We start from the raw sequence: 67,972 nt of genomic DNA on the forward strand, positions 1-67,972 counted from the left end.
CCAGAGTGGCAGGGATCAAGTTACAGCACTCAACCACCAAAGACAAATTAGCTGTGGTTACCATAATAGACAGCAGAGACAAGGCAGAAATTGGAATAGTTTGATTCGCAAAGACCCTATGGCATTGGCTAGTTAAACATGGTGTTTCTAGAAGTAAAACAGATAGGAAGCCTACTAAACTCTTATTTGATCTGAATATGCAGAAAAGTTCTAGGTCAAGTAAACAAAATTCTAACCTGACTCATAAAAAGTCATAGCCTCTCAATTAATTCTCAGACTTGAGCCACTTTACAGGACTAGAGCCTCTTGAATTAAGGGGAGGTTGGGTTCTCTTGAGGAAGGACCTCAGTACATTGCCCAAATTTTATACTGTTAATCTTTCTCCTAGGCTTCCCCAAAAGGACCTATGGCCTTTTACCAGGGTAACCGTGCATTGGGGCAAAGGAAATAATCAGACTTTTCAGGGACTATTGGACACTAGAAAACCCAAAATGTCACTGTGGTCCACCAGTCAATGTAGGGGCTTATGGAGGTCAGGTGATCAATGAAGTTTTAGCTCAGTTCTGTCTCACAGTGGGCCAGTAGGTCCCTAATCCATCCTGTGTTTATCTCCCCAGTTCTGGAATACATAAATGAAATAGACATACTCAGCAGCTGGCAAAATCCCCACATTGGTTCTCTGACCTGTGGAGTGAGGGCTATTATGGTGGGAAAGGCCAAGTGGAAGCCACTAGAACTGCCTCTACCTAGGAAACTAGTAAGCCAAAAGCAATACCACATTCCTAGAGGGATTAGTGCCATCATGAAGGACTTGAAAGATGCAGGTGTTGTGATTCCCACCACATCCCATTCAACTCATCTATTTGGCCTGTGCAGAAGGCAGATGGACCTTGGAGAATAACAGTGGATTACTGTAAACTTAACCAGGTGGTGACTCCATTTGTAGCTGCTGTGCCAGATGTGTTTTTTTTTAAAGATTTTTTATTGGGGAATTGGGGGGATGGGAACAGTGCTGGGGGATTGGGGAAGGGGAACAGACAAGTTGCTGTCGTTTTGTTCTTCAATCTAGTTGTGGAGGACGTTGCTTCACTTGCCCAAGTTGGCACCATCATTGCGCTCCTCCCTGGAGAGGCAGATCAGTCGCCGGCTTCTGGACGGCCGCTCACTGCGGCGGCTGGCCGCTCACGCTGGCTGCTGGCTGCTGGCTACACACGGTAGCCCATGGCAACCCACTGCCACAGGGACTGCAGCCCACGCCGTCGCCAGCGACTCACGGCAGCCCAGCTCCAGGTTGAGCTGTTGTTCAGCATCTTAGCTGTGGAGGGCAGTGTTCACTGGCCCTCATATGCGGGATCCGAACCGGGGCCCTCTGGCATCCCAAGCGAGTTCTTAACCATCGCGCCACTCGGCCGGCCCCAGATGAGGTTTTATTACTTGAATAAGTTAACATGTCCTCTAGTACCTGGTATGCAGCTATTGATCTGACAAACACCTTTTTCTCCATTCCTGCCCATAAGGACCACCAGAAGCAGTTTGCTTTCAGCTGGCAAGGCCAGAATACACCTTCACTGTCCTACCTCAGGGATGTACTAACTAAACAGCTCTATGTCATAATTTAGTTCACAGGGATCTTGACCACCTTTTGTTGGAAAAGTCAGTCTCATGTCCATAGTCTTTCCACCTGTGCTTGGGCATGTAAGAATGGACCTTGGGCATGGAACACTTTCTTACCAAGAGATAGAGTCCTCCCAGCCTGTGCTGGGTTTATCACCTTTTGTGAGAATATCTTTCCCTGTTTCATGCTCAATGTGTATTCCTTTGTTCTGCTTAAGTGTATGCATCAACAGCCCCCAGGCATGCCCCTAGCTATTTCAGGCTCCATGGGGTGTGTGTGGGGGGGGGAGTCCTTCTATTGTGGCGCCAAAGGCCAATTGCCCTGCATGGGATTCTAGGAGGACCAATGCCCTCTATTGAAGCTGATCCAGCCATAGTTCAGGGGCTTTCCAGTTCTGTGAAATTTCACGGGACTAGTGAAGTGGGCATGTCACGGTATCCTTTCCAAAGTGAAGGAAAAGTTGTACCATCTGGCCTCCCACACAACCAAAAGAGAGGTATAATACCTTATTGGGCCTCTTTGGATTTTGGAGGCAACATATTCCTCATCTGGGTGTGTTACTCTGGCCCATTCACCAAGTAACCTGAAAAGCTGCTAGTTTTGAGTAGGGCCCAGAACAAGAAAAGACTATGCAACAGGTCAGGCTGCTCTGCCACTTGGGCCACATGGTCCACCAGATTCAATGTTGCTTGAAGGGTCAGTGGCAGACAGAGTGCTGTTTGGAGCCTTCAGCAAGTCCCTATTAGTGAATCCTAGGGCAGGCCCTTAGGATTTTGGAGCAAAGCCCTGCTGTCCTCCATAGAGAACTACTCCTCTTTAAAAAAAAAACAACGAAAAAAAACTTTGTTGGGGAACAGTGTGTTTTCTCCAGTTCCCATCAGCTCCAAGTCAAGTCATTGTTTTCAGTCTAGTTGTGGAGAGTGTAGCTGAGCTCCAAGTAAAGTTGTTGTCTTCAATCTATTTGTGGAGGGAGCAGCTCACTGGCCCATGTGGGAATTGAACTGGCAACCTTGGTGTTAAGAGCCTGCACTCTCACCACCTGAGCTAACCAGCCACCCCAGGCCAGCTTGGTTTTTTATTCTAGATTTCACTCTCGTCTCACCCAGCTTCTGCTTTAACCAACCTGCAAGTCCTTTTCCTTCCCTGACAGCCAGCCAGGCATATGGGAGAGGCTGGTGTGGCCTTTGTTGTCAGTAGTTCTCTGATGTGAAAAGGGGCAGCACAGTTATTTTAAACTTGATCCAACTTCTTTGCATGTTACAAAGTTAAACGGCTAAAAGAAGTAAAACAAGAAGGCAATGCTTGTGGAATGTATGGTGCGTATTGGCAGTGCGTGCCTCATTACGATTCGTCTGCTTGCTTCTCCTGTTCAGTCGTTTCTTTAGAAGGCAGTGGATTTTTCTCTTGCATTTCTGTCTTCTTCAATTTCCACATATTGAATTTCTCAGTCTCAGCCATATCAGGTTTGTCAGACACAGTTGCAGAGGAAGCAGAGCAAGGCGAGCGAATGAGTGGAGTCCGATCTGCTCAGTGGTGGTCGCCGAGTCCAGCACTCCTCTTTTGAGAAATAGCTCTTGGCCTGCTACTGGGTCTTAGTAGAGACTGAATGCTTAACCATGGGCCACCAAGTTACTATGTGACCTGAAATACCCATCATGAACTGGGTATTATTTGACACACCAAGCCATAAAGTTGAGCATGCACAGCAGCACTCCATCAAATGGAAGTGGTATATACAAGATGGCACCGAGTAGGCCCTGAAAGCACAAGTAAGTTATATGAAGAAGTAGTCCAAATGCTCTCTCTCTCTCCCAACCTGCACCTATGGCCTCGGAGGGAGTTGCCTACAATCAGCTGACAGAGGAAGAGAAGAAGCAGGTTTACAGATAGTTCTGCGTAATATGCAGGCACATCCCAAAAGTGAACAGCTGTGGTACTACAGCCCTTTTCTGGGACATCTCTGAAGGATGTTAGTGAAGGGAAAGACTTCCAGTGGGAAGAGCTTTCAGCAGTGCACCTGGCTGTTCACTTTGTTTGAAAGAAGAAATAGCCAGATGTGTGACTATATATCGACTCATGGGCTGTGGCCAATGGTTTGGCTGAATTTGAAAATTGGTCATAGGGAAATCTGGAGAAGAGGTACGTGGATAGGCTTCTCTGAATGGGCAAAAAATGTGATGATATTTGTGTTCCATGTGAATGGGGGTGACCTCAGCAGAGGAGGATTTTAATAATCAAGTGGATAGGATGACCCATTCTGTACATACTAGTCCGTCTCTTTTCCCAGCCACTCCTGTCATTGCTCACTGGGCTCAACAAAGAGGCCCTCGTGGCAGGGTTGGAGGTTGTGCATGGACTCGGCAACATGGACTTTCACTCACCAAGGCCAACATGGCTATGGCAGTCACTGAGTGCCCAATCAGCCAGCAACAGAGACCAACTGGGCCCCCTACATGGTACCATTCCCCTGGGTGAAGGGTTGATTCACTGGACCACTTCCATCATGGAAGGGGCAGTGTTTTGTTCTTATTGGAATACTCTAGATATACATTTGTCTTCTCTGCACACAGTGTTTCTACATTGTTTCGGATATTTCATATAAATGGAACCTTCCAATATGTAGTCTCTTACATCTGGTTTCTTTCGCTGAGCATATTTTTGAGGTTCTTCCACTTTGTAGCAGTTATCTGTAGTTAGATAGCTTAGACTGATATCCAAGAGTAAAATGGCTGGATTGTATAGTAAATTTATGTTTAACATTTTAAGAAACTGCTGGAGTAACTCTATTTACCAGATGGGATGCTGCCCAATTCATGAATTGTTCAATAAAGCCAATTAGATGAAAGGAAGGAAGGAAGGGAGGGAGGGAGGAACTGCTAAACTGTCTCCAAAGTGGCTGCACCATTTTAGCAATGTATGAGGGTTCCATTTCTCCATATTTTCTCCAAACTTATTATCTGTATTTTAAATTATGGCCAGTCTATGAAAAACACACACACAAAAAAGAATTTTAAAAGGTTCAGTTAGGAGGCTACGGATTTTGAGAGGTAAAACTACTCTCTCTCTCTCTCTCTCTCTCTAAAAAAAAAAAAAAAAAGACTGCAGTTCTCCAGCCGGGAGAGGACGCTCCAAGCCAGGCCTCTCCCCGTGAGTTTCTCACAGCGCCATCTTAACGAGATCCCGTTGCTAGGAGACGGAGATGCGTCCTTTGGCTTGAGAGCCCTGCCTCCCTGCTATTTCAGGCTCTGTCTCGCCCGAGGACTGAGACCTAAGGTCCCACTACTGTTCAGGAGCAGTTTCAGAGTCCTCTTTCTGGAGGCGTTTTCTTCTTACCCCCTCTAGCACTGGCTGTGGCGGAACGAGGAACCTTGCCCAGATCGAGTCTTTTACCCAGCTATGCCGAAGAAAGGGAAAAAGTCCAAGACGAATCTGTCCGATGAGGAGCAGCTGCTTCTGTTTCAGCAGAAGTTGCTGGCAGAGGAGGAGACGATTAAGAAGAAGGAGCGACTCCTGAGCCAGTTCTTGAAGGTGATGGCTTTCTGCATGATTCCCTGCTCAACCCCACCTACCTACCCCCTGTGCTGGCCCTGTCTCCTTGACCCTGTGGTAGCCTCATTTTCATGCTGGTCTCCCCTCCTCCAGGAATCTTGAGACCCAAATATACTTAGATCACAGGCAACATTGTTTGGGAGGAGAGGCAGTTCTCTGTGACGCATGGGTCAGTGATGTAGAGCCTGGCAGTCACAACTCAGCCCCAGAACTGGGACAGTAGGTGCTATCAGCTGTCCCAGCTGTTTGAAATTCTGATATTCTCCCTGGAGATGGGTCATTACAAACAGCATCCTGCTCTGATGCCTCCACCCTAAAGAAAGTTCACCCTTGCCCTCCTTAAAATGCCATGGGGCTGTTCCTGTCTTACTTGACACCCTCCCAAAACAAGAACTGGAACTCCCAGAGTGTTAGCCATCAGGAGCTTTGGTCCTTCAGAAAAGACAAAGCGGTAAGGTGTCAGTTGACAAACTAAGTGTGATCTTTGTTTTATCAGGGCTTTTGGCCCTGACCTCCTGGGGTTGCATTTAATCCTTCACACAGGACAAGCTGGCCAAGGAAGAGCACAACAGTGCTCTGAACCTTAATAAGATTAACACACAGTGGAGAACTGTTCTTCGAGAAGTTAAGACCAGAGAGCTTCGTAAAGACATTGAGATACTTAGCCAAACATTTGAACGAGTGGTGGACTGCAAGGACAGTGTCATCAAGGTAGGTGTTCTTCCCAAGGAAATGCTTGAATATGGCTGTCTTGATCTCTTCTCTTAATAGAATGGGCCTAGAAAATCAATTAATTACTCAATCTTAAAGCCCTTACAAGAAGCAGGCTGTGAAGAAAGCCAGGCTATTTGTAATAACAGTTTTCACGGAAATGAAAAATAGAACATTGGGCTGTCACTTCCTTTCTCTTAGAGGAGCCATTCTCTTTAGTCATCCACTGCCCCCAACCAGTACTATACAATACAATATTAGAGTTATAAGGCACAGTAGACATCACCCAAGGATTTGAACTTGGTGCCATATCTTCATTTCAGTGTGAGAAGATTCGGTTCCAGAAGGAGAAATTGGCTTGCCCAAGGTCACACAGCTAGTCAGTAAGATAGCTGGGACTAAAACATGGGTTTCTTGATTCCCACTCCATTACTTTTTCAACCAAATTCTATTTGGCCTCTTTGATTCAACTTCAGTGACTCTGGATAAGGCTGAGAAGATTGCCATGGGTAAGAGCAGTTCTGGATTTCTAAGCAATTAAATCAGCCACCCTTATGCTCTTGGGAGGTTCTTGAGTCCATACCATCTTTTGTTCTAAGGAATTTTGCTGTATTCCTTCTTTCATTCTATTTTTAACCTGTTTACTGACTCCTTCTCCATAGTCTTTTCTATCTTAAAGCAAAAAACCCACATTAACAGCAAAATAATATTGTCAACCTGACATTCCCCCTCTAGAAAACACACATCTTTCCTCACAGCCTAAACCCTCTGGGGGGAAAAACTTCAGTAGACCTTGGGCAGCTTCAAGGATACATATTAAGAGTCCCAAATTTGCAAAACCATCATAATTCCTCACCCCACCAGTTATACCACATGGCTTTTTAAGTGACATCTTCAGACCCTTACTGGAAATTATCAAATACTTGCTGAGAATAGAAACAGCAGTGGTCATTTAGGGATGCTGACCAGTGGCCAGGCTTACCCTTGAGCCAATTAGCTTCTTCTTATACAATAGCTTTGCAGCTAATGATTACAGTCCTTCCTTTTTGGTAAATCACACATTGCTAATATTAAACACCTTCAGGGTCATTTTTCTTTTTTTAATTTATCATCAGGGCCAATTTTTTTTAAGATTTTTATTGGGGAATTGGGGAAAAGGAACAGTGTTGGGGAATTGGGAAAGGGGACCAGCCAAGTTGTTGTTCTTCAGTCTTCGTTGTGGAGGGTGCCAGTCGCCATCTGGCTTCCCGTCAGCAGCTTGTGGCCTCTAAGCTCAAGGTGCTGTGTTCAGTCTTAGTTGCAAGTGGGCATAGCCCACCATCGAACAGGCAATCTTATTGATACACCAGCTGAGCCATCCTGCTACCTGGCAGCTCAGCAACAGCTCAGCTCGGGCATAGCATCACTGGCCCATGTGGGAATCGAACCGGCGGCCCTGTTGATCAGAGCTCATGCTCTTAAGCCAACTCTTAACCAACTGAGCAACTCAGCTGGCCCAGAATGACTGAAACTGTACATGTTAAATGTGCAAATGTCAGTGATCCTCACTTGCTATCTCCACTTCACTTCCCATTTGTTCTGCATCCCACAACATCTGATTTCTACCCTTCATTAGGAAACTGCTCTTGTAAAGACCACCAGGCCCAACTCATGGATACTTTTTTTATCATTTAGTTGTCATCTAACCTGACTTCTCTATGACACTGACACTCTTGATCATGCTCTCCTTCTTGAAACTCCCCTTTGGTTTCCATGACATCATTCTTTCCTGGCTTTTCTCCTGCCTCTGAAATATATACATCCAGTCCCCTTTGTGAGTTCATCTTCCTTTCTCCATCCCCTGAACTTCAGTGTTTCCCAGGTTTCCAAGTCTGACCACCTCACCCTTTAACCAGGCATCTAGAGTCTAGACCATTTTACTCATTACCCTGACTTTAAATACCCCTTATATATGAGTATTGTTGACTCCAAGGTCTGTAACACTAGCCTGGATTTTTCTCTTGAGTTCTACGTCCTTATATTCAAACTTCCTAGATATCTGTTCCTACCAGTTGCTATTGTACTTTCCTCACAACTGAACTCATGGGCTTCCCCTTCCCTGGCTAGCCCCATTCCCCATACTCCACAATCTGGTCTGCCTTATACTCTCTATTTAGGTGGCTGGTGCCATTTACCAAATCACCCAGCCCAGAAATCTGGGAATCATCCTAGGTTTTGGGACTTCTGTTTCTAAGTCTCATAGAAATCTGCTTAAGTATTTTTCAAAGCCATCCCCTGCTCTATTTCCCCACTGTCCTGCTGTAGTTGAGTCCTGGGCACTATCTCTCATATGGACTATTGCAACAGTTCCCTACATTCCAGCCTTCATGCCCAATGACCTTCAGATGATTGTTTACACAACTACCAGATTATCTTTCTAAAACAAAAACTCTGATGCTGTTACTCCACTGCTTAAATCTCCTTTGTGACTCCCCTCATCCACAGGAAAAACTCCAAACTCCATGGGAAGAACATCAAAGCCCTTCGTGATCTGGCCTCTATCTGTACCTTTCACACAAACAGCCTTGTTTCTTACCTCTGTCTTTACATATGCTGTTCCCTCTACCCGGAATTTTCTTTTCCCCGTCTTCCTGGCAAACTCTCACTCCTCCTTCAAGTGTAATACAAAAGACTTCTTCTGTGAAGCTTTCCCAGTGCTCTTAGTTAGATGTAGGCACTCAGTCATTTATGTCTCGTTGTCACTGGTAAGTCATTAACCTCTTAGCAATTTCCATGTTATACTGTAATGTTCTGTTTATGTAACTCCTTTCCTACCGCAAGACTACAGGCTCTTTTGAGGGCAGTGAGCATGCCTTTTAATCTGAATCCTCAACTTCCAGCACAGTGCTGGCACACAGCAGGTTGAGTAAACATTCATTGAGAGAGTGAATAGCCTTCCATTTTCAGAGCCTATTTCATACAATCCTTTTTCATGCTAAACATGTAAGGTACAAGCAAGCTCTGCATGGAGGCTGTGGTAGTTTACAGTGAGTGGACTCACGGTGTCTGGATCATATGGGATATGGTAATACATTCACCTTATTCAAAATTAAAAAGATAAGAAATTATATAGAGGAAAGTTCCCTCCCACTGGTGCCTTCCAGCCACCCATGCCCCTCCTAATAATTTTAGTTTCATGAGTAAACCCTTTTTTTACACAAATGGTAGTACTCCATACTGTTATGCCCCTTGCCTTTTTCACTTAACATGTCTTGGGGATTATTCCACATTAGCCCACAAAAAGCTTCTTTTGTTGTTTTACGACTGCATAGTATTCTGTATTGTAGTTTCATATGTTACTTTGTCATCTGTATTTCCTATATCTTGGTAATTGGATCTAGAAGCTTTGAGGTGTTGTGTTCTTCCATTATCTCTCTTTTTGTGATGTTAGCAGCTGTTGGTTATCCATTAATTCACTGGGGGTTGCAAAATGCTGATTTCTAATGATACCATTTTTCATTTATTAGCTTGAATACTTCTATAAAGAGATACTTCCCATCATTTACCCAAAGGTACAGTGTACATAAGAAAGGCAGGATACATGATTGATTCCTTCTTTTGCCTGACAAGATACTCTAGGTTCAACTTGTTTATTTTTGCCTCAGACCTCGAAGCAGCCCTTTCTCCAAGAATTCCTGGTTCCTTTTAGTGGTAGCCCCATCATTGTAAATGTTTGTTGTCCCTAGGACACATGGTGGCCACATGGGGTTCCCTGATGTCACTCTTATTTCACATTCAAGAGTGGGAGAACCAGCACTCTTAGAGCCAAAGAATTGGCATTAGAAACAAAGGGAAAATGTCAATCACGTCATCCAGCTAGCCAGCTGGATTACATTTTTCTTTTCTCACACAGAAGCCATCCAGCCAAAATGGTAACTCTGTTTCCTACCCAGTCTTTAGCTAAGGACCTGTCAGAAGCCGAGGAACAGTATGCCCATGCCCTGCGCAGCCACTTGCACAACGTTGATCAGCTGTTGGCCCTGCAGAGGTGGCGACTCAACCTCTTAGAGGAAAATTACAACATGGAACTAGAGACCCTAACCAAGGAGTTCGAGACAGAAAGGTATGGGGTCTTGAGTCCAGGGGGGTATCCAAAGCCTATGTCAAGGAGCTGTCTGTAAGCAAGTGGCCAGCACCCTGGGGCATCCCACCTTGATTATGACATGACCCCTCAGTAGAAAAGATCCTGAGTTCCTTCTAAACTAACTCAGGTTTAAGCTTGTAGCCTTAGCCTCCCTTTGCCCATGCCAGGTCCCTATCTGGAATGCCATCACCACCCCCTTTCAGCTATCAAAATTCTACCCGTATGGCAGGGGACAGGGATGGGAAGACTTCTCACTGTAACCCTTTATACTTTGTGATTTTTATATCATATGAATATTTTACCTATTCAAAAATCAAAATAAAATAATCTTATTCATTCTTTTTGGCTCTAAAAAGAATAGAGTCTGCCCTCGCTCTATTCTCCTTCAGTACCTAAGAGTTTCTACCATTCATATAATTTTATTACAAATTGCTTTGAGTTGTCATTATTGGTCCATATGCTTTATCCCTCAGAGCAGGGACAGTATCTTATCTTCTACAGGAAAGCAATTATTGACCAGCACGAAAAAGAGATTCGCTACCTACAAGATGTCTTCATGGCCATGGAGCAGAACTATATAGATTCTGAGTATGAAGGCAAGCTGGAGTTCCAGAGCATGTGGGACGATCTTAAAAACAAGGTACAGAGGGAGGGCAGATGGGCAAGAACTGGGAGAGAAAAATTCTCAAGGCTACTAGAGCTAGAAGAGATCTCTTTAACCAACATGATCAAGAAAATGCCTGTTGCCACTGTAGGTCTCCCTACTGCCTTTTGTACTTTCGTGAAAATTGGTCAGGAGGGAGGACCCTTCTGAAATGTTAAAGACATGCATTTTAGAGCTAAAAAGCAACAAGGAGATCATCTGGCTTCACCCCTGTGACTTGCAGATGAAGAAACTAAGGTCCCTCCCCCACCTCCCCCAAAGTAAAATGACCTATCTAAGTCATGCTGCTGGTTTGTGGTGGAGCGAGGAGGAGAAGCCAGTCTCCTGCCCCTTGGCCCGTAGTGCTTTCCTTTCACCATCGTGGAGGGTTCAAACTTAGCCAGCCTGCAGACCTGGGTTTGGGTATGGGGTTCTTTGTTTTTATTTTGCCCATGTTTTGTAAAACATTTTCATAAGGTTTCTACATTAAAAAATCAGGAGATTTCCCATAAAAATCAAAATTTTTAGCTTCCCTTGAAAAATTTAAAGACCGGCTAATACTGGGTCATATTTCCAAATGGAGACATTCATGTGGGGCCAAGCAGCTGTTCCTCTCTGCCTCCCACCCCCCAAAAGAGTATTTCCTCACTGGTTCACCACAGGCCCCATCTAGCCCCATCTAACCCACAGCACTGATTTATATCATCTGCCTGGTCTTTGTAGGCATTTTCATTGGCGACCCTTGCATTGAACTATGCTATAAATAGTGCAAGAGGGTAAGGTTGATGGTGGGAGTGAAAGGACACTAATAGGACAAGCACTAACTATTTGGGGCCACTTCCTAGAATTTAGAAGAGAAGCACTTTCTAAGACTGAAACTGGAGAATGTAGTAGAAGATCTGTGGAGAAGGTTCCAGGATGCACTCAAGAGTTACACTGATGCCACAGAGGATCGAAAGGTTGCCTTCGAGACCCTGAGGGTGAAGGATGAGAAGAGCTCCAAAGAGATTGAAGCACAGATGAAAAAAATACAGAGACTACAGGTTAGTGCAGCCAGCCAGAAACACTCACTGCTTTAATTGCTCCATTATCCCCTGTTCATCCTCCCCCAGTTTCCACGGGGCCTCATGACTGGATGGGAAAAGAGGATATGCTTTGATTTCAGTCTCCAGACAGTCCTTTTGCCCGTCTCCCTTTAGACCCTCAGCTGGTCAACTGTTTCCTCTCCTCTGTTTCTCCAGGATTCCATAAGTATTTTAAAAGGCAAGATCATGGTGCACTGCCGTGAGAGTGAAGAACAGAACCAGTACGTCCGTGATGACAAGGAGTTGATCCTTGTACAACTGCGAAAACTTAAGGCCCAAAGGACTCAGGTCCGGGAAACATCACAGGAGAACTTAGTCAAACTCACTCTGGAAAGTAATGCCACCATCAAGGCCCTGAGAAAGATTGTCGATAAGGTAACCAAGGGGAAGGGGTGGTCCAAACAAAACCAAGGAGCCGGACTCCCTGGGAAGTTAAAGGGGTTTGAGAGCTGTAGAGGAGGCTTTCTCCTGTTTCCTGCCTGAATGAACACTTGGAATACATTTTTTTTTTAAGAATTTTATTGGGGAATTGGGGGATGGGAACAGCGCTGGGGAATTGGGGGAAGGGGAACAGACAAGTTGCTGTCCTTTTGTTCTTCAGTCTAGTTGTAGTTGTGGAGGAGGTTGCTTCACTGGCCCAAGTTGGCACCATCATTGTGCTCTTCCTGGGTGAGGCCGATCAGTCGCCGGCTTCTGGACAGCCGCTCACAGCCACTGCTGGCCGCTCATGCTGGCTGCTGGCTACACACGGTAGCCTATGGCAACCCACTGCAGCAGGGGCTGCAGTCCACGCCATCGCCAGCAACTCATGGCAGCCCAGCTCCAGGTTGGCATGTTGTTCAGCATCTTAGCTGTAGAGGGCAGTGTCACTGGCCCTCACATGTGGGATCCAAACTGGGACCCTCTGGCGTCCCAAGCCAGCTCTTAACCAACGTGCCACTCGGCCGGCCCTGGAATACCTTTTTTTATTCCATATTCCCTCCCCCTCTCACATTTTATATTAAACTGATAATGAATTTTTTAAGAACATAAAATACTTGGAATAGTGGTTGGCACACAGTAAGCACTCTGTGTTAGCGTATGTATTACTCTTGTCTCCCACTTGGATAAATGAGTATCTCCCTTGGCTCAAGCAGGGGAACCAACTCTACTATTCCTCCTCCTCACTCCCTTTCCTAACAAAAGTTCTCTTCCTCTTTCCATCAGGGTGAAAAGATCCTTAAACTGGCAGAAATATGTAGGAAATTTGAAACAGAGGAAGAAAAAGTGCTGCCTTTTTATTCAACATTGACTCCCGAGGAGCAGACGAAGAGAGAGGAAATTCACCCAGAAAACCTTACTGAGGAGCTGGCAAAGGTAAAGTTCCTAGGGCCTAGAGGCCAAGGCTCAGAGGTGGGGATGACAGGGCACGGGGCTGTATTTGCTAATGGGCCTCACCACACACCTTCTCCCTTTAACTCAACTCCCAGGTGATAGCGGACTACAAAGGGATGGAGAATTTCTGGAAAAGGTACAACAAAGTGAAACTGGAGCAACTGAGCCTCCGACATAGACATGCCCAGTTGTTAGAAATCAACGAGAAGCTGCGGGAGATGCTCAAGCAGTACTTGGATGGCATCTCCGTGAGTGATGAAGTGCTGAGCCAGCTCAACCCACTGTTCATCGTCAACCATCGAAGCAACTTACCCCAGCCCTTGCCCACACCTGCAACCCAGCCAGGTGACAAAAAACCTCCAACCACGTACAACATCATAGAAGCAGCCCACGTGATCTCCCACATCCTGTGATACAAGAAAATCTCTTTTCAACCCCCAGAGAATTTTTTGAGACCCCCGAGGACTTTGCTATTAAAAATGCCCATGGAGTTCCTGAGCTCCTTATATCTTTGCCATACTGGACAGAGCAGTCTACTCTGAGGACACTAGGAATATAGCGGTCCCAGGATATGGACGAGAATAGCTAGGCAACTACCAGGAGGCTTTATTTCTCAACGAGGCGTTGCTCCTGGAGTCAGGGCACCATGGGAGCCCAAACCCATACCTTCAGGACCTAGAGATCCTATGGGAAGATTTAAGATCAGGTCCTTGGGGTCAGTTAGGACGGGAAAAGGAGGTGAGCAGAAGAGATGATCTAAAGCCTCCAGCCACCCTCATGCCAGGGAAGATGCATCTCAGAATGCCTTTCCCCAGCCCTTTACCTCATTCGCACTTCCAAAAGTAGCCTCAGAAAGGATCAGGTGAAGAATGCAAAGAAGTTTTTTTTTATTTATTAATTATTATTATTTATTACTTCTTTTTGCTCTTGTTTCGTTTCTCTTCTTTGAGCTTCTTTTTGGAGACCTTAGGTCTGTTGGCCTTTTTGTATAGGTGATACCCAATGAGGCTCAGAAGGGCTGGCACCATGGCCATGCCTACCAGAGGCAAAATGCTCTTCACCAGCTTTTGCCAGTAGTTAGCTCGGATCAGTGCAATCAGCTCCACGTCGAACTGCAGCACTGCATCCGCTGGAGGCAGAGAGGAGGCAAAGGTTAGGATCTCTGAATTTACCCAGGACTCTGAGTCTGAATGAAAATAGGGAGGGCAGGCCACACCAGAGCAACAACTGTGAAACTGGCAAGATTTAAATGTGGGGCTGAGTTCCCTTAGACAAAGGCAGAGATGGGTTTGAGCAGAGTCTAGAGATAGTCATGTTCACCCCAGATAATACAAGTGTGGCTTGTGTTCCACGATAGGTCTTTAACAGCACAGGAAAACTTTCTGTGTATCTGAAATGTACATGCTGCTCTCCACTTATTGGTGGGAGAAACCTCAATTCTAACTGTACTCCATTTCCAAATAGCCACATGGATACAATCTTTGCAGGGCTGAAATTAATTGGGTTTAAACTAGACTTTTAAAAATTCCACCAACCAATAAACACACTCAATACGACTGTTAAAACAGATAGGTGTTTCAACATATGAGCTGGAAAAGAAGAAGGATGTGTCTTAAGAAAGAAGTGGGGGAGGATGAGTGGAGGGTCGGGGGGAGAAATGCAGGCAGAAGCAGCTCTGGAAAGCATGAGGTAATAGTGCTTGGGTAAGACTTTGTTTCTCTTTAGCTCCCCTACCCTCTTTCCAGGTCTCCCTCTAAGCTGGAACTGGGATAAGAACTTTTACCCCAATACTCTGAAGTACAACACATTTTAGCTAATAGAACATTTATTATAACCAAAAGAGGTACACATTTCAGGAAATCTGTCCGGTCTCAGGCCTTCAAGAAGGGTAGATATCAGCAGTGACCTGTGAGGGCTTTCAAAGTTATGGGGTGGGCCTGGCTTTTAAAAGTTGTTGTTATTTTGTTTGTTTGTTTGTTTTGGTTTATTGCATTTTGTTTTGAATTACTTGACTATGATCATTTTTACTATCTCTTCTCTGATGAAGACTGAAAGGAAGGGTGGAGATGTGCTGAGAAGCCATGCCAACTGCACAAATGACAGTGGAATTGTAAGAAAAAGGCAGGAAAGAAGTCCAGAGTTCTGGGAAGGGTGACCCTTGTGGCACAAGCAGGTGTCTCCTCCCTAAAAAGCTGCTGGCTGCCAGAGGGCAAGCCAGGTAACTTTAACTGGTTCTGTGTCTCTAGTTCCTGTGGTGATCTGAGGAGGGAAAAAGTGCCCCTTTAGGAAGCCCTACCCACTCCTGTTCCTTTTAGCAAACTAAGTTTAGACCTCAAGCTCCAGACAAATTGTGTAGCTCTGTAGCTCTTAGGGACTAGGTATTTTGATGGTCTGAGAGAGGTCTAGTCAGATTACCTGGGATAGATGGTGGAAAGCCCCGTTTTCCATAGGCCAAGTGGGAAGGAATAATTGCCCTTCGCTTCTCTCTAAGGGAAAGAATGTAAGTTATAGCCAGAGGTGGGACCAGGTGGGCCAACAGCCTCAGTCCATCTGAAGCCCCACCAGCAAAATCCTCTGAATATTCACACCCAAAACATGAACTTTCCCACCTGGTACCAAACAGGTGGACCAGCAAAGGTGTCCATCCCCCACATGCCTCAAGTCCTCCAACAAATCCCACAGCCAGAGAGGCACAGAGGCTTTGAATGCCCTTAGGGGTTCCAATGACCTGGACCTGCCCAGTACAAAGCCAGGGCCCTTTATCCCATGTCCTCCTGCCTCCTCTCAGAGTAGGGATAGCAGAAAAAACCTCTACCCATGCAAAGCAGGTTCCCAACCCACCCCTGCCCAGATACTCACCCCACACACATGTCTAGAAGGCTCTGCTCCAGACCTTGAGGAAGAAGACACCACTGAACAGGAAGCTACCTACATTCCCCAAATCCCAGGAGAGGAGATCAAAAGCTCCCCTTTGACCCTTGGTTGAGCAACCTGCTTCTCAAATCTCTGGCTTTCAGTAGGGTATGGGGCGAGAGCAGTATTAGAAGTGGGGTTTGAACCTCAGAAGGTGACTAGTGGAGACCTGCGGTCTCACTAATTCCCGAGGGGCTATTTCCAAGGTAGCTGAGGGGTTGAAGAGGTTAAGAAAGCGCTTACTCTGAGAAGAGGAGGAATGGGAGGTAAGGGTCACATACCTGGGATCACCTGCTTTTGGCCAAGTTCTATAACCAGAGGGTCTCTGGTCAGGGAAGTGTCAATAACGCGTCCATCTACCAAGCTGCCCTGGGGGGGTGGGGGGGAGAGCATTCAGAGTGCACACCTAGTACTTCTCCCTCCTGCCGGGGCAACACACACCTGGGCCGCTGGGCGGGGCAACCCCTAGCAGCTGCAGCCTAGCACTCCCCTCCAGGCTGAAAGGAACAGGAAGCCCCTGAGGGTTGGCACTTCTCGGAGATCTCTCCACCTTTCATTTCTCAGTGCCCAGGAGGAACTGGAGGAAAAGCAGGGAGGGGAAATGCGCAGGGAAGAGCGCGCCTCCCCCGCCACGTGCTCGAAGACCCCAGTGCCCTGAGTTACTCCCGAACTGCTTGCCACGTGTCCAAGCCAAAGCTGACGTGTTCATCAGGGCACCGCCCCCTCCCAGGCCCCGCCCCGGTCCCCCAGACCCCTCACCGTGTAGTGTATGTGAAGCGTGTCTCCAAAGGCAGCGGGCTCCGCACACGGTTCGGGGGGCTCCACCTACGATCGATCCGACTACAGGAGTCACGGAGGATCCTCCAAAGATTCTGTTCTTGCCCCTAGACCCGGTACCCCCCCAACTCAGTTCCCATATTTCCTCTCCTCCCTGCTCGCAGGTTCCTTTAGACCCATATTCCCGCACAAGGCCCGGCCCCCGCGGACCCGGACAATCTCCTCACCAGGGTCTCCACTTGGAGGGTCCGGACAGGACTTTCGGTTTCGAACCCAGTCTCAGCCTGGCACACCACGCCGCTGAGCAGCAGCAGCGGCAGCAGACAGAGCGGGAGTAGTGACGGGAGCAGGGTCATGACTGGACACGGGGCAGGGCGTGAGGGACCAGGACAGGCTGCGCGGGTAGCGGTGGCTAGGACAGCAGATCCCACGGTGCCTAGGCCAGACTGGACGGGGGCGGGTCGCGACGCACCAGCTCCTCCTCCTGCAGCCCTTCCTCCACCTTGTCCCCACCTCCTGGAGGGAGGAGGCTGCGGGGAGCCCCCCCTACCCTCTCAGATAGGGAGGTCGTGGATTCTGACTCGTCAGTCCCTCCCTTAGCCATTCTGTCCCATAGCGAGGGGCTAGGTCACATAATAGCACCCATTTATGACCATCTCCTGCGTGACAGGCACTTTTCTGTAATCCTCAAAACCACCCTGAAAGGTAGGCATAATTGTTTCCATTTTACAGATGACGAACTGGGTGTTCAGGGTAAGTAACTTGCCCAAGGTCATCTAGTTAGGTGGTGACAGGGTCAGGATTCAAACCCAAGACTGCCAGAATCCCACGTGTTTGCTCTCTGCTCTTGCCTGAAATATACGCGTCTCCTCACACCTATCCTAGCAGTGTCTGGCTGACCCATCCCACCTCAGCAGTTGTCAAAGGCAGCATCCCTCTCCCATCTCCACCCCTTCAGCTTGAATTTCTGGAGATCATATATCCAAAAGGAGGCAGGGAGCTGTCCTTTAGAAAGCTGGTTGAAAAGAGCAAAGGGCTATTTCCCGGTAAGGAGGGCGTCAATCCCTGATCTTTCCCTGACACTACCGTTTCCTTTCTCCTTACATCAAAAACTTCTCTAAAGGGCAGCTACATACAACCCCATTATGTTTTTACAAGGACTTCAGTTTTTAAAAAGGATTTAAAATTATTTCAGGTGACTACCGGTTCCTGTTCTGCAAGATTTTAACCCTCACTGCCCGCTCAGACCTTGGCATCTGGATTCTGCTCCCTCAAAAGTCATCAGTGAGCTCCCAGTCACCAAATTCCTGGGTCATTTCTTGGTCCCCTGCCCTCTTTTAGCATCTGTCTGGTATTTGATGCCACTGAGCTCTGACTGCCCTCTCAGGCTTTAGACAGAACTGCCTACTGGGTATCTCCACCTGGATGTTTATCAGCACCTCAGATCAACACACCCAATAGAGTACTCATCCCTTTTTCTTCTTCTATCTTATCTGCAACAATCTAGACTTCATTCCCAACTTCCAGTTTCTATTAGTGGCTCTGCCATCTGCATTCTGATTTCTTCTCTCATCTTCCATATCCAGTCTCCTTTGGATTCTTCCTCCACCACAGCCTCTCCAGCTCTTTCCATTCCCAAGGCTGCCACCCTAATTAAGCCATCTCCTTTAGGTTGTTACAAAAAGAAACCAAACCAAACCAAAACAAACAAAAAAACAAAGCACCTCAGATGGAGGGAATTTCTGGGGGTGATGAAATGCTCAATATCTTGAAGGGGATGTGGATTACATGGGTATATGCATTTGTCAGAACTTATCAAACTGTGTGTTTAAGATCTTTGCATTTCACTGCATGCAGATGATACCTCATTTTTTTTAAAAAGGGAAAAACTTTAAAAAACAAACACAAACAAAACTACACTTCCAAGTCTCCCTTAAACTGGATAAGGCTATGTGACTAAGTTCTGGCCAATAAGTGTTGGAAATACTGTCCTGGACTTCCAGAAAAGCTCCTTAAAGGAAGTTAACTTAGCTAAGAAGTGTGTCATTATGTGCTCCTCCCCCTTCTCCCAATCTCCTTCCCTTCCTTCTTTCTGCTGCCTGGAATGTTGATGAGATGAATTATGCTCTCGCAGCCACATTGGACGGTGAGGTGACCATGAAGATGGAAGCTGTGTGCCAGGATCTTGAAGTGAGAAGATAAAAGCTTATGTCCCTGATAATTTTCGAACCACCATGCCAGTCCTGGACTGCCTACCATTAGACACCTGCTAACTTCTATCTTGTTTTTTTAAAAAAAGGAAAGTTAGCAAACTCCTCATCCCCAGCCTCTCCCTACTCTAGCCCATTCTGTACACTGCTGCATCTGCTCAACTTCAGTCACATCACCTGCCCACTAAAAAGCCTGCCCTGGCTCCACATGGCCCAATGAATGGACTTCAGACTCCCCAACATGCCAACTGAAAGCGTGCATCCTCTGGTCCTAATCTGTCTTTCCAAAGTTGGCTTTTATTTCCTTCAACTGAAAGCCCTTAAAAGACAGGTATCTCATCTTTCTCATTTCTCTATTCTCAGTATCTAGTACAGTATCCGATACATAGATGGTCAATAAATGTTTATGAATTCAACCAAATCCCTTTCCTGCTTATGGACTGTGGTGTGGCATCAGATAAACCTGTATCAAGTGTTTTCATCTCTGTGCCGAGGCTCAGGCTCTTCTTTCACCCATCAAGCTCCCTCTAGGGGATTCTCTGAGCTAGAAGTGACTTCCCTTATTTCTGAACTTCAGGCATACACTTGGGGACACTGTTGTATTTTTCCTTGTGTTGCAGTTATTTGTGTATGCCCCAGTCTTCCCTCCCCATCTCCTCAAAAGAGCCAGCTCACTGCTGGCAAGGACAAGGTTGTGATCATGTCCAGAGTCCCCCAGGTACTAGCTGCACAATACCCTCCATATAAGCTTCTAGACAAATGTTTTATTTTGAATAAATATACCATGAAATACTGAGAAACCATTAAAAAGGAAGATCTAACTACATTAATATGGAAACTCTCTAAGACAAATGTATATATTCTTAAGTTTAAAAAAGCAAGAATAGATGTGATGAGCCCCTTTAATATCTTAATCTCTCCTCAAATGTGTGTAGTGTATTTAGCAAAGGAACTAGAAAGGTACACACCAAATAGCTGAGGGTGGGAGAATAGAGAACAGGTTCCACATGTTGTTTTGTATATGTATGTGTTGTTTGAATCTTTTACAATAAAAATTATCTTGGTTACAAAAACAACTTTAAAATTAAATATTAAGTAAACGAACATGATATACGGTCCTGTGCCACATCATGACATTTCAGTCAACGACAGACTGCATATACGACAGCGGTCCCATAAAATTATAATGGAGCTGAAAATGTCCTATCGCCTAGTGACGTCGTAGACATCACAGCTGTCCTAATGTCATAGCCCAACACATTACTCACGCTTGTGGGGATGCCGGTGTAAACAAACTGACTGCACTACCAGCGTATGAAAGCACAGCACATACAATTATGTACAGTACATAACACTTGATAACAAATGACTGTTACTGGCTTATGTATCTACTATATTAGACTTTTTATCATGATTTTAGAGTGTGTTCTACTTATAAAAAAAGTTTGCTGTGAAACAGTATGCCATGCTACACCAGCAGCAGCCTCAGACGTCTCCTGCTTATCCCGTCTCTTGATGGCATCATTTTCTCTTCTGTCTGATTTAATCTCATGCTGTTTTGTACAATAACATGCTGTACAGGCTTTTAGCCTAGGAGCAACAGGCGGCACCAGTGCCTATTAAGCGACACATGACTGTAAAGCAATACAATAGAATGTGTGAGAGGTGATGAATGAGTTATGGTAACAGAGCTAAGATTTGGGGGTGGGGAGAGTCCTTGTGACTAGAGAGGCCATAGGCAGCTTTGTGTATCTTAAAGAAAAGTGGTATTTCCTAAAAAGTGAGCAAGGGGATAAATACAGAGGGCCAGATATTTGGGGGAAGATGAATCGACCAGTTTGACTGAAGTAAGGGATTTAGCCAGGAGAGTAGAGGTAAGAGCTCGTTGTGGAGAGCCTTGAATGTCAGACTGAGGCAGCAGGCATTCATGGGAGGTTTCTGAGATGGGGTGACAGTACATACTGTACTGATGCATCAGCTGATTGGAATGGTGTCATGAAGGTGGGAGATCACTGTCCAGGTCTGAGGTTGTCTGGGCATCTGAAGGGAAGAGGAAGTGAGGGTGAAGTGAAGAGGGTGGTAGTAGGAATGGAAAGAACAAAACTAAGATAAGAAGATCACCCACAGAGGGCAGCACAAGCCCACTTGGACCCAGGAGGGACCAGAGAGGAAGGTGCTGTCTCCTTGGATCAAGTTAGGAGGTACCTGAAGGACAGAGAAAGGTGAAATGGTTCTAGGAAAGGTAGAGGAGCTGGCCCAACCCTGACTGGCAGCATAACTTAATCAGAGGACCACTCCTGGAAAGGCTTCCACCCTCAAAGGTGTCTCTGTCGGCAAGTATAAGATACTCTATGGCAGCTCCTGACTTCCAAAACTCATGGGGCACCCACCATGCCCAGCTTGGTTAAGGACAACGATGTTTATTCATTCATCAAGGATGACTGCCTATTATGTGCCACAATACATGTAGTAAGCAGGGCACAGCTTCTTTCATGTTTTGAATGTTTATTTTTAACAGATTGTTAATAAAAAGCCTGTAAGTCGGTATATGCAAATCTGGGTTCAAAATCTAATGCCATATTTTCAAGGGCATGCATACCCTGGCTGACTATATGTTTTCTTTTCAGGTATGGTTATGCACTCATTCATCCAAGAATGAGTGTTATGTGTCTGCCCCCCCCAGACCCCCCCTATTCCCCCCATACTCGCTGCCATGGCTGTTGTAGCCAGGGAGATATCATTCCATTAATGCAAGATCTGGTATTAGCAAAAACAGAGATTCCCCATCACCTATTACCTAAAACCAAGAAAGCACCTCTCTTTCCTATAATCAGAACTCAGAAGCTAGCATCCAAATCCCTGTGGTTCACAGCCCCAAGCTAAGCCCCCCACCCTTAAAAGACCCTGTACTCAATTCTGTCCTAGAATGACTCCCAACAATGTATGGGATGGAGGTGGAGGTGAGCAGGAGGCGGGTGCTGGGTGAACAAGTTCATTCTCAAGCCTCCTCCCTGGCCTGCACTGACCTCCTAAGAGACAGCTCTCAACACCTGGTTTGGAGGAAGAGTGTTGGAAGGAAGGGTGGATGGGTAGAACTGTTCAGCTCTGGGCACAGATAGCCTTGAGTATCCTTTCCACTCCACCATGTTCAGTTCAGAAGCCAGATTTGCTCAACTAGAGCCCAGATATTCTCTTCTACAGGCCATGGCCAAAGTGACACAAAAGCAGACACTCACCTTCAAGCCTTGATGGTGAACAGTCCCAATTCTAGTTCCTCACTTCCAGACCTCCAACCACTGCTTTCAGTGGCACTGTCCCCTTTACCATACTCAAGGCTCGGATTTCCTTAGACCTAACCCTTTGCTCAGGAACTCAGGGTCATCCTTACCCATCACAGCAACCAGGGCCAGGAAACTCAATTAGAATGAAAAACCTGCAGAGGAAGGAAGGTATCTAGATCCTATCACCCTCCAGTTACCAGATTAGAAAGTAGAGAACTGGAAAAGAGGCTGTTCTTAGTATTACGACTGCCTGCCCAAAGACACCACTCTCTGCACCAAGCGGCGGCAAAGGGAAGGGAGCCCCTACACAGCTATTCCCCAACTGTCACTATCCCACTATGGATATCCCAAAGGATTCCAGAGCATTCCAGAAATGGATTCCCAGGTCTCCCCCTCAGTACAGGGTTTGACTTCATTCTTAGCACCAGGTCTGGAAACACAGAAAGTACTAAGTAAATATCTGCCAATTTTCTGCTCTGACCAATCTAGGCACTTGAACTGGAAGTGATGCAGCGAACCCCCAGAGTGCCAGGGCCTTTAGACCTTACACCACTAGTCTGAGAATTCCATACATACCCACACACTCATTCTCCCCATGGCTGCCCCCATACTCTGGAAGGAAGGGGACAGTTTTGTTCTCCATCCCACCTGGACCAATCCAAGGCCTTCCACTGGTTTTCTCCAGGCTCATTTTGGAAGCTCCCTTGCCCAAATAGCCCTGAAGTGGACCCTGGGCCCAGGCCCCCTAACAAGTCATGACTAAAGAGTTACTCATGTTCTGAGAAGATGGGGTTGCTGTCTGTCCCAAGTGCTGGGTGCTAAGCATACAACTTCCAGGTTAAGTCTCCCCCCTCATCCCTCCACTTTCCACCCCCAAAAAAGCTGGAAGGTTTAAGCAACTGCCACAAGAGGGCTCCCTCCACCTCTAAACTGAGGGCTAAGGGTCAGAAGGGACTAGGTCATCCTCTTTCCCAAATGTGTTCAGGGGTCAAAAGACCACCACTGGCCTGCCAACCAGCTCAAGTCCTCTCCATGGTCAGTATCTTATGAGAGGCTGTAGCTCTAGATGGTATCTATTTATTAGTATACAAATGAACTTGGGAAAGGAGTTCCTAACTTCTCAGTAACCTCAATCATCAAGCAGGACTTTTGAGGAGCCTGGAAGGAAGAAAGTTTCATCTGATTTTGAAGGGTAAGTGGGTAATGTTCAAAGTTCACAGAGTTGATAAAGGGATGTCTGGTTGTAGTTTAAGAGTTTCATAAGGACAGAAGCACTGGTCCTTGAGGGTGATGGCTTATTTTAATAATAGGAGAGGGGCTGAAAAGGAAAATCGGAAAGCGAACAGGAAGGTAACCGAATATAAATGACACACTGGTACTTGGGGCTGTCAGCCTTATCTATGCCTAATACTTTCCCTCTCCCATAGCATCAGGGTGGGAGAACCTCTGCCCCCAAAGCCTAAGAAAGTGGTTAAGAGTCAGGAAGGCCTGCCTGGCTCACTCAGACCTCACCCACCCCAAGGGAGCACCATCCCTTTCTTTGCCTGAAGCCAGACAATAGTAGCAGGAGAGGAAGAGAGTAGTGGTGGGATATGGGAGGACGGAAGCTATATGAAAAAGGTCTGTTTCCCAAGATGTTTGTGGAATGTCTGGATGAGGCTGGCATACTGACAACAGGGATCTAAGCGCTTGAAGTACAGGAATGGAGAGCCATCAGTTGTAAGGAGGATCGAGATCATTACATTACCCAAACCTTTACCCTTCATGCTTACTCAATGCCAAAGTCCAGCACCAAATGAGTGAGGGGACTCCAATCAATAGATGACAGGACCCTATTCCAACCAGAAGCACCTGATGCACAGGGCTGGGGATATCTGAGAATAAAGGCAATATGAGGCACTCAGAGTTCAGGGCCCTCTAGCCATTGAAGTCCCTAAAGTCTACAACAGGTGATAAACATAGCTAAGTTCAGGGTTAAACCCTTTAGAACTAGAGGAGCAAAGTCACAAGGCCCTCACGCTCTGGTGCCCAATTCATGTAGGCCCCCTACTCTGGGGCATAATGGGAAGGAGTAAGCAGTGTGGAGATGAGCCCAAGTTCTTCCATAACCTCAAAGCCGAGTGCCCTTTACCCCTCTGCTGAGGAGCAGTCTGGAGAGAGGGACAGGAGGCAGAACTACCCTCACCATTAAACCACTGTCCAATGGCTGCTGCACATCAAGGATGAAAGTCTGCTCCAAAGCTGCATAAAACAAGTTTAATTTCCAACCAGGGTCACAGTCATCGCGTATCCCACATTTTGAGCAAGGAGAGAGAAGGTGAGTTATTAAACATATACAGTCTACATTCCAGAGGAGGAAAAAAGAAGAGAAAAATCAGTTCAGAACTGCAGTTACCACTATTAACACCACAAACAAACTTTGGGGGAGAAGTGGGAGAATTCCCCAGGGAGAAGAAAGGCTGCAACAAAGGAAAGCATAAAATTAAACCTATCAGAGGAGAGTGAGGGCGGGAGTGGGTAAAAATGGAATGAAACACCCAATCCCAAAAGAACTTGTAGGTGAATAGGAATGTAGAAAGGTCCACCCCTGCCAAGGGTCTAGCAGCAAGGGATACACTAGAAAGATCACTTACTGCCCCCTGCTGGACAGATCTCGAGCAGCACCAACGCAACCTCCAAGGCCGCTTCCTAACACCTTTAGCCCCTTGGTCCCTCCCTGGAGCCCCCAAAAACGAGTTGGGGTGGGCCTGAAATAAGGAAAACCTATTTGGGACTGGCATCTAACTAGGGAGGGTCAGAGGAGTGAGGTGGGAGAAGAGGCAAAGTCCTCACTGACCACAAAGATAATAGAGTGGGGAATCCTAAGTAGGAAAGAAACAAGGAATGGGGAGACAAACAGGCAACAGCACTGAATGAGTTAGAAAGCAAAGGAAAGAGCTCAGGTAGAGAGGCAGCAGGAGCAAAGAAATCTGAGGAATAGAGACAGAGGGGGGAAAAAAAGTGTGGAGGGAAGCATGTGTGGGGTCAGGGGAATGAATACATGTTAAAATGAAATAGAAGCTCCAGCATCCCACCCGCCCTCCACCACCACCACCACCACCACACACACACACACACACACACACAGGCCTAGAGAGCAAGAGACCTGCACACACCCACTGCATCTTGGGTAAGTAAAACATCACTAAGGAACTGGCACTGAGGGAGACACCCCTGGAACCTCTCTTTCACAGTTCAGTCTGGGGTGGGGTAAAGGGTATTGATCTGCCTGTTGTAGACAAAGGTGGCAGGAAGTCTGGCCCCATTGGGTGGGGTTTGGGACAGCCCTTCTGGGAAGGGATCTCTCAACCATGCTGTGGGGGGCCCTGGGTCCTGACCTAGCAGAAAGGTATGGGCAGCCGTCTTGGAGCTCAGGGCGCAGCCAGCACACACAGGAGCCCACAGAAAAGCCACGGCTTCACAGAAACCACAGGTCAGGACCTCAGGGACAAGCGCCCCCTGTAGACAGAGAGGCGCAGTAGCAGCAGCTTTTGAACAACTACATGGTAATAGGGGGAGGACCCTGAAGACCACTGCATCCCACCAGCACCAACAACCACTTCAGAGGTCTGTTTTCTCCACTCTAACCCCCATATGCACTTATTCGAGTGGGTGAAGAGGGCAGGGGAAGGCTGCTGGGATGGAGGTGGGAGGGACAGCAGGACGATCTGAGGGTCTGGAAACAGAAAAGAAAATTTCCATCCTTCAGCACATCCTGGACTTTCTAGAAAAACAGAACTGAAGAATAGGGGAACTGATTTTGAGGTCTGCTATGTCACCCCCACTCCCCACTCAGCCAGCCTTGGTCAGGCTAGCAGGACTACTAGAGTGAGGAAACTTCTGACAAAGGACAGATAAGCCACTCAGTCCCCAAGGTCAGAAGATTGGGAGGGATGCGGCGGGGATGGGAACGTGGGCATAGAACATGCTTCACTTTCTCCTAAAAAACAAAAAAGAGGATGAAGTTGGAAAACCTAAGGCCCTCCCCCTAGTACTCTGGGTCCCAAACATACACCATGATCTTGCTGTCTCCATCTCTCCCTCAAGCCCCTGAGGAACAGATCTAAGGATGAGGGGGAGAATCAGTTGAACACTGGGCTGGTAAGAGTGAGTGGGTTCCTCTCTCCTTCCCACCAACAAGGCAGGGAAGAACGGCATCTCCTAGGGAACAGTCATCTAGAGATAAATGCCACACCCCTGGCCTAAGCAGGGTGGAGAGAGGGGTACAAGGAAGATGGCGGTGAAAACCCATCATCTATCCTATCGTCAGGAAAACCTGCCTGCAAAGAGGAGAGGAACCAGTGCAAGACTGGGGCAGCCTTCCCTCCACCTATTTCCCTTTATCTCACCAACATGAAGGGGACAGGTGACAGGCTAGAGTGGGCAGTGTCCTGGCTCCAAGCCCTGAGCTGCACTCCACCCCCTGCACCCTGCTCTCTGGCCCCCACATATATTATCTCTCTATACATGTATATACACGCGCACACATGCACGCACACACAGAGAGGCCCGTGCAATTTCCATGTAGAACAGGGAGACGGTGGCGAAGGAAAAGAAGACAGTAGGAGAGGGGCCTGCCTGTAGGAAGAGGGACTCAGATGCCAAGAGCACAGCAACCAGAGCCAAACGAAGCAAACAGAGAGACTACTCCACCCCACCTCCCGAACCTCAGAGGATTAGGGGGGCACCCCATGAAACCATTAACAACCTTGTTTTTGTTTTAAATCTGGTAAATTGGAATGATTCATCATCAGGACAGCAATTGGGGACTGGTCATGGACAGGGGAGAGGAGGGAAGGCAGGAGAGGCAAGGCTCTTGTTGGGCATGCGGACATGATACCCAGGGCCCTGGCCACACTGGCAACAGGAAGGAAGGGGTGGGGCTGGGGCAGGGAGACAGTAGGTATGTCAGGGGTGGGTGGGGTGGTTGGATAGGGCTGCCTGGCTCTCACTTCTTGTTTTTGAGCTGATTGGCCAGCCAGTCCAGGCCTTCATACAGCCCGTCCCCGCTGGTGGCACAGGTGGCCTGAATGTACCAGTTGCGATGACGCAGGGAATGCAGGCCCAACTTGTCTGTGATCTCAGCAGCATTCATAGCATTAGGCAAATCCTGGAGTGAGAGGAAACACACAAAAAGGAGGCTGAGGATCCTTCCAAGGCTTCTAGAGCACCCGTCTACCAACAAGATGTGTACCAGTACCCTCTCCTCCTCCTCCACCATAGGGATCTAGAACAAGAGCCTAAAGAACAGCTTTGGACTTAGTCATCGCAGAACCCCAGATCCAAGGCATCAAAGGTCACTCCACTCGGTTGGTGGAAACCAAATACAGTATGGGATTGACAGGGTAGTGGAGAAGTGATTCAGACTAGGCCAAGAATGGGGTCTGTCTGGCCATAGGAGTGAGGGCAGTTCTACTGAAGTAGACAATAGGGAAGATGAAAGACATTTGCTACGACACCAATCCCTGAAGCCGGAATGTTGCTAATTAAAGCCGGCGTCGGGGGACAAGAGGAGCATAAAGAAGCCAAAGAATCCTATTTCCCACATTTCCAAAATTGAGAACGTAGTCACAGGGCTTCCCATACAATGAGCTCCAAGGCCCCTGATTTCTGCAGCCAGGTTGCCCTCTGACAAATCCAGGGGTGGGGAGATGTCTCACCTGTTTGTTTGCAAAGACAAGGAGCACAGCATCCCGGAGCTCGTCCTCTGCCAGCATCCTCATCAGCTCCTCCCGGGCCTCATTTACTCGCTCCCGATCATTACTGTCGACCACAAATATCAACCCTAGGGAGGCAGAGCATGGGCCGCACAGAATGACAGATGAACTTCCCTCCCCCACCACCAAAAGATAACACCCTCCTCATACCCTCCAAATATCTGTTCCCTTTGCTGCTCTTCTTCCACCCCTAGGAGCTGCAGCAGGGCTGGCTGGCTGCCCATAATCAAGAATGACAGCCACGCTCTCTGCTCACACGACAGTCCCTGGGCAGTTCATATGCCATACCTTGGGTGTTCTGGAAGTAGTGTCTCCAGAGAGGCCGAATCTTGTCCTGGCCACCAACATCCCAAACTGTGAAGCTGATGTTCTTGTACTCCACTGTCTCCACGTTGAACCCTTTGGAAAAAAAAAACAGGCAATGGGGCCCCTTGGCCTCAAACATCAGGCCTACAAACGATGTCATGTCCCAGTGGGTTTATTTCCGTTTCCCCAAGCCTTGGCCATGATCCCAGCAAAGGAAAGAAAGCTAAGGCTTCCTCAGACCTGGTGTTCCTTGACGTCATTGCCTAAAGGTCAACACGAAAAACTAGAAGAAGTGAAAGGGGGTGAGGAGGGCCAATCAGGAGGTTCACAACTGCCTGGGTAACGGGAGCCAACCTTCCCAACTCATTCTCCCCATCTTTGGCTCTCCCTCCTACAAAGAAATGACTCAGCCCCACTCCTAAATTGTGGCCACCAGGCAGAACTGGGGCCTGCCAGGCAGAGTGAAGAAAAAGAAGTGAGCTGTAGTCTGGAGCCCCAAATACAGAACCACCTACGGATGATTATCTGGAGTCCCATCCACAGGCAAATGTTCTCCCTCCCACAGGCAGGTCTTAACCAGGATCAGGGCCACCGAGGATCTAAACTGAAGCAATTCCGGGCCTCTGGCAAGAACATCAAAGCCCTTCACCTGCTTTCCAAACAGCAGAGAACAAACCAGCTCAGTACCTGAGGGCAACTGTTGAGTGCCAGGCTGCAGAAATTCCCGCATCAGAGAAGGCCGGGGTAGGTGGGCAAACGGCAGCCCCAGCACCTGCTAGCAAGCTAAATAACCATCCTTCCCCGAACCCCACAAATCGCATGGACTTGCCTGGTGGCCAGGTGGGGAATCTAGGAACAGGCCCCCTGCCTGGCTCATCTGTTGGCATGAAAGCCTACGCCCAGGCTGTGCCCTTACCAATGGTGGGGATGGTAGTGACGATCTCCCCCAGTTTCAGCTTATACAGGATGGTGGTCTTCCCTGCAGCATCCAGGCCCACCATCAGGATACGCATCTCCTTCTTCCCAATCAGGCTCTTGAGAAGGTTCCCAAAGATATTGCCCATGATCCCAGCAGCTGCTTTCTGAGGACAGCAGGGCCCAGGTGGGGGCGGTGGCAGTCTGGTTTTCACCGGGTCCCTGGTATGGAAAGCTTGATCCGAGGCAAAGAAAAATAAGCTTGTCACTACCTCTGCTTGTCAGGATTTTGTGTAAATGGGATTTGTCAAAGTCACAGCTGGAGGACTATGAAGACTGAGACCCACTGAGACACATCTTGAACCTTTCGGAGTGGAGACAAAGCAGCGAACTCTCAGGAGCCCTGCTCTGCCAGCAATCTACCTATGTGACTTTGGACAAGTTAGTTCACCTGTCCATGCCTACACCCGTAAATGGAGGGGTGCTGAACTAGATTTCTGAAGGCCCTTCCATTCTGACAGGCTACACTATACTCCGAGGTGCTGCGAGATCATCAATGCCCCTCCCTCCCCCAACACTACCCTGAGACTTCTGGAAAGGGTGGGAGAGGAGGGAGTGGAATGAGGAGTGGCTCTCTGTGACTCCCGATGAGGCTTGCCAGGTTCCCAAGGTTTATGCTCTCTGCTTTAATCAAAAGACTGCTTCTTCCCTTCCTATTTCTGCCAATACCTTCCTTCTACATACCAAAATTAATGGGAAAGAAATAAGAAAGCAGCATGCCCAAGAGGCTGATCCTTTCCGTTCTGTGAAATGCTGGCTGCTGAAGTTGTGCCCTGTTCACATAACAGTGCGCTGCGAGTTGGCAGCTGGTGTGGGAAGAGGCTGCTCCTCATTCCTCAGCCAGGTAAACCCTAGGCTTGCCGTGGCCCATCCAAGTACAGCTGCTCCACACGGTTACCTGCAAGGAGGCTTTCTTTCCCTCCTTCTTCCATAACTCTCTTCAGTCTACTTGCCACAGCCAGACTGATTTTAAAACCAAACTCAGGTCATGTCGCTCCTCTGTTCAAAACCCTCTCTTTGCTTCGTATCGCCCTTTCAGTAAAACCCAAAGCCATACCATGGCCTACAAGGTCCTACACAATTTGCATTCCCCCTGCTTCTCTCATCAGATCTCCCCTTTGCTCACTCCACTCCAATTCCCCAACACTTTTTCCTGCCTCAAAGCTTTTGTACTTGCTATTCATTCTGCCTTGAATGCTTCCTCTCCCAGACAACCTTCAGGGAGTACTCCCTTGCTTCCTGCACGTGTCTGTTTGAATGTCACCTTATCAAAGAGGCTTTTCATTACCACCTACAAAACACACACACCACCACCACCACCATCACCACCACCACCACTCTCTACCCCACTTATCCCACTTTACTTTTCTTCATGGCATTTATCACCATCTGACACACCATGTATTTGTTTCTTGCTGTATTGTTTTTCTCCTCCTACTGTGTCTATAGGCTCCTTGCCTATTTTGTTCATTGCTATGTTCCTGGGACCTTGAAGAATGCCTGGGACATAGCTGTTGAATAACTGAACTAACTCTCAGGGTCTCTACTGCCCTCCCTAGCAGCTTACTCAGACCTGATGCTTATGCCTGATACATAGTAGGCCCTTAACAAGCACCTGCTGAAAAAATGAAGGGAGCAGTAAGAACCACTATAAAGGTATAAAATGCCCACCCCAACCATTGCCCCCAACAGAGAGGATCAGAGAGTCATCCATTCCCTCTCTTCTTTCTTCCCTTTCCTATGGAACGGGGCAGCCACAGAAATGCATCTTTAAAACAACAATGAAATGGGGGTTCAGAATCGCCCGTGCCAGCCAGTTCCCTGTGCCTGCAGGAGACATGCGTCAGCGGGCAGCTTATTCAGCAATCACCATATGCCAGCTGCTGGCATTCTCTATAGAGTCTGGGAACCAGAGATACATACACACCCCAAACCCAGCAGGCGAAGGAACAGGTCAAGACAGAGTGCACCCAAACCCAAGAATGTGAAAAGTGGATGGGGAGGAATCCTATTTACAAGCTAAAGCACGGGAGTTTAGTGGGAGTTTAGTTGTTTTTTTCAAAAACTATGTCAGGTTTGTTTGTTTGTTTTTTTCTTATTCTCCTCAGTTTGCAGCAAATTCCAGACTAGTACAAAGGGGCCAGATCAACAGCCCCTGGAGACCAAAGTACCAGTTTGTCCAAAAAACAGAAACAATGAGTGCTTATGGAATGTTTCATCTTCAAAGGCCTCCCCAGACATCCACTAATGAGCCAGGCGTGGTGCTCCCTGTAGGTTCCCCAGATGAGCCCTGCCCTTGACCCAGAGGGCTCACACCCCAGGGAGAGGACCTGGCTCAACCTGAGGGCACCACTTCAGCATAGTCGCCCACTGGCCATCCTCCCATCCTGCCTCAACCCACCCAGGCATACAGATCCTCGAGGATCCCTGAAGCAGGCAGGGATGTCTCCTCAGCTAATCAGATCGGATCCCAACAACCTTGGCAATCTGTGGTAGTCAGACTGCTGGTTCTGCTACCATCCCCTCCAGAAACTTAAACCTTCCAGTAAAGTCTTCCTAGTTTTCATCCTTTCTCCTGCGCTGGTAGCCTTTCCTTCAGCTCCAAATGATACTTTGCTTTAAAGGTTAGGTAATAGGCTTTGGCCGAGATTCTGAACTGAATTTATACTACACATTTATCTTGCTGTCCTTTATGACGGGAACTATTGCTGATGAAATGACTATCAACCATGAATACAGCAGCAGCTGAAAAATACCTCTTGCCCCAGAGCATGCATATGCTGTCCATTGGTTTGCTTCTTTGCTAAGCTGTCATGCTCAAGTCTTGGTTCAAAAGCTGATACCAGTGTTGCACTTATTTTATTTCCTGGCATGCTGCATTAAGGCCCCTGAATTATCTGAACCACTCATGTGGCAGTTATCATCTTGTGGAGCTTTTTCCTTCTTTTCTAAGTCTGTACATTGTCCCCTGAATTTAACTGTGTTCTCCAGCGGGAAGGACTATGCCTTTTATTTATTTTGTATCTATCCTCACTGCCAGTGCCAAACCCATTGTCAGAGTTCAAAGCACGGATTTAAGCCTCATCTGAGAATGTCCTTGTATCATTTCTTCTGTCCTAGCAGTACTTGGTATCTCTATGTAATGCACAGATGGTTGCTTAGATATCCTGTCAATTCTTGGCCATTTTCCACACATATCTAACCCCGGGACTGGTTTGGGATCAACATGAAAGGACTAGGAGACTAAAACTGGTGGAATTCTCTCTTGCCATTTAATACGCAATGGGGCTGATGGAATTGATGAAATATCCAAGTAGTTACTCTGTGTTCCCTGGGGAAGCCCAGAGCCTTGAAATTAATGGACACTATGACTCTTTAATATAATCAGGAGCTTGATTCAGATGAGCATTCCAGAGGGGATGCTGGCTTTCTTGTCTTGGCTTTCTCTGTCCCTGTCTATTATTACCAGAGAGCATGCTGCTCTATCCTACCACCAGAATAGTAGTAACTTTCAGCTCTGTGCCATGAACATGAATCTTTGGCTATATAGCCAATTCTCACTTTCACCATAAAGCATTCCTATAAAAAGCTCTGGGAAGCAGAATGGCAAAAAACCCAACCCAAAACAAACAAACAAACAAAACCCTGGATTGTTTCCCTATGTACTGTAGGGACTATACTCTCTTTTAACACAGATGGCACTCCTGTGTGGACAGGGCAAAATGCCAGGGTTCCAGGGGCTAGTGGAAACCAAGAATCAGCAGTTAAAACTGAAGGTAAGTGGCTCAGGATGAAAAGTGGAATACAGTCATATTTCTATTAACAAAGAGGGTATCTCAACATTCCATTTTATACTCACTTTGTTATCACTGGTAAAAAAAAACAACAGGAACTCTAAAAATGTGCTCCAGTACAATCTGTGTGGAACATCGCAGGAGTTCAATCAAGTGCATTGGCTGCTTTAAGCCCCATCTGAGGATGTCCTCACTGAGGACCACTCACAGTCCCCAATCCCCTCCACTTCCCTCTCCTGGGAGAGGCAGGCTCTTGCTGTAACTAGCTACTCAGCCATCTTGGCTTATGTGTGTTGCAGAAACATGCCTGCCTCACTCTCCAGGTTGATTTTGAGAGTCACAGCTCAACCTGCCATGTACACTCCCCCCGCCTGGCTCCAGTGACTGCCTCAGGCATGTGTCTTGAGACACCTCTAAGGAGACTCCTGATCTGGCACTGCCTCCTCCTCTTCAGATGGCATGGGTCCAGAGAAAAGAAGACAAGAGCCTCCCAAACCCTCTGCTGCCAAGAAGGTTGCACTAAAAAGCAGCTTTGTTTCCAGATAATTTTCAAACTGAGATATCACTAATAGAGATGCTATTTTTAGCACAGTCGATGGAACAGACCAATAAAATTTAAGTAAACAAAAGCAGGGTATGCCTGTATTTAGTTTTCTTAGTGCAGCCGGCTTATGACCTCTATAAACTTTCTAAGTTTTTGTCTCACGAGCACTGTAATCATCAGCACATAAGAACTATTATATTAGTACCTCAACAACTTCTATTTGGACTCAGATTTCCCAAAGCCAAGAAATAGCTTCTGATGATGTCAGCTTCCACCCATCCATTAAACATTTATTGAGTATACTGAACTAGGGATACAGAAAGGGAGACAGTTTCTGTCTTCATGAAACTCAGTCAATGGGAAAGAAAGACAAGTAAACAGAGGATTACAAAACTGTGAGGATAAGAGTGGGGTAAGCACATAGTATTATGGGGACAGGATGCTGGGCAGTTAATCAAGACTGGACGGTAAAGGACGATTCCCAGACATGATTCTCAGCCCACACCTCAGCAGACTCCTGAAGGCAAAGTAGGAAGTAATCAGACAATAAAGGAGAGGGACTGGGCAGAAGGAACAGTGTTTGCAATGGCATTAAAACTTGAGTTAGAGATAGCACTTTTTACTAACCAAAGCCAAGTGCAACTGAGAGGTAGTTTATTTAGATGCAACATGGTAAACAAAAAGAAGTAATGAGGCTAGGGAGATAAGCAAGGGCTAGATCATAAAGGGCCTTAATGGCCATACTGAGTAACATGACCAGATATGTGCTTTAGAGACACCACTCTGGCAGCAGTTTAGGGAATACATTAAAAGGGGAAAGACTGGGGCCGGCCGAGTAGCTCGTTGGTTAAGAGTTGGGTTGGGATCGTGAGCTCTGAGCAGCAGGGTCGCCGGTTCAGATCCCACATGGGCCAGTGACACTGGCCTCTACAGCTAAGATGGTGAACAACAGCTCCACTTGGAGCTGGGTTGCGGTGAGTCGCTGGTGACAGCGTAGGCTGCAGTTGGGCTGCAGTAGGCTGCCATGAGCTACCGTGAGCGGCCGGTAGCCGGTGTGAGCTGCCGTCCAATGGCCGGCGACTGATCTGCCTCACCGGGGAAGAGAGCAATGATAATACCAACACGGGCCAGTGAAGCGACGTCCTCCACAACTAGACTGAAGAACAAAAGGACAGCAACTTGTCTGTTCCCCTTCCCTGATTCCCCAATGCTGTTCCCTCCCCCCAATTCCCCAATAAAATCATTTTTTAAAAAGGGGGGAAAGACTGGAAGCAGAGAGAACACTGGGGAGGTACAGTAATGCAGACGAGAAATCAGAAGTTCTTAACTAGAGGTGGCAATAGAGAGGACAGGACAGATTGGAAACATCAAAATAGTAAAATCCACAGGATTTAATGACTGCTTAAATGTAGAAAGGAAGAGTAGAAGACTCAAAGATGAGTCTCAGTTTTCTGGCCTGGGTGATTCAATGGCATTTCTTTAGACAGGAACTAACGAGAGGAACAGATCTGGGAGTAAAGATGTTTGGTTTTAGATTAAATGTTGATTTTGAGGTGCTAAGGTAAGAAGTGCAGCAGGTAAGTCTGGGCTGGGTATTTGGGAATCACATGCGCAGGTGGTAAATGAAGCCATGGAGGCACCAAGATGATCTAGGATGGCAGCTGTCACTGGCTGCCTACCCAACAGCCATTCTTCCCCTTCTTTCTTCTAACAGAAACCCTAATTTGTTCAGGTGTTGGGGCAGCAAAGTATGAGATACCCTTCCCCAGCCCTAGGGTAAGAAAACTGATCAGCCTAAAGGATGTGGGCATTTCATTTCCCTTGCCAGTGAATGAGTTACAAATGATCATATCCTAATTCTAGCCAAAAAAATGTGAAGGAAGTCTGCTTGGGAGCATCTGGGAAAGTTTTCCTCACTCTTAAAAAAAGACATGTGGCACTGTTCTCTTATTCAGTCTTTGGATGTTGATGTAGAAAGATGAAATGCTAGAGTAATCTTGAGACCATGAAGGGACAGACATAAGAACGCCACGATGTCAGAGCAAAAAAACTGAGAAAATGTGGGTCCTTATTAACATTGTCAAGCTGGTGAATTAAAAACAAACAATAAACAAGAAAGTCCTCTATCCCTAGACAACTTTGTATGTGTGTGGTAAAAAATATACATAAATTTTACCATTTTAAGATTTTTAAATGTACAGTTCAGTGGCATTAAGAATATTCGCATTGTTATGTAACCATCACCACCATCATCCATCCATCTCCAGAACTTTTTCATCTTCTCAACTGAAACTCTGTACCTATTAAACAATAACTCCTATACCCCCTCCTCCCAACCCCTGGCAACCATAATTCTACTTTCTGTCTCTATAATTTAACTATTCTAGGTACCTCATACAAGTGGAACCACATAATATGTGTTCTTTTGTGTCTGGCTTATTTCACCTAGACTTCTTGCTATATGCTGTAATAAATCCTCTTATTGAGTCACAGGTGTGTTTTCTATCTTGCCAACTGATACATCCTAGCTGATATATCTAGGGAGACTGTGTACAGTGGGACAGGAGAAAAGGCCAAAGGCAGAAACCTGCAGCACATCAATATTTAAAGCAGTGGGCAGAAAAGGAGGCCAGGAAAGAGAGTAAGAAGCAACTTGAGGGGTAGAAAGGAAATCTAGAAAGACATCATAGTCACCAATGAGGAAATTACATTTAAAAAAGGAAGTTCATGCTGTAGAAAGGTCAATTTAAGATAACGCCTACTGGGCGAGGTGGCGCATACTTGTAGTCCTAGCTACTGGGGAGGCTGAGGCCGGAGGATGGCTTAAGCCCAGGAGCTCTGGGCTGTAGTATGTTATGCTGATTGGGTGTCCACACTAAGTTAGGCATCAATAAAGAAATAAATAAAGAAATAAATAAAAAGATAAGGCCTGAAAAACATCTAATGAATTTAGCTACTAGGCAATCATAGATGACCTTGTTATAAATTAAAACATATCTAGCTCAAATTAGGTTCCACTTAACTCAATTAGCAGTGTTTAGGCTCAGGCCAGAATCATTATGTCCGTTTCCCTTCCCGTCCTAGATGACTCCAATACAGGACAACCTGAAGAAGGCCCCACTACAAGCAAAGAAGGATCCTAAATCGCCACATCTGATAGAGACCCAAACACCAGGGAAAGGTCTGGCTTTTTCCATGGACAACCCTCAGAACAGAGCAATGGGTCTGTTTCAGAATACATGGCCTAGCCATTTAAGACAGCAACCAGATAAAAACTAGATTCATTTGTTTCTTTGGAACTTTCTGTGGCACTGCTCTCTAACCAAAGCTTTCAATTTGCCCTATTCTTAGAATCTGACCAGTCTACAACTGCTCCATCTCCTGATACTCTACGGCTGCTACAATGCCCACATCTGTAGCCTTGAATACTGAGAACACTATACTTTCCTAATTACAAAATCACTGAAATTCCATTAATTTAGCCCTAATATATCTTTGCTCCCAATCTGGTCCCACTGTGCAGGTCAAGATGGAGCTGCCAGAGAACAGATGAAATACGAAGCCAGGATTTGGACAAGACCAACCATTACAGAGCACCCTAAGGATACAGAAGACAGGGAACTGCCTACCTGGGGAATAAGAGCTGTTTGTGATCCCTTATCACCTCAAACACACTTCTACTCTAGGAATTACCACAGTATGTTTTATTCACGTTTGTCTGTTTCACTTTCAAGAGCTGGAACTTCCCAAATAACATGCCTTTAATGCATTACAGGGCAGCTGGAGATACTGATCCCATCAACACATAAAGTGGCTAGAGCCCTTGGGCTAGACATCTCGGGCTGCAAGCAGCTATGTCTGTCTCACCGTTACCATTTTATGTGTATGCCATGATGGGAAAAAGTTTGGGAAGTACTTTACTAGATTATGAGCCCCTTGCCAGCAGGGACCATGCCTTATTCATGTTTCATGTCCCCAGCTTCCAGCAGTACAATCTATAGCTAGATTTCACATACTTGTTGTTGAAAAGCACAGTACTACTGATAGTAGCAAAAACATTTGTGAGGTTAAGACATTATTCTTTGGGTAACCCCAATCCTTTTCCTGTATCTGACAAACTGGAGAAGTGGTTTCTATGTTTTCAGAGCTCAAGGGTTCCTTGGATGGGATTCAGAGGCTGCCTTGGGGGAAAGGAGAAACCATATGAGAGGCTCTAATTATGCTCCCCAACTTTCCACCACAACTCTCTTTACAGAGCAGCTCCACTTTTATCCATTTTAGGTATTAGACTTCAAATAAGATTTTACATAAGGTAAGGTTCGATTTTTAAAAGGGCAAGGGGAGGGACAGCCAAGTGGCGTATTGGTTAAGAACTGGCTAGGGACGCCAGAGGGCCCCGGTTCGGATCCCACATGAGGGCCAGTGACACTGCCCTCTACAGCTAAGATGGTAAACAACAGCTCAACCGGGAGCTGGGCTGCCGTGAGTCGCCAGCAACGGCAGCAGCCCCTGCTGCAGTGGGCTGCCATAAGCTACCGTGAGTGGCTGGCAGCGGGCATGAGCAGCCGGCAGTCGGTGTGAGCTGCTGGCAGCCGGTGTGAGCTGCCAAGAGCCACTGTGAGCAGCCGTCCAGAGGCCGGCGACTGATTTGCCTCATCCAGGGAAGAGTGCAATGATAATACCAACATGGGCCAGTGAAGCAATGTCCTCCACAACTAGACTGAAGAACAAAAGGACAGCAACTTGTCTGTTTCCCTTCCCGATTCCCCAACAAAATCTTAAAAAAAAAGGGGGGCGGGGGGAGGAGAGGACAAAAACCACTGCAACAGAGAGCAAATGATCTACTGTATCCTAGGTCATGCTGAAATTTAAACATTTGTCCTGGACACTCTTGTGTAAAACCACAAAAAGGAAGGGTTATGCCAGGCTCTCACCAGTAATGGGAGAGCTAAAAGGTACCATGAAATCTGCCACACCTAGTCATCTCACCTTTCTTTAGGAATATGGTGATAATGGTGGATTCCTGAAATCTCAGCCATTTCCTTTCTGGTCCATATGGTGCCCAGCAGATCCTTTGCGGAAGCCCATGACAAAGCTCTAACACATTCATGGAATCCCTACCCCAGTTCTTTCCCAGACTACAAATACAAAACCTTCCAACGTTTGTGGAACTCTTTCCAAATGCTTCCCATGTCTTTTCATTATCAAAAAGCTTTATCAGGGCTGGCCGAGTGGCGCGATGGTTAAGAACTGGCTTGGGACGCCAGAGGGCCCCGGTTTGGATCCCACATATGAGGGCCAGTGACACTGCCCTCTACAGCTAAGATGGTGAACAACAGCTCGACCTGGAACTGGGCTGCCGTGGGCTGCCGTAAGCTACCGTGAGTGGCCGGCAACCAGTGTGAGCAGCCAGCAGCTGGCGTGAGCTGCCATCCAATGGCTGGCGACTGATCTGCCTCACTCAGGAAGAGCACAATGATCACAATACCAACATAGGCCAGTGAAGTGACATCCTCCACAACTAGACTGAAGAACAAAAGGACAGCAACTTATCTGTTCCCCTTTCCCAATTCTCCAATGCTGTTCCCTCCCCCAATTCCCCAATAAAATCTTTAAAAAAAAAAAAAAAGGTAGACAGAATTACACAGACAGAATTACTCTGGACCTTAATACAGTACATTTTGAAACATATTCAGAGGCAGACATTTAAAGGAGATATGACTAAATGAAAAGAGTGGCCCAGGAAATAGAAGATGCTGAAATGCTCATTGAGACCTAAAATAATGAGGCCCAGGAATCTAAATCATGACCTAGGTCAATCAGGGTGTGTCTTTGTGGAAGAGTCAACCATTATCTCAGAGTCATGCTGACTGTTTTAAACATGAACACTATTCTTGAGCCCCCACATTCTCACCCTACATCCAAGCTGATGGTTCAGGGCCCCTGCCTTGCTCCAGCTTCACCTCCCACTCAGGCAGCAGGAGCTGCCTCTGTGAGGCTGATGCTGAAAAAAGATTTCACTGCTTATAAGCCTACGACCAGCACAGAAAGTCATGGTAACAATCATCCCGTTACACAGGCGCCTCAGGCTGCAAGGTGTTCTTTTGTAAACCTTTAAGGTCGCTCTGAGTGCTCATATTATTACTATTGCAATGATGATGATCGACAGCAGCTAACATTGACTTGGGGCTTACTATGTGCTTTGTACAATACTAGTGCTTTATGTGTATTACCTCATTTGATTCTCATGCCAATACTATGAAGTAGGTGCTATCATTATCATACCCTTTACAGATGAGGAAAATGAAGCTAAAAGAGGACAAGTAATTTCACCAAACTCATACAACTAGGAATAGCAAGGCAGGATTTGAACCCAATTTTGTCTGACTCCAAGGTCCACACTCTTAATTACTATATCATTTTGCCTCTAGATTCACCTGCAACAAAAACAAAGAGAAGAGCTCAACACAGTGATGTGCTCTGAGTCTCGGGCCTCTTGGCATCCATTTCTAAAAGTATATGGGGAAGCAGATTCCAAAATTTCCCTGTTATTTACTCAGCGTTAACAAACCTGGTTTTAAAGAAGTTCCTTCTTCTAACCAACAAATCCCACCCACTGTCCTCTGAATCCATTTCCCCTTATTATGACTCCAGTCGAAGAGAGCAGAGATGAACACACACAATATGACTCTTTGTGCACTTTAGACTTCACTTATACTCTTTCCAGCCTGCTGTCTGCCTTCCTTTATACTTGCATTCAATTTAATAATAGCAGCTACCATTCACTGGCACCAATTCTGTACCAGGCACGACATATATATATTGGCTTCCTCCCCCGTAATCTCCAGGATCCCCATTTGCAGACAACACTCTGAAGGACTTACAGCTAATGGACAGACCCCTTTGCCCACAAAGGGGAAGCAGAAGAACTGGGATTTCAGATAAATAATGACTGTGTTCTAGTAACAGTTTTATTTTTGGATCTTAGTTTCCATTATCCATGCCTGTTTTGTGCCTCTTAAGATGGTGGACAGACCAAGACTTCTTCATTACAAAGGCTAACGGCCTTTGCACACTCGCTCAGCTATCTCCAGGCATGCTCCCTGACAGTCAAGTCATCGTTTCTCCCTCCTTAAACTGTAGTCCGAAAACTTGAGTTCTATCCATTCACATCCTGTATGCATCATGAGTGCCTACTGTGTGCACAGGCATTGTGAGAGACAGGCGATGAGCTCAATTCCTGCATTCAAAAAGCTTAGTCTCTTTAGAAAAGCAAGACATGCACATAAAAATTTTGTCTATGCAAAGTAATAATTCTATGCTGGGAGGCAAGGGGCATGTGAACCTGTAATACATGGGGCCCTTTCCAGCTGAATCCAAGGTCAACGATTCATTCTGGGAAAAGGTGAGCTCAATGGATCAGTATCTTTCTTAGAATGAGCTTTTACAGACATGTTATTCAAACTCAGGTCTAATGTGCAATGACCAATTCACTACCCCACTCCAGTCATAAGAAGTGGAGACACCCCAACAAGAAGCTCAGGACAAAATGGCAGCAAATTAGGGGTAGGAAAGGAAGTATGCAGAGACTAGATTCTGTCCTGTTGCACTGACCCAAGCATTCAGACTCCTGCAGCAGATCTCCTACCAATAAAACTTTCATGCCATATACCAGGGGTGACCCAATCCAACAGCAGCAGAGACAGGTTTTAAGTTACACTTCTCCCTCACCCAGATGACCTCACTATTTCTTCTCACTCCTGACCACATACCACACTCCTGCTGGCCAGGCCAGAGGGAGACTGGCAGTAATACAACCCAGAAAGAAGGGAACTCCCCCAAAAGAGGAGCTACCACTTAGTTAATCAAGCGGCCCGTTTTAACAGGGAACTCCCCCTCCCCCTCCCTTCCGCAAACACTGGTCTAAGCAATGGCTCCATTTTCTGTTCCGGGAATCTTGGTACTTCCTAAAGAAAGAGAGCGGATTGGAAGACACAAAACTCAGAGCCCGCGACAAGATGCTCCCTCGTCCTGTGAGACCGCCCCCGCTTCGCCTGGGGGAGAAAGGCACCACCTCTCTTCTCCAGGCAAAATCAAATCCCCCTCCCCCTTCTGCCTCCTCTCCTCCCGCTCCCCACCTGCTGCCCTCTTCCCAACGTGCGGTTCTCCAGACCCGAAAGAGCAACGTCTACCAGACGTTGGGTACCCTGGGGTGCCCCGCTAGCCTGACCTTCCGGCTACTCCCTAAACCCCCTACTCACCCCTACCCCATGTTAGGGGGAGGAGGTGTCACCACAGCAAGGCTTCTCTCTGGTCTATTAGGAAGGTGGAGAGGAAGATGGGGTAAGGAAAAAGCAGCATTCTCTAGCCCTTCAACAGGAAAAGGGTACAAGCAGCCATCACCGCCCCCGCATCACCTCTCCCTGGACTGCTTTCCTCCCCCCTTAACCCCGACCCCTCAAAATCCCACCTTCTGCAGGCGAAGGGAACCGAACTGCAGCCCAGGTCGCCCCCTTGTGCGAGGCGGAGGACAAATCCGTGTGCGCCCCCCACCCCCACCCCAGCTCCGCGTCCTTCAAATGCGGGGGCAGGCGTGAGGCTGGCCCGGCGCCCCTCTCCAAGCTCCCGGGTGGGAAGGACCACACCGCCCCATGCCTGGCAGTGCCGGACAGGGGGGCTCTATCTCCTCAGCCCCCACCCCGAGCCTCTCCTCAATCGGGATCCGCCTTCCTTCCCCAACCCCTCACCTGTTCCTGTTCTCAAGCTTCGCCGCTGTGGCCGCCGCCTCCGCCCCCGCAGGTTCCGCTTGGCTCTCGCTCCGCTCCCTCCGGCTCCCCCAGCCGATTTCGGCGCGGCTGCTCCCCTGGCCCCGCTCCCTGACTCCCTCCTTCCTTCCCTCTACCTAGCACCGGAAGCCGCGACGGCGACAGTAGCTGTGCGGCGCACCCCCACCCCCAGACTGGGATACTTCCCACCTCCCCGATCGCGCGAGAGCTGCGCGGCAGGGAGCAGCAGTTCTCGCGAGATCTATCACCATGGTAGCGGCTGCAGCAGAGGCAGCCGGGCGCTAGAGCTGAACCCCGGGCGGGGTCCGATGTGGGGGCTGGAGACAGCGGGCGGCGGAGGCGAGAGCCAGTGACTAGGGGTGAAGCAGCGGGGACCAAGGTGACAATACCAAGCTCCAGGGCCATACTAGAATTTAAGGGCTGGGGCCACGTGCTGGCCACACTGGAAACGGGTTGGACTGAGAGGCCGGGAGAGGGGTGGGGGGAGCGTGCTCCTTGGGCAAATCCAGATCCTCCAGAGCTCATCTTTATTTCTTAACCAAAGCCAGCAGCATCCCCGGGAGCCCTCCTACACCAGTGTTGCTGCTTACCACTCCTAATTTAAGACTAGGTTACTCAGGGGTCTGAATCAAGAGATCCTTTCCTGGGCCAGCAGAGTGGCGGGGTGGTTAAGAGCTGGCTTGGGACGCAGAGGACCCCGGTTCGGGTCCCACATATGAGGGCCAGTGACACTGCCCTCCACAGCTAAGATGCTGAACAGCAGCTCAACCTGGAGCTGGGCTGCTGTGAGTCGCTGGCCATGGCTAGGCTGCAGCCACTGCTGCAGTGGGTTGCCATGGGCTACCATGTGTAGCCACCAACCAGCGTGAGTGGCCAGCAGCCCCCGTCCAGAAGCTGGCGACTGATCTGCCTCGCCTGGGAAGAGCACAATGATGGTGCCAACTTGGGCCAGTGAAGCAACGTCCTCCACAACTAGACTGAAAAACAAAAGGACAGCAACTTGTCTGTTCCCCTTCCCCCAATTCCCCAGCGCTGTTCCCATCCCCCCAATTCCCAATAAAAATATTTTTTTAATTAAAAAATAAAATAAAATAAAGAGATCCTTTCCTGTAGGGAAGAGAAGGGAGAGTGATGAATTTAAGAGACTGAAGGAAACTGAACTCTGGACCAATTAGGAGATTGGAACATGAAAGACAAATGATTGAAGCCTCATATTCAGAGGTGTAGTTTGGAGAAGTGTACCTAGATGATTATGAATTTTAGTATCCCAAGGATAGTGAGAGACTTTGCACCCATGTTTCTCTATTCCTGCCCACTCCCACTTCCCTCACACTCATTTCTGCACCTGGTCTAGACATGCAAAGCTGCCTTAGAACAGTATGGCTGTGATAGAAGAAGGACACTAGTAATGCTAAGAACAGAAGAAGATTCTTTAAGTGCCCTCTCTCTCCATTTACATCAGTATAAGGGACTTCCCTAAGGCCTCAACCAAAATTGTTGCTTTTCTGGATTTTTTGGGCTTCTTTCTAGTCTCCTTCCAAGAAAAACTAGGCTGATAGATAGGCACACTATGTCTACCCCTTATCGCCATCGATCCTGGTGTATGCATTCACCAGTCTCTAACCTCTTATCCCGGTCTGTTTCCTGTCGTATTTTAACTAGGAAAATAACATGACCCTAGAATGTGAAGCCAAGAGGACCCTAATTTATGGTGAGGAATGAGATGGATAACAAGGAGCATGTTTATAACAGTAGAATTTGTCTCAGTCTGTTGCCATTAAGGGCCTTTGCCCTGCTAAGCTCTGTGTTTTAAATGGCAGAAGACTCCTCCAGACTCCTAGAGTGGGTCCTGTGATACCGCCACATGATTACTTTATTCTTTCCATTTCTTTTCCTAGAAGTTTCTAGGAATACCCCACCAGGTTATGCCCCCACACTGATCATGAAAATTAAACTTTACTACCCAGTACCCAACCAACCACATCAACATGCCTTGAGCAACTCTGTCAGTGCTCCAGCCCAAGACTTCAGGTCCTCTAGTGGTTGGGATCAGGTGTGACCAAAGGATGGAAATGGTTTCAGCCTAATATGGTTAGCAGCAAGTACCATAACATTTGAGTCAGAAATGATGAATGGAACTGGAGACTCTCCCATCCCTTCTGTCCTTCACCCCTGTAGAGTCTTGAGAGGAACGTATCTGTTGCAGCATCACTGGGTGCTTCCCATGGAACAAATAGGAGCAAAGACAGGAGGGATGCTGTCCAACTGGCAATTATCCAGCCACTGCCACTCCCTAGCTTCCCAACCACTTGGCTAAGGGAGAAGAGCTCATCTGGAACTGAAGGAGGCAAAGAGTCCTGACTTACACTGCATCTGTCTTTCTCCCTCCCTCTGGCATCCAGTAGAGCTAAGTAAAAGCTGAAATTGTAGCCACCCTGCTTTGTGGGTTGCACACTCCCACTCCCGCCACTGACCCTAGGCCTGGGCCTGGGCCTGAGCCCAGCTCTTGTGCCTGGAGCAGGGGTGGCGGGGGGGGGGGGGTACCTAGAATCAACATTGTAAAAGATCCCAGTAAATTTAAAATATCCATGCTGTTTAATTCTCTTTAAAGGAACAGANGGGGGGGGGGGGGGGGGGGGGGGTGTTGGCCTTGCTGACAAAATCCATTTGGAATTTCTCAAGGTTGTGGTTTGGGGCTTAAGTTTGCCACAGAGTGTGTCTGACGAAAGATGAGAGCTAGAAAGTGAGAAGGAGCCAAAGGGAGTACAGAGGAAGGAAACAGGAAAAAGCTGAAATAGTCTCCACTGGAGATTCTCCTTGCTCTTCCTGAGTGTGTGAGATTTCTGGATATTCTTTAGTGTTATTCTCTCTCATATCCTATGTCCATTCTAGCTGCCTTCCTCTCTCCCACACTAGACTCAGTCAGTACCTGAAATAAGGATGAGATACCTTCCTGCCTCTATCAAATTTCAAAACCCAGAATTCTCAATGCTAAAGTGGATATTTGGGACATAAAATTTAGCCACAAAATACTGCCCTGACACAACATTCCTCAAAATGTCCTCTCCACCCTGGTGCTACCATCATTTCACCTGATTTTGAGAGTAACTGGGGGAGCAGATATACCTATTGCCTAAAGGCATAGAGAGAACTACATAGTTCTAGATTCCCTGCCCAACGAGATGACCTGTTAGAGTCAGCATCTTGCAACCCCATAAACAGTCACTTGTAAAGTCCTAAATGTGTGGTGCATATCCCTTTTCTAACTGAAAGATAATGGTTTGGTTTCAAAGATATAACTAAAGAAATTATTTTCTTTAGTTATGGTCATCTCCTAAAAGATAAAGGAATTATTTCACTAAGATTAAATGCAGAAGAGCCCTGAATAAGGAAGGACAAAATACATATGCAGATAATTCAGTGGGAGAACCTGCTGGTTTTGCAGGTTTCCAGAGGGGAGGGAAAAAACTCCCCTTTTGGGCATAGGAATCCCTTTTATATGTTTCCCATTAGTCTTGTATCTACCTAGCAAGTTCTCTGATTTAGAGCCAGAGAGAAAAGCACCTGCTCTTTTGGGTCCAGGTTCAATGTTGAGATATCTTCAGGACTTGAAAACCCCAAAACAGAGATGACCACATGGTGTAGGGCAGGGGTCAACAAACTACAGCCAGAGGACCAAATCTGGTCCTACAGTCCGTTTTTGTGAATTAAATTTTATTGGACATCCATCTGGTTATGTATGGTCTACGGCTGCATTTGATCTACAACAGCAGAGTTGAGTAATTATTGCAGGGTTGAGTAGTCGAGACAAAGCTCGCAAGCCTAATATATTCACTATCAAGACCTTTACAAGGAAAAAAAAAAAGCCAGTCCTTGTTCTAAGGCAGTGACCAAGGCAAAATCTGGAATTGAGGCACATAGAGAGTAAACACAGCCTCTGTTTGGATCTCTAGCCCCTCACACCTAGAAGCCTCCCCTGGCTTTTCACACTAAAAGTTGCCAGCTAAGTTACTGAGGACCATTTCAAATTGTTTGTGGGACCAGGCAGGATATATGTAAATAAAGTCATTGAGTATAGGAGAGTAGAAGAATTCACCTAGAAAATAAGCCAGGGACTGGGATCCCAAGTGTGGGCAGAAATATCACCATCTGCATCCACTGGTCCAGAAACTTAATTTATTTTAGTTACAAACAGGAACCAAGAACAAGTCTCAGTACAATAAATTATCTATTCCCACCCCTCCTGCTGAAGAAAGAAAACGAGGCTCAGAGAGTTGTAGATACAACTCTTCCTTTGAAAGGTCCCCTTTAACATCTGAACGGGGGAAGACAGCTTTTCTAAGGGCCTGGACAGATGACTCTAAAGACTCAAGGGAAAGCACCCCCAGCACTCTGTCCCTTCACTAAGAAAAACCTCTCTACGACTGTCTCCCATTACCCCACAAGAGGGGGCTCAGGATGCAGTAGAGGAGTTTGGGAACAGCTAATGGAGTTAGTGGTCTCTCTAGATACAGGTCTCATGGCTCCACACAATGCCTGGGGCTAGCCCTCAAAGGAGAAGCATGGTCAAAGTCTAGGGACTCCCAAAAGGAGTATGAATTAGAGTTAAAGGGACCCCAGGGTTGGGAAGAGGGGGGCGATACAGTGCATTTCATTTTAGTCCATTCAGGTGTTTAAGGAGAAGAGAGCTGACATCTTCCCCCCAAGGCCCTCTGACTGTGGGGGACAAGGCCACAAATCACAGACTCCATCTGACCCCCACCACCCCTAAAGCTGTTTCTAGATAGATACTTTGAGCTTCCAGGGGCCAAGATTGACCTTGGACAGAAATCAGAGCAAAAGGCTGAAAAGTGCCCCTCCCTTTCCCCAGCCTGTGGTGAGAGGACCCTCACTTACACACGTTGACCCACTCTGTGACCTTGCACTCATCACACAGCACATAGCAGCACCAGTGGAAGCGGCAATGACAGCGTTCAACCCGTGTCTGCCGGAGCACGTTGTGCCCACGGCCACAACACAGGCTGCCACAGCCATCCAGCAGGCGGCTGGTCTTGTTGCAGGCCCGGCCCCGCGTGCCCGGGGAGCCGACGGTGGGGTCTCGCTCACAGAAGTCAGGAGACTTCTCAAAGTAAACCAGCTCCCCTGAGAGGCGACGGGGACGCAGGCGGGGCTGGAAGGCTCCAGAGTTGCGATTGTGCGTATCAATGAAGATGGCCCGGCCCAGACGCTCCCTCAACGCTGCCCCCACTGCCCGGAACTCTGGGGCAGCCCTCCAGCAGGTCTTGAACTGGCAGCTGCCTGATGTGCCGTGGCATTTGCATTTCCGCTTCAGATTTTCAGTCACCACCTAGAGCATTAGAGGGGGAAGGGGTAAAGGAAAGGGCAGCAAATGGATAGAGCACAGAGGCACAGGAGAGGGGAGGGAACAGAGAACACAGGGAGGCAAGAATAACCAATGACCGTGGAATATCAAAAGAGAAAGGGCTGGCTGATAGCCTAACTCCCTCATTTTATAGTTGGAGAACTGAAGCCAGCGCAGAGGGATTTGCCCATCTTCAATCACTAGCTGGTAACAGAGACTCAGCTGATAATTAGCTGGTAACTGAACTCAACTCCAGTCGTCCCAACTCCCAGTCCAGTGCTCTTTCCAGAATAAGCACTAGCTAAAATGGGGAGTCTGGCCCAGAACACCCCTAAATTCTGTAGGGAAGGCAGCTATAATCATAGCTACCGTGTAATGAGTACCTGCCAAAGATGGAGGCACTCTGCTAGGGGCTCTATTTGCTAGCCCACTCTTAATGACATTGTAAGGTAGGTATCCTCAGACTCTCTTTACAGATGCAAAACTGAGGTTAAGTTACTTGCTAGAGACCACCCAGATGGTGACAATCACCCACCGCATCTCATCCTCTTAGTCTGCTGTGTCTCTCAAACTCTAACCAGCCCTGGAAAGCTTGGAAGACCCAGGGCAAGGTGCACACACGTACCTGACGCCCCACCCTGTTGTTGTGGATTCGCATTCGTGCCTGGATGTCCCGGGGAGCTTCCCTGGAATCCAAGAAATCCCGAGAGAACTTCTCTCCAAAGTCCATGTCATGGTTACAGCCACCCCATTCCCATGTGTCCTGGGGGCTAGGGCTGGGGCCCGAGCCAGGGCCTGGGCTGGGCAAGGTGTGGGGAAAACTCTTGCCCCGGGACAATGCCTGCAGCTGCAGCAGTTTGGCCCTCAGCCGATCCTGTTCACCACTGCCCTTCCAGCCGCAGCCGCAGCTCACCAGCTTGCCCAGGCTGCAGGCCGTGGCTACCGCATGCATGACCCCAGCAGCCAGCATGGAGAAGGAAAAAGCACTCTCACGGAAACCTGGGGATGAAAAGGGTGTGATGGTGGGGTAAGGTTGACAGGCAGCTGAGAGTAGGAAAGCAGAAGGAAATAAACAGCCACCCTCCAATTCCAGAAATTCCTGACTGAGTCCTGACCCTGCCATTACTAGCTGAGTAATTTGGGAGAAAGTCACGGGAGAAGGAAGGGAACAGTAAGTGCAGAGCCTCAGTTTCCTCATCTATAAAGTGAGAGGATGGTTTGAGATGATCTCTGAGGTCTATCCTGGCTCTGGAAGCCTGGGATGTTCAGGTGTGGATGAGAGAGCTTGCCTAGAGCAAATGATCCCTGGGGGGTGGGAGATGACTAAAAGGGAGTCCCTGTGGTCTTTGAAGATGTGTTCACTGAGTTCTACATCTGAAAGCTTTAGAAATTCCCCAGCCCTGCAGGGAGCTCGGGTGGGGTGGAAGCAGAGGCCCTTGGGGTTCTTTTCTTCTTCCTCCTCCTCCTCCTCCTCCTCCTCCTCCTCCTCCTCCTCCAGGGTTATTTTAATCAGTCTTTTAACCAACCTACCCTACACCACCCCAAAACCCCCAAAGCACTGGAGCTGTAGAGCTGTCTTTCCCTTTTCCAGTTTCTAGTTTTATATTTGTCCTTAAAACTGCCCTTTATGTTTATCCTAACCTGCTATTACTCTATAAAACACTGGAAAGGGGAGAGAGGTGGGGGTAATTTTCCCTAAGGTCCTCTTAAAATATTGGCTCCTTTGTTTTGTTTTAGGGGTCACAGAGGCTCAGGATGACAAGCCTTTCCCAAGATTAGGTAGATATGCTTCTCATTTGGGCATCAAAGCCTTTCCCTATACCATGTCCTGTGGAGAAAGTGGGGGTCGCTCACTTCCTTTTAGGCAGGGGCTCTCTGGGACCCAGAGAGGATGAGAAACAGCACCTCCTTAAGGGCCAGGCTTTTCCCACCCCAGGATGCAGGGCTCCTAGCTCAGCCTCCTGATTCCCCCCAACCCCAACCCTCCAGGGGTGAAGCTGTTTGCACAAGTCTTGGGAATTCCCCCGCAGATGGCAGCTGCCTATTAACCCTGTAGTCCCCGAAGAACTGCCCCCACCCTTGAGCTCAGCCCAGGATGGATCGTTACTCCTCCAAGGAGTAAACTCCAGCATGGCCTGGCAAGAGGCAGCAATGCCTCCCAGACCAGGCCAGCAGTGACCTGTTCTCCACTTCTCCAGCCTTCCTCACCTGCTCAGGTGAGAGCCACCTGGGGCCCCTATGCACAGAGGAGGGGGCTGCTCCCTCCCCTGCTTCAAAGCCATCAGGGTCTTTGTTCCCAGCCTCAGCTCCTGGGAACCCCAGCAATTAGGGGAGTAGGTTTAACCCTTAAACAGTTGGGGGCGGCACCCCACCTCCGCTGAAGCTCTGGGGACACCAGCCTGGGCTTGTCCCTCAGAGATGGAGGGGGGTGAAAATTGGGGGAGGAAATGAGGGGGGCGTTTGAAGCTTCCAGGGCTAGGGGCATCTCTTGCTCACAGGTGCAACACAGATCGAGCTGGGTGGAGGCAGGAAAGGGGGCCTTAGGGTAGGGGAGCAGGGACCCAGCTGCCTTGCCGGCAGCGAGCAGGTGGAAGTCAGAAGCGCAGGGGCCCAGACGGGTGGCCAGACCCAGCTCTGCGAGGCTCCCGGGGGGAATTCCCGGAGAGGCCCCTCTCCGAGTCGTGAACCCATCCCTTCCCTCCTCCTCTCGCCTCGGCCTGCCCCCACCCTCAGCCCCTGCGGCGGCGCAAACGCGCCCCGCCAGGCTCACCGCGCTTGAGGATGGCGCTGTGGTGCGGCAGGCGGCCGCCGCCCTCGAGCGCCGAGCAGTTCCAGCGCTGGTCGCGCAGCTGGTGCTGACACTCGTGGACAGCGATGTGCAGGCCCTGAAGCGCGGACGCCGTCACGTCGGGGCTGCGCAGGCACAGGCCTAGCTGCCGCTTGCTCAGGCCCGACAGCGTCAAGCACACAGTGTTGGCAGTCAGCGGCGGCTCGCCGGGCAACTTCAGGCCCAGAATCTCATTGCTCAGAGCCCTGGAAACAGAGAAGGCGTTTAAGGGTCTGTGGGCCAGGCCTCGCGTCCCGTCCGACTCCTTCCGCCCCGGGGAGAGCTTCTAGCCCAGGCTTTCTCTCCGGGGCTGGGTGAGAGGGAAAACTGCTCACCGACTGCACAACGCCAGGAACAGGAGACCCACGAAGCCCCAGGGCGGAGGCCGCGGCCGGGGCTCCTCCGGCATGTCGAAGCCCGGGCCCGAAGGCGCCGGTGGGCAAATTGATCAGGGCCTGCGGGACAGGGAGACTTAAGGATGGCTCCGGTATGGATGGCTCGCCCGGCCAACCGAAGGATGCCCAACTTCGGGCTCCTAACCCACCAATGTCACCCCACTAATCCTTCTCGTCCCTCCCCAAACGATACAGTAAGAATCAACCCCCTTGATTTCCACAGTCCCTGGGCCCTGGAGGAAGAATCCTCGCAGCTGGGACTTATTCGAGCTCCCCTGGAGCCAACCCAGCCAGACACAACGCCAGGCACACACTCACATTCAAACTCGGACAAACAGACTCACAAACACCACTCCACCACCTCGCCCACTGCTCCCTCTTCGAGGGCCCCACGACTCGCTTCCCCCACCCTACACAGCTTCACGCCCTCACAGGGCTAGGGGGCGGGATTGGGAGGGGGTTCCCCACCACCTACAGCCAGCCGGGTGGGGGTGGGGGAAGTGTCGCCTCCAGGTGCCGTCGAAGGCAGGCAGCCTCCGTGAGAAGGGTGGAGGAATGGGCTCCCCACGAGCTCTACCCTATTCCTCCGCAGTAGGGAGAGAGGGAAGGCTCCAGGTGCGACCAAGAAAGGGAGGAGACCTGGTTCCCTCCTGAAAGGGACCGTGGCGCAGGTTCAGTCCTCTTCCTCGTCTGCCACCTTTCCAAACTACACGTTCTCCGCCTCCGCGTCGCCCATCTGGTTCTCACAGGTCCCAGCCTCAGTCCCCACCCCTTTGCTTTCGCGTTCATTGCCCTCCAAATCCGGGGGCACTCCTTTATTTGCTGGGTCTTTATCTCTGGCAATATCTCTGGCTCTCTCTGAATCTCTGTGCCCCTGTGGGCGGATGCATATATGTCTGTCTGACTACCCGAGTGCCTGTCTCGTCCCCGTGTGCGCGTCCCTGCCCTCCCTGCTCTCCCAGTTCCGATTACCTCCAGGTGCTCTGATGCAGGGTCCGCAACCGGCGGGATCGGATAGCCTGGGCTCGGGCTGCTCAAACCGTGGGGAGACTGCGTCGGGTTCTGCCCCCTCGGCAGAGCCGCATTCTTCCAGGGCAGGGCCACTCCTCTTCGCCGCTTTCCCAGCGCCGCCGCGGCCGCCGGGAGGAAGGGAGGGAGGAAGGGAGGGAGTGATAGAGAAAGCTAGCGAGCGGGCGAGCAAAGAACAGGGGGCTCTGGCTCTAATCGCGCGGAGCTCACGGGCGGCTCTGCTGTGGCTGACAGAGCTGCGGCCCCTCCCCGAGCCCGGGGCATCCCCACCCGGCTCCTCGCACCCCCCGCCTTGACCTCGGGAGCGCAGTCGCTCCCCCTCCTCCTAGCGTACACACACACCCTCTCCCCCGACGCCCGGGTTCAGGCTTGGCACCACTGAAGGAGGAGGTGACCAGAGTTCCTCTCACCTGCTTTGGAGTAGCCAAGGCTGCAAGGAGGGTGTAGTGACCCACACTAGGCAGCCAGGACCCTGGTCCCAAGTGGTCATTTCTCTTTGCCTCAGTTTCCTCCGCGGAGCGCTGAATGGCTGGAGGGTTTCTTTGACAAGATGAAAACGGAGCTGAGAACTGACGTCCGTCGTTGGACAGTTGTGTGCAGAGCCCTCAGCAAGAGCGCACCGCAGGGCTCTGGGAGCCAGTGGAAGAAGCTCCCTTCTGGGTGGCTTGGCTTACACCCACCTCTGAGCCCTGCGCATGCCCCTTGGGAGGGGTCAGCTTTGACCTCAGAGTTTGGCCCTAGCAGAGGCTGGGGTAGCCCCAGAGATCTTCAGCCTGCTCCTATCCTTCTTTTGGCTTGCAGGCATCCTTGCTGGCTGAAGCCTCCTGCCCTTCCTGGGATCCAGGGTCTGCACTTTGGGTGGCCCATATTCCTGCTCCAGGCTCGCAGACTTGCTTCACATGCAAAGAGGAGGGCCTTAGGATCGCAAACTGAGTCCAACCCTAGGGCAGCAGGAAAAGAGCCTGATCTTGGGGTGCACAGACGGAGCCAAACCACCTTAGTGAGCTCCGGTGGCAGCGAAGGGGTTAGGCACCACTGCACTCTTGCCTGACTCACCCTCCTAGCTCTAACCACTGCGGGCTATTTTTGCCAGAGAGGGGCCCCAGGCTTCCCAGCCACCCGCCCGCCCCTGCCAGACCGCAGCCCAAGGCACGGCTGGCCCTGCAAGCCCAAGGCTGGCACGTTGACTCAGAGACAGGCCCCCCAGGGAAGCAGAGCCACGGGGCTGAAACCCACAGCCACGGTCATCTCTTCCTTGGTGGTGGCCATGCAGCTCGCTGGGCAGCCAGCCTCCAGCCTGTGCTGCTGCAAGTCCTGCCCCATGCTGTAGGGGGCACTGTTGTCTAGGGTGCAGAGGGATCGCAAAGATCAGTGATTTTCATCTACTGGGATATTTATTTTTTACTTACTTATTTATTTTTTAAAAGATTTTATTGGGGAATTGGGGGAGGGGAACAGACAAGTTGCTGTCCTTTTGTTCTTCAGTCTAGTTGTGGAGGACATCGCTTCACTGGCCCATGTTGGTATTATCATTGTACTCTTCCTGGGTGAGGCAGTTGCTCACTGGCCATTGGACAGCCGCTCACTGGTGGCTAACGGCAGCTCACGCTGGCTGCTGGCCGCTCATGCTGGCTGCCAGCCACTCATGATAGCTCACCGCAGCCCACTGCAGCAGGGGCTGCAGCCTAGCCATCGCCAGCAACTCCCGGCAGCCCAGTTCCAGGTTGAGTTGTTGTTCACCATCTTAGCTGTAGAGGGCACAGCATCACTGGCCCTCATGTGGGATCCGAACCGGGGCCCTGCTGCTCAGAGCTGGAGTCCCAAGACAGCTCTTAACCAATGTGCCACTCGGCTGGCCCTATTGGGATATTTATTGACCATCTTTATATGCCAAACCTTGAGCAGGCTGGGGAGGTGAATGTGCCATGGTTCCTGACACTGGACAGCTGTGACCACAGAAGGTTGCTTTTCTCGGCTTTCCCACCTGAGGGAGGTAGGGAGGCAGGAGAGGAAGAGAAGGAGCCCTAGAGTCTTTGCCTCTCCTTCCTGTTTAGGGGCCAAAAACCAAGCTATGTGTGGTTTTTGAGGCCACCATAATCCTCAAGCCCTATCTCAGTAGCTTTCGTCCTCACACATGGATTTGGTGAACCTCACCAGTGTCCTTGCCCTATTCCTGCATGTCAACCTGGAACTACACCCAAGACTACACCTAGAGGAGGGGGGCGAGGTTTCCTATGCCCCTCTTCTCCCACGGGGACTCCTTGGACATTTGTGTGTCTCTGGGTCACCCTCAGGTTTTGGATTGTTTCTGCTGATTCTACCCTTGTTGGGTTGCAGTGTAGTCAGGTGCCAAAGAAGAGCCAGGGTCAGAACTATGGATTCTAACTTATCAGTGACTCCAGGGCTCCCCAACCTGGCCTGTTCCAAATCCAAAGACCCTTACGCCTGGTCCCTCTCCCTGTAGAAGCATAGCTCTGGGACCGGAGGCCACAGGCAGGCAGACTGGGTGGCCTGAGCTGGCCCCCAGTGCCCTCAGCCCGACCGGCTGGCCTGAGCACTGACCCGCAGGCAGGCGGCTGGAGGGCGGTGGGGCAGGCGGGGCCTGGAGAGGGCTGTGGGTACACACCCATTGCCTAATACCCCAAGCACGCGGCCAGCTCCAGGAAAGGGGAGGGGCGGGAACCAGAGAGACCTTGACAAGGGTTGGGGCCATGACTTGAGGGGAAAGTGGGGGGTTGTCCTGACTTCAGGGAACAAGTGGGAATAAGTTGGTCCCTCTTCCCCTTGATGAGAAGAGTGGAGCGCTGCTTTCCTATTATAGGGATGGAGGGTGTAGTGGGAGAAATCTGGAAAGAACCCTGGGGCCCTGGAGGGCGGGGGTCAAAGAAAATCATGGGGGCCCCTGGAGATCGGGGGATCGAGCAACTGAGGCGGTGGCTAAAGCCGAGAGCAGCCTTGGGAACCTCCTTCTCCTCCTCCCGCTGTGTTTGCCTTGGCCCAGGGTCCCGGGTGAGTCATCTATTGCTGAGCCGCTGATAGGGGCGGCCAGGCCCGGGGAACCCAAATTATAGGCCCGGGAGGGATAGATGCGCCCGCAGCGGTGAGCTCAGCTGCGCTGCCCACCCTCCGCCTCTCACGCCTTCTGCTGCAGCACCGTAGGCCACCACCTGGAGGCACCAAAGGGTCTGCAGCCTGACTGCGCTGGACTCTCAGAAAGCACCCCCTCATTCAGCACTTGGCCCTAACAAGTCTGTGGGATTACTCTAGACAGAACTTTGCCCCCTTCTCTACCAGAGGCGGATGGCTTCCTAGTCCAAGGAGGCAGTGCCGCCTGCTGGTGCTTCAAAGGAAAGTAGGTAGGCTCCTCTGCCCACAAACTCAGCCCAAGTTCCCTGCTTTCTCCCCAAACCCCAAGATCAGTGTAAAGCCCCTTTCCCCTCTGACATCTCTCTCCCTTGTTCCCATTCCAGGGGGGGTGGTTTACTACCGATGTTCTACTTCAAGCCTTTAAAGTTATCCGTGGTCAAAAGTGATAGAGAAAAATAAAGCAGAGTAAAAGAGATAGGTAGTGGGATTCCATTTTATACAGGGGGAGGGAAAAGGGAGTGAGGGAACAAACCCATGGAGATATCTGTGGAAGGGCATTCCAGAAGACAGGAAAGCAAGTGCAAAGATCCTGAGACAGGAGCTTGCTTGGTATATTCAAGGGATTAGCAAGGAAGCCAGTGTAGTTGGAGGGAGGAACCCACCAGGGAGAGAGTAGTAGGCAATGAAGTTAGAGGACAAGGAGTTAGAAGGAGCAGGGTGAGATCATATCGGGTCTCATAGGCCACTGTAAGGATTTTGCTTTTTCCTTTGAGTGAGATGGGGAATCACTGGAAAATTCTGAGCAGGAGAATGAAATAATCTGACTTTCATTTTAGAAAGAATAACTCTGGCTATTGTGTGGAGAATAGACTGGGGGAAGTAAGTGTAGAAGCAGGGAGAGCTGTTAGGAGGCTATTGCAATAATACAGGAGAGAGGTGATGGTGGCTCTGACCAGTGTTGTAGCGGTAGGGTGGTAAGAATGGATCAGGTTCTGCATATATTTTGAAGACAGAAGGACAGGGTTTGTTGAATGATTTGATGGTACAGTATAAGAAAACAGATGAGTCAAACATGACTCTAAAATTTTTTTCCTGAGCAACTAAAGCATTGGAGTTGCCATTTACTGAGATGGGGATGACTGATGACAGAGCAGGTTAGGGTGAGGGAAGGATCAGGAGTTCAGTTTGGACATGTGCATTTTGAGATGCTTGTTCTACTGTTAGATGTGCAAGTTCAGAGTTCAGGGCCAGAGATACAAATTAGGGAGCATGAGACTGACTAATTCACCAAAGGAGTCAGTATAGACTAAGAAGAAGCTCCAGATTGAATTGGGAGGTACAGTCCCAATTTAGCTTAGAGGGTACATTGGGTATACAAGGTGGAACCAGATTAAGGAGACTAGGAAGGTGAGCAGCCCAGGAAGTAGGAATGGTGTTCCAGAAAACAAGTAAGAATATTTCGAGAAGAGCTGGCTGAGTGGTGCATTGGTTAAGAGTTGGCTTGGGATGCCAGCTCTGAGCAGCAGGGCCCCGGTTCGGATCCCACATTAGGGCCAGTGACGCTGTGCCCTCTACAGCTAAGATGGTGAACAACAGCCTGACCTGGCTGCCATGAGTCGCTGGCGATGGCGTAGGCTGCAGTGGAGCTGCAGTGGGCTCCCATAAGCTACCATAAGCGGCTGGCAGCCGGCATGAGCTGCCAAGAGCCATCGTGAGCGGCCATCCAGTGTCCAGCGACCTATCTGCCTCACCAGGGAAGAGCGCAATGAGAATACCAACATGGGCCAGTGAAGCGACGTCCTCCACAACTAGACTGAAGAACAAAAGGACAGCAACTTGTCTGTTCCCCTCCCCAATTCCCCAATAAAATCTTAAAAAAAAAAAAGAATATTTCAAGAAGGAGGGAGTGTTTGATTTTGTCTGCTATTTAGGATGAGCACTGAAATGCAACTGTAGAGCAACACAGAGGTCATGGATGATTTTGATAAGGAGATGTAGTGGGTTCAAAGGTGTGATTAGGGTGGAAAGAGAGAATAAAGAAAAGAAGTTGGCACTAGTGATTAAAGTAACCCTTTGGAGCTTTGCAGTAAAAGAGAACAGATAAATGGGGACAATCTTGGGTAGTAGTGTGGTATCAAAAAAAGTCTTTGGATTTTTTAGACAGAAGCTATTACAGCATATTTATATGCTGATGGGCGTGATCCAGTAAAGAAGTAAGTTGATGATGCAGGAAAGAAACAGAGGACAATTGATAGAGTAATGATTTGACCTAAATAGAAATTTAGACGAGATCATACATAGTGTGACCCAGACCTAGAGCCCTCCTGCTCTTTCCCACTACTCCTGGTGGGTGGAATGGTGGAACAAAGGATATTGCCTCCTTCTTTTCTCATCTCACCTCTGCTTGTCACCAGTGGTCACAAACAAGGCTTTCCTGTCTTTTGGCCCATCTCCCACCTCCACGGGGTTTTATCAATCCACCAGGCCAAAAGAGTTCTTCACCCAGCCCCAGTGAGGAGAAACATCTAAGAGATAAAAGATAAGCTGCCTGTGGTCCATTGTCTATTTACCTGAGCCTTTTGCGCTGGGTGCCCTCTGCAGAGACTACTGGGTTTGGGACCTGTGGAGGATGTTGAGCCAGTACACATTGTCCCTCTGGGTTGAATTCTTAGAGGAGCAAGGTACAATGGACTGGGCAAAGGGCCTCAAAAATAACCTCCATCAGGCTTCATTTGGGTTAATATGCATCTCATTTAAAATGCAAGTGCCCCAAGAAGATTAATTAAACTTATCAGGCACTTATTCCTTGGAGGGGAGGTCATTTATGGGACTTGGAACTCTTTAGGATTGGGTCTGGGTACATTACTCAGTTAGAAAGAACCCTAAAGGCAAGGGACATGAAAAAGAGAGGATCCAAAAGGAAGGCAGGAAGATCCTAGAGATCATTTTTATTTTTCTGTCAATTTTGAGAAGCCCCACCCCTACCCCCCACCCCCGGCCTGCTATTGCTACACAATCACAAATAGCTGGTCAGGTGGAAAGGAAGGGCATGGGCTTTGAGTCAACATGGTCTGGGTTTTAGCCTGGTTCTACCATTAATTCATTTATCAGCTACGTGGACCTTGGACAACTATCTAATCTACTGTTTCCTCTCTAAAATGGGGGAAGAGATGTAAAGAGGGAGATCCTCCCTCCTTCCAGGGGCCAGTTGTGTGTGCTAGTGGGCATGATAACCAGGCTGGCAGTGCTCCCCATGCCCTGTATAGGCAACAGCAGCCACTTCTTCAATAGGAGGCCAAGGTAGCCTTGAAGCTGAGCTGGAATCCCTGGGAGGGAAGAGAAAAGTATACAACAGAGGGAATGGTTGCAGGTACTCTGGGTATCCCAGCGTGGTGAGAGCGGAGAGATCCAGAGTTTGGGGGGAAGACAGAAAGTTGACAGAAAAATCCAAAAAGAATCAAACAGATGGAGGCACAAGCGCCCTATTATGGGTTTAGTTTAGCCAGCAGTCCTTCTCTTCCCAGTCCTTCCCCACCATACACACAACTGACATCTACTCCACTGCCCTTCTTTTCTGAGCTTAGTCCTCAGAGATTCAACCACTCGGGGTCTTCTCCATCTTGATACCACCTTGGTTGCTGGCTCAGCCTCCTCTCCCAGTGACATGCACAGGTTGACACATGCCACAGGGTGACACACCATAGAATGATGCAAGGTACACAGGACAAGAGTGACACATATATGCATATTTAATCTCCCCACACGCACACTCATCTACCCATCCACCCACCTCCACACACAGTCCCAGACATTCTCTACCCCTCAGTCAACTGGGTCTCTCCTGACAATAGCTGCCACCTCCTTCCCACACATAGATGATGCACTGCCCCATCTGTGACAAGATGACTTAATGATCCCTTCTGACCTGAGCCAAATTCCAAGATTCTTTAGAGTGGTTTCTAACATCCCTCCTCAAAACATGGAGTTTCTGCACAGGAGGACACACATGAGTGTGTACACTCAGAATACATTCACACACATTCTCACATGCACTCACATTTGCATTGTCCCACTTACACACACACACCACACAGCCACTAGTGTGCGCCTTCTGGCCCATAAGCACAAACTGCTGCTTCCTCAGGTTTCTCTTCATAGCCAGGCTGTTTTCTGTTTGGTCAACTCACCCCCCAACTCACCCCCGGGACTTCCCTAACCACAGCCCCACCTCCACCCCCAGTCTCCCCCTTTTCTTTCTCTATCCAGCCTTGGGGGTTCCTGGGAGGGAAGGCGTCTCCTGGAGTCGCTGCCCAGAACCACAGCTTTCCTTCCTCTACTTAGGATGGGGGAGAGAGGGGACACCGGTGGGGCCAAAGGTGACGTCGAGGGGACAGCCCCAAGGCGGGAGGCAAAGCGGCTGGGCTCCCGCGGATTCTCAAAAAAAACCAGAGCACATTGTCGCCGCGCCCTCTGGCGGACGCTGGTCCCCGACGGGCTCCGGACGCGAAGACGAGTGAGGCGGGCGCGCGTGGGAGGGCGTCCTAAGGGGAGGGGTCGGCGGCCAGTGCAGGCCCGGAGGCGGGAGCCACCGTGCAGGGGGCGGGGGTGAGCCCCGACGGCCAGCCCGTCAGCTCTCGGCTCAGACGGGCGGGAGCCACGGCCCGCTCGCTGCCCATTGTCTGCGCCCCTCACCGGTGCGCCCTGGTGCCACAGTGCGGCCCGGCAGGGCAGCCTCCCATCGTCACTTCAGCCAGCGCCGCAACTATAAGAGGCGGTGCCGCCCGCAGTGGCTGCCTCAGCCCACCAGCTGGGACCGCGAGCCATGCAGCCCGCCGCCCGCCCCCAGGGCTGTTAGAGCCAGACTGCGAACTCTCGCCACTGCCGCCACCGCCGCGTCCCGTCCCACCGTCGCGGGCAGCAGCCAAAGCCGCCCCAACTGCAGCACAGAGCAGGCAAGGCCGGGCAGGCCATGGGGCACTGGGCGCTGCTGCCCGGCTGGGTTTCTGCTACACTGTTGCTGGCGCTGGCCGCTCTGCCTGCAGCCCTGGCCGCCAACAGCAGTGGTCGATGGTGGTAAGTGAGCTGGTGCGGGGTCGCCACTTGTCTCGGGGCGCAGAGCCAGGGGCCAGCCCTATCCAGCTCCCACGCTCTGGGATCCGTCTGCAGACAGGCTCCCTCCAGCGCTCCGACTTCCCTCTGAGACACCGAGGGGCGCTCTGGAGCGGAGTTGTTTCAGAGAATCCAGCTCTATTGAAGTAGGGTGAATGGTCCGGCCGCGGCTGTCCACTATTCTCCAGGCAGGGAGCCCACTCCCACCGCCTTTCTTCCTTGAGCCCCAAACCCAGCCTCACGGCGGTAGCCACATCACAGGTTCCCCTGCTTCAGAAAGCGAAGGGTCAGGCATGCGTTTAGAAGGCAAGAAGAGGGTGGGACTTCTAAGCATCTCACTCCTTGGGTGGGCATGAACTGCAGGCCAGGATTTCTTCTCTAGGCTGCCGGGAAGCAGGCTTTGAGAGACAAGGTGGACATCTAATCTCCGGGGTCCCCATGCTTTTCCTGTCCAGTCCCCGGATCCAGGGCCCCGACCAGCCCTAAGACTCCTGGGCACACAAAAGTCTGGACGACCAGTTATTTGAATCTAGTGAGCCTGGGAGCTCGGAGTCATTACCTTATTATTGATCTCCTGCCGCTCTTTCAGGGCAAATAGCCCCAGGGAGAGAGCAGGGTGGGACTACCTTTTTGATTAGGGTGCAGGTCCTCTTCCAGAGCCTGAGCTATCATGGGTTTCACCAGGGGCATCGTGAACGTAGCCTCCTCCACGAACCTACTGACCGACTCCAAGAGCCTGCAACTGGTGCTCGAACCCAGTCTGCAGCTGCTGAGCCGCAAACAGCGGCGGCTGATCCGCCAGAACCCGGGGATCCTGCACAGTGTGAGCGGGGGGCTGCAGAGCGCTGTGCGAGAGTGCAAGTGGCAGTTCCGGAACCGCCGCTGGAACTGCCCCACGGCTTCAGGGCCCCACCTCTTCGGCAAGATCGTCAACCGAGGTGGGTACTCAGGAAGGAGACGCTTCCGGGGCCAGGGGAACGCGGGGTCACCCCCAGGGCATGGGTGGGCGAATGCAGGGAAGATATCCCGGGCTCCTGCAGGGTCACGCGATCAACCGGCCAGGAACTTTATGCCCAGCGCCAGCTCTGGACCAGAATCGGTCTACCAGACGCTTTCAAGCCGTGCACCCTGGGCACGAAGCTTAACTTTTCTGAGCCACTGCCTCAGAGAACCGGAGTTCTGAGTCGTGGACGCAGGCCGGCGACCGCTTCTCCCCGCCCCCCGCCCCCCCACACACACACACAAAGGTGCCTAGGAAACTGCTCTCTGCAGGCGTGCGTCTTGCCTCTCGCCCAGGAAGGCTTGCATCGCTGAAGAGTGGGCCATGTTTGGGCTGCAGAGAGGTCTTAGCGTTGCAGAGTTCTTTCCCTACCCTCTTTTCAGTTTTTCTCTCTGGAGCTGTCCCACTTCTACCGAGGCTCCCTGAATCTCGGTAACGGGTGATTAAAGCGTGGACGTGTTGCGTGCCCACGCACGTGCTTTCCCTATGAGAACAGCTTCCCAACACAGCCCGCCGCCTGGCTCACAGGACTCCAAAGGTGGAGGCGGGGCGCGGGACTCAGGGTCCCAAGCCCTCCACTAAGGGTGCTGGCCGCACCCCGCGTGCCTCCTCGCTGATCCCCGCTCCCTTCCCTCACAGGCTGTCGGGAAACAGCATTTATCTTCGCCATCACCTCTGCCGGTGTTACCCATTCGGTGGCGCGCTCCTGCTCCGAGGGCTCCATCGAGTCCTGCACGTGCGACTATCGGAGGCGCGGCCCTGGGGGACCCGATTGGCACTGGGGGGGCTGCAGCGACAACATCGATTTCGGCCGCCTCTTCGGCCGGGAGTTTGTGGATTCCGGCGAGAAGGGGCGGGACCTGCGCTTCCTCATGAACCTTCACAACAACGAGGCGGGCCGCACGGTGAGCGGGTTTGAGGGGCTCCGCGCCCGAAGCGGAGTGGCAGGGATCTGCGCACAGGCTAATCTCGGACTTGGGAAGTAATGGTCCGTGATAAGGCCAGGGGTTAGGGTAGGGAACCATGAGAGGTCGTCCTGAGGGAGCGGGAGGCTTGGAAGGAAGCCAGAGAATGTAAGAGATAGTGGCTGGGAGCAAAGGGATGCCTGGACTAGGGCAGGTGGAACTGAAGAGGTTAGAAATCATGCAACCCATAGAACACACTGCCTACAGCCTTCCATTGTACAGATTCAAAAAATTAGGCCAAAGAAAAGGCTGAGAGGCCATGACAGACTCTCCCGCGCGGAGCAGAGTCAGTCCTAGTGTCCCCATCTCTGCGGGGTATTTCCTGCCTCCCATCCGCTGGGCTCAGCTAGGCCTGGACCTTTGCAGAGGTCCCGGCGGCGTCCGGTAGGGGGCGGTATCTGGGATGGTGGCTCTGGCTCTGGCAGTGCCGTGGGACAGCCTTTCTTCTCCCTTCCCCCCAGACCGTGTTCTCCGAGATGCGCCAGGAGTGCAAGTGCCACGGGATGTCCGGCTCGTGCACGGTGCGCACGTGCTGGATGCGGCTGCCCACGCTGCGCGCGGTGGGAGACGTGCTGCGCGACCGCTTCGACGGCGCCTCGCGCGTCCTCTACGGCAACCGCGGCAGCAACCGCGCGTCGCGAGCAGAACTGCTCCGCCTGGAGCCGGAAGACCCCGCGCACAAGCCACCTTCTCCCCACGATCTCGTCTACTTCGAGAAATCGCCCAACTTCTGCACATACAGTGGACGCCTGGGTACAGCGGGCACTGCAGGGCGCGCCTGCAACAGCTCGTCGCCCGCGCTGGACGGCTGCGAGCTGCTCTGCTGTGGCCGCGGCCACCGCACGCGCACGCAGCGCGTCACCGAGCGCTGCAACTGCACCTTCCACTGGTGCTGTCACGTCAGCTGCCGCAACTGCACGCACACGCGCGTACTGCACGAGTGTCTGTGAGGCGCTGTGCGGACTCGCCCTCAGGAGCGTTCTCCTCAAGCATTACCCCCTCCCCCTCCAGGCAGATTCGCTGGCACCTAAGACCCTGATATGCGCCCGCCCAGTCTGTTCAGCCACACTCGCCGCGATTCATAAGTATCCGATCATTTCTCCCACCTCCTCCTACCTGGGGACTCCTGCAACCACTTGCCTGGGGCAGCACGAACCCTCTTGCCATCCTGATGGACCTGCCCGGACCTACCTCCCTTCCTCTCCGTAGGAGACCCTGTTGCACTGCCCCCTGCTTGGGCAGGAGGTGAGAAATGGATTCGCCCCTCCCCCATGAGGGGTCAGCTCCAGACGGTGTTACTCATCCTCTGCCACCGCGCCAGCGACGTTCCTGCCTCCCTCCCTCCCCTTTTTCCTCCGTTTCCTCCAGGTCCATGCCCCTTCCCATTCTGCCAAGAGTGCAGACCCTGAACACACACCTGGGCGTCAGGGTCTTTCTCCCGCCAACCTACAGCTGAAGCGGGAGATTCCAGGGTGAAAGGGCAGCTGCAGCTGTGGTGATGTGGAAAATGAGGTTGGGGGACCCAGCAGAAATACCCCCATTCTCCCAGCCTCTGTCGTGGAGCCATTGAACAGCTGTGAGCCATGCCTCCCTCCACCACCTCCTACCCTTTCCTGTCCTGCCTCCTCATCAGTGTGTAAATAATTTGCACTGAAACGTGGATACAAAGCCACGAGTTTGGTTGTTGTAAATAAAACTATTTATTGTGCTGGGTTCCAGCCTGGTTTGCAGAGACCACTTCCACCCCACTCAACCCCTCTCCATTCTTCTCTCTTTTGGCCCTCCAGCCTTTTCTGATTCCTCTTCCCCCACTCCTCAATTTTTCAAAGACGCCTTTGCCTACCGGAATCAGTATTTCCTTCCACTGTAGCTATTAGTGGCTCCTCGCCCCCACCAATATAGGATCTTCCTCTCCAGAATAAAATCTCTATTTTTATCAATGACTTGATGGCTTTTCCTTGAATCCAGAACATACCATTGCTTACCTCTCTTAAACAAATAGGATACATTGTTGGGCGATTGATTTTCTGGCCCTGCAACAGAAGCCTAAGATTCTAACCCTGGGATGACTTGAATGAGGCCACTGGGGATCCAGGTCTCTAGAAGAGCCTAGTCAATAACCCAAAGACCCTGCAGGGTTCTTTTTTTTAAAGATTTTTTTTTATTGGGGAATTGGGGGAGGAGAAGTGTTGAGGAATTGAGGAAGGGGACCAGCCACGTTGTTGTTCTTCAATCTTGGTTGTGGAGGGCGCCAGTCGCCATCTGGCTTCGTGGCCTCTAAGCTCAAGGTGCTGTGTTCAATCTTAGTTGCGGGTGGGTGTAGCCACCATCCCATGGGGGAGTCGAACCAGCAGCCTTATTGTTAAGAGTGCACACTCTATCCACTGAGCCATCCGGGCGGCAGCTCAGCTCAAGGTGCTGAGTTCAGTCTTAGTTGTGGGTGGCCCATAGCCCACCATCGAACAGGCAATCTTGTTGTTACATCGGCTGAGCCATCCTGCCACCTGCTGGCAGCTCAGCAACAGCTCAGCTCTGGTGCAGTGTCACTGGCCCATGTGGGAATCGAACCGGTGGCCCTGTTGCTCAGAGCTTGTGCTCTTAAGCCAACTCTTAACCAACTGAGCCACTCGGCCAACCCCACCTGCAGGGTTCTTTTTCCTATTTGAACACCAACTGGCTATGTCATATTGGGCAAGTGCATGGCCGCGTCAGTTTCTTCCTTCGCTGAATGGTGATTAAAAAAACTCTAAGCCTGCCTTTCCGATCTGGAAGAGTCAATGTGAAAATAGCTACAATTGAATGATAGCCATGACTGCATTCTAAAAAGAAACCAAAGAAAGAGAATCTCAAGCAGAAAGGATTCTATTCCCCTCAGTGTGGAGCTATTGGTCCCCTGAAGCCTACGCATATCGGCTTTATATCGGCTTTAGCTGTGGTCAGGCAGTGGGCAATGGGGAAGGCAACCTCCAAAAAAAATAAGGAAACACCTTACTAGGACCCCAGTAGTCCTGGACCCAGAAGCTCAGAGTAATGGTGGGGGAGAAGAAAGAAGCAGGAGGGCTAGAATCCAAATACAGCCTAGGCTTAAACCAATGTAACCAAAAAGACACCCAAGTGTGGCCCATACCAAACCATGAAGCTAGCCATTCCCATAAAGAGCCTATTGATGGTTCTGTTACTAATAACACTGACACCTGTGTGTGCATTCACCAGAGTCCATGGAGTACTAATCCTGCCCACAGCCTTATACCTGTCTCTAACCTCGAACTCTAAATCCCCCTCCCTCCGCTTCTAGGTGTGACCTTAACCTTAACCCTAACTTCTGACAAACACTAACCCCTTCCTCAACTCTAAGGCCTGTCCCTAATCCTAACACTTTCCCCTAGGGGAAGACCTGAAGGGCAGGGTGAACTGTGAAGCACCCCACCCCCAAGGGCAGCTACTGATCCTAGCAGACTGGAGAATTTCCCCCTCTCCCCAGGACTCTTTTGCTGTTGTTGCTGCCTCCCACCTTTCCCTGAATGTGTGAACTCTGACCCCAGCTGGCCTTTTGGATATGTGTGGGGGTAGGGGAGTGGAGTCAAGAGCTACTAAACCCTGCATCGCTATCCCTTTCCCTTTCTTTCCCTCCCCCAAGCTAGCACCAGCTCAGCTCTGATGGGCAGCCAGGAGGAGGAATAGAAACCTTATTGATCAGGGTAGGAGGCACCTGACAGGCCTTGGGTTTCCAGTAAAGAACTCCCTGCAGAGAATGCCCAATCTATAATCCAATGAACTATTAGATCCCCCAGCTCCTAAAGCAAGAAGTTAATGGGCTGCCAGAAGCAGGAGAGAGGGCTTGGGCTCCTGCTGACCAATGCCTGGAGTTGGGGAGAATGAGCAGGGTGGGGAGTCAAAGTGTTGGTAGCTGGCCTCAACCACTCTCACCTAACTCCTAACTCCAAGAACTAGATCAGTATCTGCTTTCAGGCTCAGAAGTTGGGGGGCCCTGGGATGAGCTACAACGTAGGAGCTGAAAGAAGAGCAAGAGAAAGCAATGAATCCCATTCTGACCCAAACTAGATTTTTAACAAATTTCTTGCTTTCTCAGCATCAGTTGTCTTGTCTATTAAACAGGGGCAGTTATAGGTAGTTAGTCTTCTCCTTCAGGAAGGTGATGAGGTTCGAGGCAATCACATGCATGAAAGCTTGGGTCATTCGAACACTGCTGACATCTCTTCTGTGCCAGGCATATGCCAAATGCTGGGGATACAGTGATGTACCACCATAGTGCCTGCTTGGAGGAGTTTATGGTCTGGCCAGGGAGTCAAGCATGTCAACAGATATTGTCAGTATAATGCAGGGAGTCCAATGGAGGCTCCTGGAAAGCGTAAAGGCCTCTGCGTGCATAAGGTTTAAGGACAGACTCCCACAATCAAGTCCTCAGCATGGAGGCCCCTTAATTCCAGGGGCTGGGACTTTGAGGGGAAGGTAGGGAAGTGCAGAATGAGCACTGACCCTCAACGGGGCATGCACTAATAAAATGAACAACGCAAGCGATGGGGCTGTAGGGGCTGCAAAGCATCACATAGGAGCTAATTATTTTTAATGATCATCTGTGCCATCCTCATGCAGAGCGAGAACAGGTAAATCCTGGGAAGAAAGGCAGCTGTGCCTGGAGAGAGGCCTCACTAAGGTCTCAGGGCCCAGAGCAGCTCAGAGGGGTCACCATAGGATAGGGCTATCAGGAATGATGTCTAAGCCCTGCCCTTTCCACCCAGGCTATCCTCCCACCCACCTCTGATCTTCAGGTGCCAGATGCCACACACCCAGGAGAATCTGAGGCTGCCAGGGACCCCGGACACATGGTTGGCCTCAGCAAATGAGGGAGGTGCTGGTCCTGAAATATCCTGGGGGGGAGTGGAAAACCTGAGAGGAACTCAGATGGCAGGCTTGCACTGTCCCTGGGGGGTCAGCAAGCCGGCACCACACACACCCTGCCACATGCACCCTGGAAAAACCCTGTCAGTGGGGCTGCAAATACCCCAGGGTCTAGCACCCCCCACACACACACCTCAGGCTGGTTCAGTCCTCCTCTCCAGGCCAGAGGGAGAAAAATAACAAAATGAGGAGAAAATAAGCTGTTTGGCTGTGGTGTGAGCAGGAATATCCATGCAGAGCTGCCCACCACTCACCCTTACTCACTCTTTCCACACCCAGCCAGGGCGCCCAGCATGAGACAGACCACCCCTCTGCCCCCTCCCCCGTCTGGGCTAAAAGCAGACGCTGGTGAGCGAGCAGCAGGTTATAAATATGCCCAGGGAACTGCCGCCAACTCGCTCCCTTGTCATCCCCTGGGAGGGGATGGGGGGTGGGGGGTGGCTCCTAGGGAGGAGCCAGGGCTGCCCTGCTCCCTGGGGCACAGGAGGAAGTGGGGCTTCCAAGAGGCTACTGCATTTTTTTTTTCCCTTTTCAAAGGGAAGGAACCACTGCCACTTCATTTTTTCTGGACATTTGCTCATCTGCTCAGAGGTAGGGTCCCAATCATTCCTGGGCCATGGCTGGGAGCTCAGAATGAAAGGGCCCAAGGCCACTTGCTTTGTGTCATGGTGCAGGCAAGGCCCATTTATTCTCAGCAAAACTGAAGTTTATTCATTCATTCAACCTGCATTTACCGAGGTCCTGCTGAAGGCCAGGCCCTGTGCATAAGCATACCTGCGTGTACAATTGTGCGCACATGTATGTGCATGCACACATAGCAGCCCCCACTGCCATGT

At 49.8% G+C, this 67,972-nt stretch overlaps 5 protein-coding genes and 1 pseudogene across 10 annotated transcripts; 2 read left to right on the forward strand and 4 right to left on the reverse strand.

Moving 5' to 3' along the window:
* Positions 1–2,956: 2,956 nt before the first annotated feature.
* On the reverse strand, positions 2,957–4,008 carry LOC109393209 (thymosin beta-4 pseudogene; annotated as a pseudogene).
* An 807-nt stretch (positions 4,009–4,815) lies between these two features.
* On the forward strand, positions 4,816–13,593 carry DRC2 (dynein regulatory complex subunit 2). 2 transcript variants are annotated; one of them, XM_019662242.1, is made up of 8 exons: positions 4,816–5,143; positions 5,708–5,875; positions 9,808–9,977; positions 10,500–10,638; positions 11,487–11,684; positions 11,883–12,101; positions 12,933–13,082; positions 13,196–13,593. In XM_019662242.1, exons 1-8 carry the CDS (start codon positions 5,012–5,014, stop codon positions 13,511–13,513), a joined length of 1,494 nt encoding a protein of 497 aa, XP_019517787.1. In that variant the 5' UTR covers positions 4,816–5,011; the 3' UTR covers positions 13,514–13,593. The 2 variants fall into 2 exon arrangements, with proteins under 2 accessions (XP_019517787.1, XP_019517788.1); XM_019662243.1 differs by lacking the exon at positions 5,708–5,875 and having other exon boundaries at positions 13,196–13,535.
* Positions 13,594–13,910: 317 nt separating this feature from the next.
* On the reverse strand, positions 13,911–24,423 carry FKBP11 (FKBP prolyl isomerase 11). 3 transcript variants are annotated; one of them, XM_019662247.1, is made up of 6 exons: positions 17,018–17,107; positions 16,773–16,897; positions 16,295–16,382; positions 15,960–16,028; positions 15,516–15,586; positions 13,911–14,229 (listed from the first exon to the last, which is right to left on the reverse strand). In XM_019662247.1, exons 4-6 carry the CDS (start codon positions 15,968–15,970, stop codon positions 14,012–14,014), a joined length of 300 nt encoding a protein of 99 aa, XP_019517792.1. In that variant the 5' UTR covers positions 15,971–16,028; positions 16,295–16,382; positions 16,773–16,897; positions 17,018–17,107; the 3' UTR covers positions 13,911–14,011. The 3 variants fall into 3 exon arrangements, with proteins under 3 accessions (XP_019517792.1, XP_019517791.1, XP_019517790.1); XM_019662245.1 differs by having other exon boundaries at positions 13,995–14,229; positions 15,960–15,993; positions 16,773–16,838; positions 17,018–24,423; XM_019662246.1 differs by lacking the exons at positions 16,773–16,897; positions 17,018–17,107 and adding an exon at positions 16,455–16,741 and having other exon boundaries at positions 15,960–15,993.
* A 100-nt stretch (positions 24,424–24,523) lies between these two features.
* On the reverse strand, positions 24,524–42,593 carry ARF3 (ARF GTPase 3). Of its 2 annotated transcripts, none has more exons than XM_019662248.1 (5): positions 42,404–42,593; positions 29,260–29,493; positions 28,326–28,436; positions 27,981–28,105; positions 24,524–27,430 (listed from the first exon to the last, which is right to left on the reverse strand). In XM_019662248.1, the coding sequence occupies exons 2-5, from the start codon at positions 29,405–29,407 to the stop codon at positions 27,269–27,271; spliced, it is 546 nt and encodes a 181-aa protein (XP_019517793.1). In that variant the 5' UTR covers positions 29,408–29,493; positions 42,404–42,593; the 3' UTR covers positions 24,524–27,268. The 2 variants fall into 2 exon arrangements, with proteins under 2 accessions (XP_019517793.1, XP_019517794.1); XM_019662249.1 differs by lacking the exon at positions 42,404–42,593 and adding an exon at positions 42,127–42,202.
* Positions 42,594–46,604: 4,011 nt separating this feature from the next.
* On the reverse strand, positions 46,605–53,100 carry WNT10B (Wnt family member 10B). 2 transcript variants are annotated; one of them, XM_019662216.1, is made up of 6 exons: positions 52,466–53,100; positions 51,999–52,208; positions 50,967–51,086; positions 50,575–50,837; positions 48,430–48,803; positions 46,612–47,789 (listed from the first exon to the last, which is right to left on the reverse strand). In XM_019662216.1, exons 3-6 carry the CDS (start codon positions 51,038–51,040, stop codon positions 47,331–47,333), a joined length of 1,170 nt encoding a protein of 389 aa, XP_019517761.1. In that variant the 5' UTR covers positions 51,041–51,086; positions 51,999–52,208; positions 52,466–53,100; the 3' UTR covers positions 46,612–47,330. The 2 variants fall into 2 exon arrangements, with proteins under 2 accessions (XP_019517759.1, XP_019517761.1); XM_019662214.1 differs by having other exon boundaries at positions 46,605–47,789; positions 51,999–53,100.
* A 6,970-nt stretch (positions 53,101–60,070) lies between these two features.
* Positions 60,071–64,212, forward strand: WNT1 (Wnt family member 1). The gene is made up of 4 exons (XM_019662224.1): positions 60,071–60,215; positions 60,936–61,189; positions 61,891–62,156; positions 62,678–64,212. The coding sequence occupies exons 1-4, from the start codon at positions 60,112–60,114 to the stop codon at positions 63,164–63,166; spliced, it is 1,113 nt and encodes a 370-aa protein (XP_019517769.1). The 5' UTR covers positions 60,071–60,111; the 3' UTR covers positions 63,167–64,212.
* Positions 64,213–67,972: the final 3,760 nt, after the last annotated feature.

This window comes from Hipposideros armiger, unplaced genomic scaffold, assembly GCF_001890085.2.
Source record: "Hipposideros armiger isolate ML-2016 unplaced genomic scaffold, ASM189008v1 scaffold_371, whole genome shotgun sequence".
Classification (NCBI taxonomy): domain Eukaryota; kingdom Metazoa; phylum Chordata; class Mammalia; order Chiroptera; family Hipposideridae; genus Hipposideros; species Hipposideros armiger.

Coding starts and splice junctions, on each gene's coding strand:
- FKBP11 (XM_019662245.1), bottom strand. CDS start 17,146: ATGACCCTGCTCCCGTCACTACTCCCGCTCTGTCTGCTGCCGCTGCTG. Junction 16,839..17,017: donor CCCTCCAAGTGGAGACCCTG/GTGAGGAGATTG, acceptor GATCGATCGTAG/GTGGAGCCCCCCGAACCGTG. Junction 14,230..15,515: donor CTTTCCACCATCTATCCCAG/GTAATCTGACTA, acceptor CTCTGCCTCCAG/CGGATGCAGTGCTGCAGTTC.
- WNT1 (XM_019662224.1), top strand. CDS start 60,112: ATGGGGCACTGGGCGCTGCTGCCCGGCTGGGTTTCTGCTACACTGTTG. Junction 60,216..60,935: donor AACAGCAGTGGTCGATGGTG/GTAAGTGAGCTG, acceptor GGGTTTCACCAG/GGGCATCGTGAACGTAGCCT. Junction 62,157..62,677: donor ACAACGAGGCGGGCCGCACG/GTGAGCGGGTTT, acceptor CCTTCCCCCCAG/ACCGTGTTCTCCGAGATGCG.
- ARF3 (XM_019662248.1), bottom strand. CDS start 29,407: ATGGGCAATATCTTTGGGAACCTTCTCAAGAGCCTGATTGGGAAGAAG. Junction 28,106..28,325: donor CTACTTCCAGAACACCCAAG/GTATGGCATATG, acceptor CTGCCTCCCTAG/GGTTGATATTTGTGGTCGAC. Junction 27,431..27,980: donor TTGTCTTTGCAAACAAACAG/GTGAGACATCTC, acceptor CTCTCACTCCAG/GATTTGCCTAATGCTATGAA.
- WNT10B (XM_019662214.1), bottom strand. CDS start 51,040: ATGCCGGAGGAGCCCCGGCCGCGGCCTCCGCCCTGGGGCTTCGTGGGT. Junction 48,804..50,574: donor CAGCGCCATCCTCAAGCGCG/GTGAGCCTGGCG, acceptor TTTCATCCCCAG/GTTTCCGTGAGAGTGCTTTT. Junction 47,790..48,429: donor ACAACAGGGTGGGGCGTCAG/GTACGTGTGTGC, acceptor CTAATGCTCTAG/GTGGTGACTGAAAATCTGAA.
- DRC2 (XM_019662242.1), top strand. CDS start 5,012: ATGCCGAAGAAAGGGAAAAAGTCCAAGACGAATCTGTCCGATGAGGAG. Junction 5,144..5,707: donor TCCTGAGCCAGTTCTTGAAG/GTGATGGCTTTC, acceptor TCCTTCACACAG/GACAAGCTGGCCAAGGAAGA. Junction 11,685..11,882: donor AAAAAATACAGAGACTACAG/GTTAGTGCAGCC, acceptor CTGTTTCTCCAG/GATTCCATAAGTATTTTAAA.